The sequence below is a fragment of the Henckelia pumila genome, chromosome 1, assembly GCF_033568475.1.
Source record: "Henckelia pumila isolate YLH828 chromosome 1, ASM3356847v2, whole genome shotgun sequence".
Taxonomy (NCBI): Eukaryota; Viridiplantae; Streptophyta; class Magnoliopsida; order Lamiales; family Gesneriaceae; genus Henckelia; species Henckelia pumila.
Window position 1 is genome coordinate 82,114,392 of NC_133120.1, and position 64,728 is coordinate 82,179,119.

Consider the following 64,728-nt stretch of genomic DNA (forward strand, 5'->3'; position numbering starts at 1 on the left):
GTATATACACGCATATGCATATACACACATGTTATTTGTTGTTGATAATAATTATTTTATTTGTGTTTAAATGCATGGTCTGCTGCACCAAAAAATCATGAGAATTTTGATTGTCTCACTTTCACAACTTTTGTTTAATATTTTAAAAATATTATGAAGTGAAAAAGGTGTACTAGATATATATTTTAAAAAATATATATATATTTGGCGGGGTGTCTGTTCCATGATAAGGTATTGTCCTTCTTCGGGGGGAAGCGAAATACCAACATGTTTGTTGATCTAGCGGAACCTTCCACGTATTAGTTCGACTCTACATCAGGACCTAGATTTCAGGCTTTCATCCGTAGTTAGCATGTTTATATCAAAACCATGTGTTCGAAATTATATCCAAAACTTCGAAACAAGTCCTAACATCTAAACCAAGTCAACCCAACACTGACCAACAACAACAGGCGGCATAGCGGCCGGGCGGCTGCCGCCACGGCTGGAAAAGGTGTTTTTGGAAATCGCAATAAAACTTCACAAAATCAGTATCAATAGACAGTTCTCGTCGAGGCAATTCGAACGGTATATTTGGTTTTGCGTTTCGGCGGCCGGAGGCGGCCAACCGACGACAAAAACGTTAAGGCTGCCGGAGTTGGGTTCGTCGGAATCGCGAGTAAAATAGTCAAAATGGGTGTCCGTGGATAGCTGTAAGGCCCTGAAAATATGAATATTAATTATGGAATTGGAGATTTAAATTTTGTATTTGGAAAATATTCAATTTGGAATTTATGGAAATTAGAGATTTAATTTCCGAGCCGAAAATATTTAATTTGAGAATTTACGGGTTTTGAGAATTAAAATTCGGGATTCTTAAATTAAAAGAATAAATATTATAATTGAATATTTGTGGGATTTAAGATTTAAATTCCATGTTCCGAGAATTAAAGGATTTAATTTGAAGAAGAAACTCGAGCAGGGACTGAATTGCAAATATCGAAGTTTCAGGGGTTAAACTGCAAAAATGGAATTTGACTTGTCAACAAGAGATTTATTTTACACTTTGCATGTGTATATCTTCCCTTCAGCAGTAGCAAGACCGAGAGAGAGATTAATGAAGGTTCTAAGGACAATTTGCAATTAGCCAAGACTTTAAGGGCCAAAGTGCAAATTTGGGCCATTTTAAATGGATTACACGTGTGATGTGTATAAATTGCATGAAATAGAGATCTCCATCATAATTTCAGCCAAAAAGTCGAGAGAGGAGAGAACAAGTTCTGAAGCTAAGTTTCTTCCTTTCAAAAATTCATAGAATTCGATCCGGCCGGTAGAATTTCAAATTGATCGTATATTTGCAATCACGGCTTCGAGTGCTACACTTTGACGTAAGTTTGGCTAAAGTCTATGATGGTTTAATTTTAAGATGTTTTTAGAATTAAGATTTGATTGTATAAACGTGTTCTAGTATATACGACGATAGTATATTTAAGAAGGTTCGCGAAAAGATCGTCGTTTGGATATGTTTTTCATTTATTGAAGATTTTCTGAGAATTCTGAATTTTTGTGTTGATGGAAACGTGAATGAGTGCTGGAAATAAATATGAAAATGAGATTAATTGATAGATAAGATGGTGTCTATGCTTTTGGAATTACCGAATTCGAGTCGTTACGCCGTCGATTCTCGTTTGTTGAATTTCTGGAAAATGCAAGTGTTAATTTCGAAATTGTAGTGATGGGATGATAGTATTATGAGTTAGATATCAATTTTTGATTGATGTTTAAAGTATTAGAATCATCGGTTTCGAATTACTTCGCCATCGGTTGAATTTTTGGTTAATGGGACAAGATTTGAAGTTGATGAAACCTTGATGAGTTGAAATGAATTTGAGAAGCTAATGAGGAGTTGTATAAACCTTAATTTCAGAACTTGAATTTGAAGGTATCGAAGTCGAGTTGACGAGTCCGAAATTGATTTGAGCTTGAGCTACAAGTTGGACACAACTAGAGTTGAAATCACAAGAAGGATTGAGCAGAATTCCTTATGTTTGATCAAGTAGTGTGATATTTTCAGAGGTTTGAGTTCAGATTAAAGGTATGATTCGATATTAATTCGACAGGTAGAATAACTCGAAAACATGGTGGTTTTCGAGTTTATTAAATCACATACATGCATGATTAGGTGTTCTACTTAATCTTATATGATTCTATGAATTACTTGACTTAGTTAATTGATATATGAGTTGTTTGCTTCCAACATGATTTCTTGTTGAGATATATGATGGATAATTTATTTGAGATTGTTGGTTTAGATTATTTTAAAGTGTTGAGTTGTGGTAGATTGATTATAGAGTTGAGAGTAAACCCTTTGAGCCACAATTCTTTCGAAACCTTGAAAACAGAATCGAAAAGAAAATATTGGACGTGGTGAACTTATATGCGAGAGGCTAGGGATCTGACTTGATTTCTTTTGCCACGATTCTCAATATAGTGTTCACAGTCCAGGGGATATCAGATTTTACCACCCCGAGCGGGAGCGTAGGTGGGAGGCTGATTTTTTATGGCCTGTTTATATTCCCGGGATCCCAACGATATGAATTTTTAAATTATCGATTCTGTAAGACTTGAATCCTTTAACCTTCAACCGTATTCGAGTCTTTATGATATTGAATGAGTTTACTTGAAAGACATCCGGCAGGTAAGGTATAAGGAAATTGTTGATTGTAATAGTAAATTACTTGATTGAGTTATTTCTATTTGATTTATATAGATGTCTTTCATACTGAGATTTATTCTCACCGGAGTTATCCGGCTGTTGTTTTGCTTGTATGTGTGCATTGCATCAGGTTGAAGAATATACGAGTCGGACTTGTCATGGAAACAAGATATTGAGAGATTAGAGTGGAGACTCGGGTGTTAGAAGAAGTTTTTGTTTTGTCAAATATGTTAGATTTGGATTCCAATGTTGAGACGTTGAACATTGGTTGAAACTTTATTATCTTTTTATATTTTGATGTTTTTATTAAAGCTTGAGACTAGTCTTGAATCTAGATGTATATGTTGTTGCTATCTTGAAATTTAGTTGAGTTACTTTTCTAGATGCTACATGTAAACTTGAATTGGTTTATATGAAGAAATGAGACTTATCTTGTTGTATTATCATGTGCTCTTAGTTATGAATATGCTAGTGTTATTTATATCATTAGCTTAATATATCTTGGAGGAGTTAGCATGAACTTGTTTATATTCTCTTGGATATGATGGTGTAGCATTGGCATAAGTTGTTAGATGATCTTATAGCATGGTTAGCCTGGACAGCAACAGCAGATTCTGATTTTTTTTTGTATAGAGCATTCTCGCTCGATCGGTGAACTTCAACCGATCGAGCGAGGAAGTGTAGATTGGCGGGCAGAAACTTGCTGAACTTGTGCTCGCTCGATCGGCTAATTGTAACCGATCGAGCGAGGCCTTGTTGTTTTTTTTAAAAAAAAAAAAAAATTTATGCCTTGATTGCTTATTATTAGTTCATGTTATTGGATTAAATGATATTATTTGATCTTGGAATTAATTCGTTATGATTTGAGAGATTAGTGCCCGAGTCCTCACAATAGGTGGTATCAGAGCGTAAGTTCTTGGAATAAGATAGAAGTTGAGCGGGGTAGATCGAGTCGCATGCATTTTTTGTTTAGTATGGCTTGATTGATGCTTTACTGAAATTGATAAAATGTATATGAGCGTGATTTACTACTTGGAAAAAAATTATTTGAGTACATGCTTAAATATTTATGTGCTTACTTGATTATGTGAATTCACATGAATTTTGAATTCCTTGTAGGCATGTTTCTTTGAATAGCATGAAGAGTTGTAAGCATGTGTAATATGACAAAGCATGAGATTATATGTATTTTTAATGATTTGAATAGTATACTCTTCGTGTTGCTTATGAATTTTATTTTCAAGTAAGTCAGGTTATTTGGGTGATGTAAGCACCCCAGATTGAACCGAACAGTACTCCGCAAGTGAAGGAATTACCTCCGATTGAACAGATCAGTATTGTAGTAACCTATCAGAATCGATGGATGCTACACTCACACCGATGGAGGTGCTATTTGAACGATTTCAGACTTATAATCCGCCAATTCTGAAAGGTACCGAAGATACTAATGTTTGTGAAGGTTGGTTAGAAGAGCTTGATCAATTGTTTGAATCTTTAGAATACTCTGATGAACGAAGAATCAAGCTTGTTGTATACCAACTGCAAGATTTAGCAAGAAGCTGGTGGTTTGCGACGAAGCAATGCCTGAAAAACAGAGGTATAATAATTTCTTGGCAGGTATTTAAGACTGAATTTTGTCAACAATTTCTTCCGAGATCTTATAGAGAAGATAGAGCAGGAGAATTTGTTAATTTGCAGCAGGGAAATATGACGATCGATGAGTATATTGCTAAATTCTCCAACTTGCTCCGATTTGTTCCTCACGTAATTCGGGATGAAGAAGTCCAAACGAATTTGTTTATCAATGGACTGAATCTGGAAATTTATGCTTGGATAGATGTTGGGCGACCAAATATATTGGTTGATGCTATTGACAGGGCTAAAAGAGCTGAAGACGGTTTTATGAGACAGAAAGAAAGTTCAATCGTGCCTCAGCATTTCGAACAACCGCACTTTCAGTCACAATTGTCATCACAGAGCAGCTATGAGGCAGGAGGTAGTGTTGGTGGAAGTGAAAAGCGGTTACAGCATTTGAGGCAATAGTTCAAGAAGTCTGAAAGTAGCTCTTCTAGCTCTAGCAGACTGAAGCAACTTCGTATAGGTCAAAAAGCAGAATTTTCCGGGGGATATTGTACTCACTGTGGAGGAAAACATGCTAGCGATGAATGCCGAGGAACTTTAGGAAAATGTCATCGTTGCTATGAAGTGGGACATTTTTCGAGAGTGAGTCCTAATCCTTGGGGAACGAGGAGAAACTTGAATGAAGATCCAACTCTGAGACAACAAGCATCTACCGATACTTTGGTTCAATATGCACCAGATGATGACACTACAGGTATATTTGAGTTTTGAGTAATTCGCCTGTATATTGATGAACCTAGGTGCATTGCATACAGATATAGTTGCATAATCTATTATGTTACATTAACAGTATGGTGAACCTTTATCTGAAGTAGTTGCTATGAACTAATCGTGATGAACGGCTATGAAAGAAGATATCAGTACTTGTATCAGAAAAGCTGAATTAGAGTTTGATAGAAATCAGATTGAAAGGAAGTTGATTGTGTTACTTGAAATATTGTGAGAATTATCAAATTCAGGTTCCGCTTATTTTGGGTATTGAATAAGTTTTGAATCAATCATGATTATTTGAGAACAATTTAGAAATTTGATAAGATAAGTACGAAAATCAGTTACAGTTGAGTCTTCTTTTTTATTTTGCTGAATCTAGTATATCATGGAATCATGACTCTTGAATTTCTTGATATCGATTATGAGGTTTTGTATTCGACCTCGATTGATTTTGATTGACTCTTATTCCTTGTTAGAGTCTGATTTGATTCACTCGCTTAAAGTCGAGATGCAAGTGAGTTGTTTTCACTTTGCAAATTTTGTCGTTCAGAATATTTGATCTTTGGATGACCTCTACTTGAGTGAGTTTCTTTGATTATGAATTGCAAGAGTCGTTGATCTTTTGGTATATAAATTCAGTATATTTTGATGATTTTGACTCGTAACTGGTAGAAATTTAGAGTCAGAGTATCAGTAAGAATTTTGAATTGATTGTATGATGTTGCCATAACTGGATATTAAGGCTTGATCGACTGATTAAAGACTTTGTTTGTACTTGAGTTTCTAGACAAGATACTCAAATAATCAGGATGGTTGCAATCCAAACTACGTTAGATTTGTTTGGAGAGATTAAAGCAACATTGAGTTTAAATCAAGCAATTAGAATTTAGAAACAAGAATGGATGTTGAAATGAATATTCGTTTGAGTGTGTCAGGTAATTTAGATATGAGATATCACATCCTGGAAAAGGCACACTACAACAGATTAAATATCCATTCAGTTGTTTGAAAAATGTATGAAATACTCGAAATTTAGTATTGATGAAATAAAATGGAAACAGATACGACCGAATTGAAGTCTCAATATCTAAATTTCCTGTAAAATAAGAAGAAAAGAGGAGACTGAATGGGCTATGAAACGGTTTTATGATTTTTGAGTTGAAGTAAGATCGAATTTTCGAAATAATTTTAGTTGAAACTACTCGAGTTGTCAAGAGTTTGCGAATGGAATGAAGATAAGTTCCGATCGATTTAAGAATATATTGTATTAGATGGAATACAGATATGATTAGATAGTTGTTAAGAAGGTATTGATGTTATAAGATTACAAGAATCATTGAAATCTATTGTCGAGATAGAGACTTTAGAATTATTTGAGAGAGTGTGGCATCGATTTTCAAAGATTCTGAGTATTTGATTGGAGGTGATTGCACTATACCATCCTCTGATCGATGGATTGTCTGAGGCGACTATCCGGATTTTATTTTTGAAATGCTCAGAATTATAGTATCTGATTCGGTATTATCTGATTTATTTTTTCCATTTAATGATTATGATTCTTGTAACAGCTAACTAATGGATATAGAGATAGAGTTTTGATTATGAGATGATAAAAGAATCAGGAATTTCTTTATTTTGAGAGAGTATTTCTAAAATATCTGCGATTAGACCGAATATGGTTTGTGAAAATAAAGAAAATGTAAAGATTGATCCGAACAGAATAAGAACAATTCAGACTGGTTAGAGTTGGAAATTGAATGACATATATAAATTTTGAAGTTTGAACGGAATGATCAGCGAGAACTGTTCTGTTTGAAGCATCATTTGATTCAGAAAGAGAGAGTCCAGAAACGATCTAGATGTTTGTGAATAAATAAGATTTATTTCTGGTGTATACGCTGAAGAACATCAATTAAACTCTTGTCTATGAATTCCAATTAGAGGAAACAGAACCTGATAACGTTGTGAAATGATTGGAATGATCAATACAGATTTTGATCAGGAGTAAGAGCAGCTTAGAAGTGAGTTAACTCAGTGACTACTGAAGAATGAAATCGATATGATTGAATAGGTGATCAGAAAGGAAAAGACGAGAAGAGATATCAGAACAGATATCTGAAATTCATAGAATAGAAGTAAGAATTACTTCAGGCAGCTTTTCAGTTTATGAGATTCTGTGGTAAGATTGAATGTGATTTCGAGGACGAAATCATTCCTTAGAGGGGAGGAATTGTAAGGCCCTGAAAATATGAATATTAATTATGGAATTGGAGATTTAAATTTTGTATTTGGAAAATATTCAATTTGGAATTTATGAAAATTAGAGATTTAATTTCCGAGCCGAAAATATTTAATTTGAGAATTTACGGGTTTTGAGAATTAAAATTCGGGATTCTTAAATTAAAAGAATAAATATTCTAATTGAATATTTGTGGGATTTAAGATTTAAATTCCATGTTCCGAGAATTAAAGGATTTAATTTGAAGAAGAAACTCGAGCAGGGACTGAATTGCAAATATCAAAGTTTCAGGGGTTAAACTGCAAAAATGGGATTTGACTTGTCAACAAGAGATTTATTTTACACTTTGCACGTGTATATCTTCCCTTCAGCAGTATCAAGACCGAGAGAGAGATTAATGAAGGTTCTAAGGACAATTTGCAATTAGCCAAGACTTTAAGGGCCAAAGTGCAAATTTGGGCCATTTTAAATGGATTACCCGTGTGATGTGTATAAATTTCATGAAATAGAGATCTCCATCAGAATTTCAGCCAAAAAGTCGAGAGAGAAGAGAACAAGTTCTGAAGCTAAGTTTCTTCCTTTCAAAAATTCATAGAATTCGATCCGGCCGGTAGAATTTCAAATTGATCGTATATTTGCAATCACGGCTTCGAGTGCTACATTTTGACGTAAGTTTGGCTAAAGTCTATGATGGTTTAATTTTAAGATGTTGTTAGAATTAAGATTTGATTGTATAAACGTGTTCTAGTATATACGACGATAGTATATTTAAGAATGTTCGCGAAAAGATCGTCGTTTGGATATGTTTTTCATTTATTGAAGATTTTCTGAGAATTCTGAATTTTTGTGTTGATGGAAACGTGAATGAGTGCTGGAAATAAATATGAAAATGAGATTAATTGATAGATAAGATGGTGTCTATGCTTTTGGAATTACCGAATTCGAGTCGTTACGCCGTCGATTCTCGTTTGTTGAATTTCTGGAAAATGCAAGTGTTAATTTCGAAATTGTAGTGATTGGATGATAGTATTATGAGTTAGATCAATGTTTGATTGATGTTTAAAGTATTAGAATCATCGGTTTCGAATTACTTCGCCATCGGTTGAATTTTTGGTTAATGGGACAAGATTTGAAGTTGATGAAACCTTGATGAGTTGAAATGAATTTGAGAAGCTAATGAGGAGTTGTATAAACCTTAATTTCAGAACTTGAATTTGAAGGTATCGAAGTCGAGTTGACGAGTCCGAAATTGATTTGAGCTTGAGCTACAAGTTGGACACAACTAGAGTTGAAATCACAAGAAGGATTGAGCAGAATTCCTTATGTTTGATCAAGTAGTGTGATATTTTCAGAGGTTTGAGTTCAGATTAAAGGTATGATTCGACATTAATTTGACAGGTAGAATAACTCGAAAACGTGGTGGTTTTCGAGTTTATTAAATCACATACATGCATGATTAGGTGTTCTACTTAATCTTATATGATTCTATGAATTACTTGACTTAGTTAATTGATATATGAGTTGTTTGCTTCCAACATGATTTCTTGTTGAGATATATGATGGATAATTTATTTGAGATTGTTGGTTTAGATTATTTTAAAGTGTTGAGTTGTGGTAGATTGATTATAGAGTTGAGAGTAAACCCTTTGAGCCACAATTCTTTTGAAACCTTGAAAACAGAATCGAAAAGAAAATATTGGACGTGGTGAACTTATATGCGAGAGGCTAGGGATCTGACTTGATTTCTTTTGCCACGATTCTCAATATAGTGTTCACAGTCCAGGGGATATCAGATTTTACCACCCCGAGCGGGAGCGTAGGTGGGAGGCTGATTTTTTTATGGCCTGTTTATATTCACGGGATCCCAACAATATGAATTTTTAAATTATCGATTCTGTAAGACTTAAATCCTTTAACCTTCAACCGTATTCGAGTCTTTATGATATTGAATGAGTTTACTTGAAAGACATCCGGCAGGTAAGGTATAAGGAAATTGTTGATTGTAATAGTAAATTACTTGATTGAGTTATTTCTATTTGATTTATATAGATGTCTTTCATACTGAGATTTATTCTCACCGGAGTTATCCGGCTGTTGTTTTGCTTGTATGTGTGCATTGCATCAGGTTGAAGAATATACGAGTCGGACTTGTCATGAAAACAAGATATTGAGAGATTAGAGTGGAGACTCGGGTGTTAGAAAAAGTTTTTGTTTTGTCAAATATGTTAGATTTGGATTCCAATGTTGAGACGTTGAAACATTGGTTGAAACTTTATTATCTTTTCATATTTTGATGTTTTTATTAAAGCTTGAGACTAGTCTTGAATCTAGATGTATATGTTGTTGCTATCTTGAAATCTAGTTGAGTTACTTTTCTAGATGCTACATGTAAACTTGAATTGGTTTATATGAAGAAATGAGACTTATCTTGTTGTAGTATCATGTGCTCTTAGTTATGAATATGCTAGTGTTATTTATGTCATTAGCTTGATATATCTTGGAGGAGTTAGCATGAACTTGTTTATATTCTCTTGGATATGATGGTGTAGCATTGGCATAAGTTGTTAGATGATCTTATAGCATGGTTAGCCTGGACAGCAACAGCAGATTCTGATTTATTTTCTATATAGAGCATTCTCGCTCGATCGGTGAACTTCAACCGATCGAGCGAGGAAGTGTAGATTGGCGGGCAGAAACTTGCTGAACTTGTGCTCGCTCGATCGGCTAATTGTAACCGATCGAGCGAGGCCTTATTGTTTTTTTATAAAAAAAAAAATTATGCCTTGATTGCTTATTATTAATTCATGTTATTGGATTAAATGATATTATTTGATCTTGGAATTAATTCGTTATGATTTGAGAGATTAGTGCCCGAGTCCTCACAATAGCCCTCGTCGTGAGGAATCTAACAGTATATTTAGTTTCGAGTTTCGATAACTGATGGCGGAATTACGGCGGTTTGAAATTTCGAGTGAGAAGAGAGAAAATGTTAGGAGAAATTGAAACGATGATGATGAATAGGGTTTTGTCTATGCTACCTCATTCGGGTAGTGCCCGAATGGGGATCCAACGGTCCATATTTTTTTGGATTTGAATTGATCTCATTAATTTGAAATGAGATCAAATTAAATCCAAAAAAACATGGACAGTTGGATGAAGCACATGGGCACTGCCCATTTGCTAGCATAGACAAAGCTGATGAATAGTGATGTGACAAGATATTCACGTGAATATCTCAATGAATTGTGTACAAGTGTTTATATGTGTACTCTTTTATTCTTTCGAGATTAAATCTTGACTTGATTTAAATTATTTCAATTTTAGTGTGCTATAAAAATTACATATGTATTTCAATATCGTTTATCACCCGATATTTACTAATACATATTTTTAACACACAATTTAATTATTTTTAATCTTATTTAATCTCTTGATCGTGTACTTAGTAACCCTTGATTACGGTTAATATTTATTTAATTTAAAATTGTGTACGGGTTACTATAATCGCTTTTGCCCACATATGGGCGTTGGACCGCAACTGTTGTTTCGGTTGATGCGTTAGGGCCGCCGCCTATAATATTTTCGACGAAAATTTTTCCGAACGCCTGAGAGATTTTTGTCTTCTAAGCAATCTCTTGAGGAATGCGTTTTCTGCAATCCCTTGGAGTAGTATTTTCGATAGAAACCTTTGAGTTAGTGTACTTCACGTAACCTCTTAGGTTGGTGCTTTAGATGCAACTCCTTGGAGCTATGATTCTGTATAGTCTTTAGGACTTGGTGAATTTTTTATGGTTATCATGATGTGATAAATTTTGTGACAGTCATTATGACTTGATAAATTTTTTATAGTCGATATGACTTCTTCTGAAATTTTTTTATAGTCGCTATGACTTTTTGAATTATTTATAGTCGCTATGATTTTTTTTGAAAATTTTTTATAGTCGCTATGACTTGATGAATTATTTATAGTCACTATGACTTGTTTAAAATTTTTTATAGTCGCTATGACTTGATGAATTATTTATAGTCACTATGACTTTTTGAATTATTTATAGTCGCTATGACTTTTTCTGAAATTTTTTTATAGTCGTTATGACTTCTTGGATTATTTCTAGTCGCTATGACTTTTTTGAATTGTTTATAGTCGCTATGACTTCTTGGATTATTTATAGTCGCTATGACTTTTTCTGAAAAAAAAATTTATAATCGATATGACTTCTTGGATTATTTATAGTGTCTATGACTTTTTTGAATTATTTATAGTCGCTATGACTTTTTGTTGTGCTCTAGGAGAAATAACGTAGTGCTTAACATGGAGTACTTAGGAGTGGATCAAGTTCCTAAGATTTTGTCTCATGGGGAAGTCCTGAACCCACTCTATTTGCTAGGTGGTGAGGTATCCCGGGACTGTATTTTTGTTGTCTTGACCTCTTACAGCATCGTGGCTTAGGTATTCCTACAGGGCTGGCCAAGCCTCTGATGGATGAGTAGCCTTATTGATTGCATGGGTCGTGACGTATGAGTTAAGCATTCGTTGACGAAGTTGGATTCCTTCCTATATAATTAAATAGAAAAGTAAACACATCAATATAAGTTTATTATTAAACATAAAATAAATGAAAACAATTTATCCATAAGGCAAATAAAGTGGTAGCAAGCAATCTATTTTAGCTTGCAGTTATTTGCCCTATGAGTGTAGAGTTTCTGTAGATTGGCATGACTCTCCGTCTTGCGTTATATTTCATCATTTTTTTCTTCTCATTTTTCTTTTCGCGAGGAGTGCAACTCATCAGTTTCCTCGATGTGCATGTATTTTTCGGCTCTAGACAATAGCTCCTCCAAGGTGTTCGGGGATTTTTCTGCTATAGATTCTTTGAACCTTCCAGGGAGAAAGTTTTGCTGCATTATTCCAGCCAGCAAATTGTGGTTCACGTGTAGGACTTCTTGAACTGCGTGAGTAAATCATTGAACATATTTTCTTAAGATTTCTCCGTCTTTCTGAACGATTGTAAACCGATACGCTGTTGTTTTTGGGTATTTATTGTTAATTGAGAATTGTTGGATGAAGCACTCGGTAAGTTGCTCCAAGTTGGCAATAGATCCGGATGGCAGCTTATTGAACCATGTGAGAGCTCGCCATGATAACGTTGTTCGGAATATCTTGCAATAAGCAGCATCTGTGATGTCATACAAATATGCTTTTGCGTAGAATTTGTTAATATGATCTTGAGGATCACCAGTTCCATCGAACTCAGGTAGGTTGGGGATTTTAACTCCCTTAGGCAATGATTCAGATAGAATGACGTTAGTGAACGGGCTCCGACGTACAGGCAAGATTGCTGACAAATTCTCTCCAGTTACATATGTGTGAGATCCCTCCCCACGGGTTGTATTAGTGGTATTGTTTTCGTCAGAGACGTCGTGAGCTATGTGAGAACTTGTTTCACTCTCTTTATGAGTAGTATTTTTCTTGTTCCCCTCAAGATCTTTGTCATTAACTTTAGACTTAGTTTTCTTTGGGTCTTTTTTATCAGGGTCACAAGATGATGACCCTATTTTATGCGCTCTCTTGTCGATGCTCTGGCGTTGACGAGATTTCACGAACTGAGAGACTGCTTCAGTTGCTGCGCGTGAAGCTGTTCCTTCCATTAAGACTGCCAACGTTTCTTGGGTGAAACTAAATACAGGCGGTGGTTTGGATATTGGAGGTGAGTCTTCATTGCGATTATTTCCTTGAGTTGTTTGTGATGGAGTATGCATTCTCAATGATGCAGTGAACAAGTTTCCACAGACGGCGCCAAGCTGATGTAGTAAAAAATTGATATTACCCGATTGGAGAAAATCTGGGTAATCTGTGGAGATTCGGGTAGCCGGATTAATACTCGAACGGTTCTGGAGAACGAATTCGTGGGTTTTCACCTGCATCACAAAGCAAAGTGAGTGGCGCCGGGGGTTGCCCGATGAAGACACTCCGACGCTCAAGTCAGTATTTGCACAATAAAAGTTCTAGAGAACTAGAGCATGTGACTATAGAGTGAGTACCTTAATAATGAAATAACTTGAGCTATTTATAGATAGTCAGAGAGTTTCATGGGCTTGAGCGTCTTATGGGCTATCAGGTATTTATGGACCTTGATGAAGTGTCCAAATAAATATCGGAGTAATATGAGACCCATATGTATTGAGTCATTGGGCTTGGGCCCGGGAGAAAGTCAAATTGGGTAATAACCCATCAAAAATATAATTATTTTTAGATGAAGAAATTTTCTGAAAATATCCTAGTACGTTGGAGCTAGCATGTGGCAGATATTTGATTTTACTTGTGTTTTTAATATTTGTTTTTTTGGCTATTTTAGAGGTTATGGTTTTTTATTCTATTCCGATTCATCTTAATATTTATCCAATAAATCATCTTTATCTAATTCACCTGCTTAAATGGTGTTTTTTCAACTCTAAATAACTAATTATTCTCGTTCATCTTAATATTTCTTCAATAATTCCTCGTTATCGAATTCAACTCGAAATACATGACATATTTCTCGTTTTCATCCGATACAAATTGATGGACAAATATATCAAATAATTTTTTTAAAAAAAAATTAAAATTGAAAAAATATAAAATATTATACGTTAATCTAGGCGGTAGGCGGTCTAGACGACCAATTAATATAATAAATCCCATAAGCTTCAACTTCTCCCCCCATGATGTGGTCAAATATCAACCATTGGATCATCAAGACATATGTCAATTTTCATAAAAATATATAGGTCTCACGTGATCTAATGATATTGAAATAGGGGGAGAAACACTTCCGGTGTAGCATAAACTAACCCGTCCTAGACGCCGCTTTTTAGAACACTGATTGCGTATAACTAATGATTTTTTTTACAGATACTCGTGAATATTTTGATGTTATGTCATGTTCATGAGATTTGAATTGAATGGGTGAAGCTCATTGAATAGTCATTTTTGAAGATGAATGAACCCAAAAGAACACATTAATAATAATGAGAACTATTTTTTTTCCATTAACTTGTTAATTTTTTGGTTTAGTCCATTAACTTTTCAAATTTTGGTTTTGGTACACTAAATTTTAATTTTCAGTGATTTAAGTCCCATTGCTGATGTTGCAGCTTCACGTCATCATTTTTTGATGTCATATCAGCATTTTTCGGTGCCACATCAGAAATTGGACCAAAGTCAAAACAAAAAATGGACAAATTAATAGACTAAAAACTATTTTTCCTAATAAAAAAGTGAAAGAAAACAGAGTTATTTTGAATTCCGAAAGGAAAAAATCATTTGTTACAAATTGATGTAACTTTGTCTGTCACATTAATCAGAAAATAAGGTTTGATATCTAAACCTTAAAAATCCACAAATTAAATCAGAATGTCATCAGTATATCTGAATGAGTAGTCATGATACTGGTGAAATCCCAACTGCCACCGCTTCACACGGCGTCGCCACCACCGGAGTCCGTACGTAAGAACTCGTAGAAAATATTCCTCGACTCCGCTGAGGATGAGTTGAAAGAAGCACTGTTACCGTACTTGGGCCGCGAAGCATAAATTAACCCTATGGAGAGCTCCAAGTCCAGCACAGCCTGTGCGGCGGCGGCGGCGGCGGCCTCCTCCTGCTGCGACGACGGCTGGGACTCCTCCGTCGTGCTGCTGTTGCATTTATCATCATCATCATCATCAGCCGACAGCGTCAACGGCTGCCTGTGATTATGACTTATAATGGGATGATCATTCGAGTTTCTGAAGTCCAAGCAGACGTTTGAGGCGGCGGCGGCGGTGGAGGACTTCAGTGGCCGGTGGGTTTGTGGGTCGATGCCGCTGCTGATAAGCTTGCGTTTGATGTGTGTGTTCCAGTAATTCTTTATCTCGTTGTCCGTTCTTCCGGGCAGCCTTCCCGCTATAGAAGACCATCTATAAGAATGAATAATCAATCAATGTGTAAATTTCGACAAGGGTCGATGATGAAACAAAACAAACAAATTGACATACATATATATACATACTTATTTCCCAGCAGACTGTGAAGTTTGATGATGATTTCATCTTCTTGTTGCGTGAAGTTTCCTCTTTTGAGATCAGGCCTCAGATAGTTTATCCATCTCAATCTGCAACTCTTCCCGCACCTTAGCAATCCTATATACATATATATACACAGCAAACAAAAATTTCTATCAAATAATTATTAATCAATATCTTGTATAAAATCTTGATTGAACCACAACTTGTACCTGCTGCTTTGGGGAGGGATCGCCAGCAGCCTTCGCCATGAGCGTGGATGTAAGCGATAAGTCGTCGATCTTCTTCTTTAGTCCAAGAACCTTTGTTGGTGTGACTTTTTTCACAGCAAGGGGAACGACCCATTTCTAGCTTAATTGCAAGCTCCTTAATTTCTATCTTCAAATTATGTTTATATATATATAGCTTAAAAATTTATTTGATTCCCTTGGCTCCACTTCTACTTTCTAGCTAGCCACAGAATATTTATATGTGTGTGTATTAATAGAGAGGTGACATATATGTATATATATATATATATTTATATGCTGGTTGGGTTGAGTTGAGGAAAGTAGTTAAATTAATTTATTTGAAATTGAAGGAATGGTGCCGTTTACAATGAATGATTTCAAATAATATTATATGCAGAAATTTATAGAAAGCAAAAATAGTCAAATCAAAATGCATCACCAAATTGGTGAGAAAGAGAGCGAGTGTTAATGAATGAGGCGCGATTTGGTAGGTAGGTACACTTTAACGGATGGGTTGGCCTCTCCTACTTCCCCATAGGCACTAACAATATAAAATCAAGACATATACACACGTATATACATGCATATATATAATTAAACATCTACCATTTTGTTTATTTTATTTTATTTTCACCAGATGAAGCTTCAATTTATATCAATATATTTTAAGTAAACTGGTTTTTTAGTCTTGCTTCGTTATAATGTTGTGTGATATCGAAAAATATAAATGTGACATCGAAACTGTTAGCACACCTGACATCAAATCAATGATCAGACCAAATAACTGGAACTTAAAAATTAGTGTATCAAAGTATTTTATTATTTAATCGATTAACATAAAAAAATGAGACAAATTAACAAACGGAAAAGCGTGGAATTGTTGGTTGGAATATATGAAGGTCCCCTGTGCTATGATTTGTATAAATCAGATATCACAAAAACTCATGTGAGACGGTTTCACGGGTCAATTTTGTGAAACGTTTCTCTTATTTAGGTCACCTATAAAAAAACATTAATTTTTTCGTCAAAATATTACTTTTTATTGTAAATATCATGAGCAACATTTTAGCCTGTTGTAAGACTTACTCATAAATATTTGTGGAGAATAAATTTATGTGAGAGAATATACATGAAAATATTTGCAAAATGTTTGATTCTAGCGATTCGGAATCACCGTCAACTGATCTATTCATGAGACACTAAACAAAGAGATTTTATATTATAGTGGGAGAAACGGTACTCCAAATATATTTGCAAGAGATGTTTGTCCGAATTTTGAAAACAAAAAATTACCGTCGAACTTCACATAATTGATTTCAAGATAAATTTTCGCCTGAACTTCTCGTGAAAAATTGTCATCGAATTTTGTTGCTCAATATCAATATAGCATAGAATCACCCATTTGAACAACATCCTACTATTTGCTGAATAAATCATGGGATCAACAAGTCAGAAATATTGGTGTGTTTTTCAATCAGGACCTAATAATTAGGAAGATGGAACCTAGGGATTTCAGTAAACGTAGGACTTGGTAACAAGGGGGATTTCAGAAAACGCCAGTGTGTTTGAGGGTTTACTCTATGCTGGCAGACAGACATTGTCCGATCTGCCAGCATCAACAGCCCGGATCACCCGGAAGATCACATCATGTGATCTTCCGGGTGATCCGGGCCATTGCTACCCCACTCGGGCACTGTCCGGGTGGGGTAGCATAGACTAAACCGTGTTTGAGATGCGGAAAAATGGTACTGATCTTGATATCCCAAGTGTCAGTGATCAGTACGTCAACTTTGGGATATATATATATATATAAATTAATTTGCATATACACCTATTGAAACACTTGAGATTAAAACATTATAAATTAATTTGCATCTAGAAATCAAGAAAATTTTGTATTCCATAAATTAAGATTGATGTGATTGGAACTTGAGTCGTTCGCCAACCTTAATAAATGAGGGGTTTAATAATGACATGCACCCAATTGATTTTGACCCTACTACAATTTAGTTAATGCATCTAGGTTTGGCCAAACAAGTAACTGCTCAAATCAATGTTGCTTATAAATTCTTTTATCACTATTCACTTTTATCAATCGAACTTGTACATGGAAAATATTTTTTTCTCCATTGACTTGTATTTTTTTTTCTTTCCTTTTTTGTGTAGTAAATATTCGAAAATTGATTTATAACGAAGTAACCTTAATTTCTTGGTCGTATTTCGACTAACCGCTAACGTGATACCAAAAAAATACTAATATGATATTAAAATTTTTTTATGTGTCACTAAAACCAAAGTTTAACAACTTAACGAAGTAAAATCCAAAATGAAGATAAGTTAGTGGACTAAAAATTTATTTTTTCAATACATATCTTGTGTGTAAGGGGGTGCATACATGTACTATATAATATTATTTATTAAATTTAAATGGTATAATCGAGCTACACTGTGATTTATGTCGTGCAAATTTAATATTCTAATATATCTTAAAAAGTTTGAGTTAATTGTTAAATGTCCACTTTATCCTTGTGTGAACATTAAAATGGTGAGAGTTTAGGTGTGAGTTTAATAACATTAAAATGGTGAGAATTTAATTGTGAGTCTTCCTCTTAAATGTCTTTCTATTAATTTATTGTCATGTTAGATGAATTTTTATCCTACAAATATTTTTTTTCTCTCATTGTTCAATTAAATTTTTTTGTCATGCTTTCTTTGAATTATTGTGTAAATCTAAAATAAATTGTGTTTTTAAGTTCAATGTGTAAATAATTTTGTTTATTATCCAAATTATCTTAATGTTTAAATTATTGTCTTAAATTGATGTTTGTATCAACATTCGTGAGTTTTTATGTATCTACTAAATTTTTTCATTTTATTTTCACTAAATTAAAAAATTTATTTGTTCGATTTTAATCGTGGTTAATGGAGATATAATGCAAAATTAGAAATTTGGTTGTCATAATTTGAAACTGAATTGGATAAAAAATAGTGATAGGATAAAAATAATTAAAATAATGATGACAATGTTATCAATTTTTTATTTTAAAAAATGATAGCATATACAAAAATACATGCATTATTAAAATTAAATATTTACAATATAATAAATCGAATTTTTATTTAATAATATTTAGGTAACTATATTATTTTTTTATTAAAATGATTAGTTACATATAATAACTTACCGATAATAGTAATAAGGTTATAAATAATTTTATTAAATAATACAAAAAATAAATTAAATTTATCAAATCTAATATCTAATTTCATATAATAATACTATTATAAAAGTATGAGTTTGAATTGTGATTTTATATTATTATCCCTCAATTTGGTACATGAAAAGTTTGTATCCAAATTTATATATATAAATTATTATAAATTAAAAATACACACAAAATTAATTAATTTATGTATATATAATAATTATTAGTAATACTAATAACTCCATATATACAACATTATTATTATAATAATTATAACAATTAAGAAATTTCATTGCATGAAAACCCATACAACATTAATTAATTGATGATGATGTTAATAATAATAATAAATACATATAATAATTATTAGTGATACTAATAATAAAAATATCTTATAAAAGTATGATTTTGAATTGTGATTTTACATTATTATCCCTCAATTTGGTACACAAAAAGTTTGTATCCAAATTTATATATAAAAGTTATTATAAATTAAAAATCCACACAAAATTAATTAATTTATGTATATAATAATTATTAGTAATACTAATAACTCCATATATACAACATTAAATAATAATAATAATAATAATAATAATAATAAGTAGTTTTAGTAATAATAATAATAATAATAATAATAATAATAATAATAATAATAATTAGGAAATTTCATTGCATGAAAACCCATACAACATTAATTAATTGATGATGATGATGTTAATAATAATAATAATAAAAACATATAATAATTATTAGTGATACTAATAATAAAAATAAATACAGAATGTGATTGTGTGTAGATATATCTTATAAAAAAACAAAGTGTAAATTAGTTTTATTGCATATTGTTCGTCTAATAACATAAATATATCTATTACTATTATAAAAATGTAATAAATTTTGGTAATACTAATAATAATAATAAATATATAAATTAGGAAATGTCATTGCACGAAAACCTATACAATATTAATCAATTGATGATGATAATAATTATAATTATAAATAAATATAATAGTTAGTGATAATAATAATAATAATAATAATAATAATAATAATAATAAATAAGAAAATATGATTGCACGTTGAATTAAAGATTAATATCTAATGAAATGGTTTGTTCTTATAAAACAAAATAACTTCATATATACATTAATTAATGTATAATAATAATAATAATAATAATAATAAATACATATAATAAGTATTTGTATTAGTAGTACTAATAATAATAAATAAATAAATATATTAGGAAATGGCATTGCACGAAAACCTATACATTAATAATTGATGATGATGATGATTATAATAATAATAATAATAATAATAATAATAATAATATTATATCTCGCATAAAAAAAACTTTAATATGTGTCGAAGGAGGGGGTTGATAATTTATTTAATATTACGCTTGGTTCATTTACAAGAAAAATGTATGTCTAAACATGAAAAAACTTTAAAGAACTAAACAACAAATCACACAATGTTTTTTTAAAAAAAATTTGACAAATTAATACCTAAAAACAATGATGTATTTTTAGTTACGGTAGAAAAAAGTGAGAAAATCGAGTGATTTTTAATAAAAACAATAGGGAGGGTTGATGGAAGAAAACCCAAAAAGTTAACTTAATTAAATACATAATAAAAGTATATTACGATAACTCAAATAAATAAAACAATAATATCACAATAAAAAAATAGGTAAGTGTCAAAGAGACTAAATAACATCAAATTCGATAATGACAAAGAAACATGGAAATAAGAAATGATGATAGGATTTGTGAATTTAATCCAAAATAAAGTAAGAAAAATAAAAATAAAAGATAAAAAAAAATTGAATGATTAGAAAATTGAACAAAAAATGATTGAAAAAATCACGATTGTTTAAAATAGTTGAATAGGTTCATTAGCAAAATCGATATCCAACGCACCTATTTGTTACTAGTTAAAGAAAAACTATAAGTTATTCTAAATAAGCATTTGAAATTCTATCCACATTTTGTTGTTATCGGCCACGCGCGGATTTGCTCAGTGGAAAATTTGAGAAATTGTCGATTTTTCTGTGCAATTTTGTTACAGGGTCTCGTTGAGTGTATTGAAACTATAAAAGTTGTCCTTAATTGCATCACGTATGGATCAACTAAACTTACAAAATCACTTCCATAGCCCGTAAAAATAGAAAAACAAGTAGTAAACAAGATCTTAATTATTTGATCTGAAGTTAACCTGCCTTAATTGCATCCTTGTTCCTCACTGGGAACTGTTCGATTGGTGATCGTGGTTGCGGCGTTGTTTGGGATGATGCTGCGGCTGTTGCTGTTGATGCATTTGCTGTTGCTTCTGTAAATGATATAGAGTTTGCAGCCTCCCAATTTCACGTTCCAGCATCTCTTGCTCCCCTGCCAACGTTTCGACGAGAAAACGGCGCAAGATGAGATTGTGAACTAAACAAGGGAAAAGAAAAAGAGCCTCCAGATAATTTGAAGAGGAAAAAGTGTATATTACAATGTTTGATGATCTGCTCCTGTGATATACTCTCGAGGCGTTGCCTAAGTGCTCTATTTTCCATGATCAGGATTGCATTTTGCTGTTCAAGAAATCTAAGTTCAGCTGAGATTTCAGATCCTTCTGCCTGTTATATCAAACATGGAAACATGGCATCAAGTATTAGCACCATGAGAATGAAAAAAAAAAATTATGTTATTCAAAGGCCATTTACCTGTAGCATTTGGACAGTCCTTTCAAGATGAGATATGTATTGAAGTTTCCTCACCCGCGAACGATGAGCATTGTGCCTACATCACAATGTCTCAAGATTTTGAGTACATCAAGGGATTGCATCCAAGCTCAGATTCGTCGAAATACTTACTGTTTGGCTCGCTTTGAATCCAACTTCGACGCAGAAGGCTTAAGTTGAGAATCACTAGCTTTATCAGCAGAGCCTTCAAGAGTTCGCGAACTTCTTTGCTCTCTGTTCTTCCCTACACCTAAAGCACCTTCCACTTCTCCTGTCACCTGCAAGAAAATCGTCAACCCCGCCCCCACGAGTTTACTGATTTAACATTCCAATCTCTTTTACCAGCAACACAAAAAAGAACACACAAGATATTAAAACATAGATGATCATATGGGATTAGTCCAATACACCTGATCACTTTTCTCATCCAAGGAGTTGATCTTGTTGTCAATGGAGGTGCTGTCTACATCTTTTTGGGGTCCTAGGTTCCCAATAAATGGACTTTCATATTTCGATTTCCCTCTTACGCTAAATTTCTCCGCTGCATCACCCAAGTATGCATAAGAATCGCTTGCTGATCGGCGATGACCTTTGTAAGTAAAAACTTCAGAGTCATTGAGAAGATCGTCGAGCCAAGATGGTTGCTCCTCGAGGAAGCTCTCGGAAGAACAACGCTGATGGGTATTGGGGGCTTCGGGATTCCTCGATTTCCCTTTGGATTCAAACGGCGAAAAGTGAGTGTAGGTGGTGGAATTAGCAGGGAGGAAAGGGAAATGTGTGCCAAGATTAGAGCTTTCCATATAATAATCCCCTGCACAAAGCCAGCCAACCTGCATGCATGCCCCAACATATATTCCGATCAATAATCAGAAGTTCGATGCCATGCACACATATATACAAGATTCAAACGAAATTAGCTGTATATAAACATGATTCAACACACACACACATACACGTACCCCAATTAATGGTGCAATTTAATTTGTTGAATTTGTTTTTTCAGATTTTTCTTTCTCACAGGGAGAGGAAATTAAGGAGCATGCATGCATCCCCATTCAATGCAAACGAATGAAGATATTCACAGGGCTCCATTCATTCATCTCTCCGTGTGTGTGTGTTTCTTACGTGGTTGGTTTCCCATTAGCGTGTATGGCTACACCACTAATATATATCTTAGCAACCAAATATAGTTACATTATATTATATAGAGAGCGAGAAACCAGTGCCCGGCCCATATTTTGGATCTCTGTATTAACACTTGGCCACACCTCAGTTTGCACACATCGTTCGGCATATATAAGAACATCTTTACTTCGTCGTCCCCGGCCGACGTCTTGTTCGCGAAGCTTAGGACAATGCTAGGAAGGGAATTCAATCCCGATGGAACACAGAATCGACGAAAAAATCTTCGGAAAATGGTCCTAACTCCTAAGAACCGAAACCATGGCTCATGAGTAGTTAGTACTAGCATATTGTGTGTGTGGCGGTCTGTGGAGGACTTTCGATCGGTTCCATTGTTAGAGCTACTAATTGGTTGAATTCAATCATTTTCGGTTGTTTAGATTTGCTGATATCGAAAAATACTGATATCAGGTCGCTAATTATTGACTTGTAAGAGTACTTTGATTTTAAAAAAACAAAAACAAATTATAGCCGAAAATTACAAGTTAACATATCAAAATCAAAGCTTGACCACCTAGAAAATCAAAACCTGAAATTTGATAAGTTAATAAACCAAAAAATCATTTATTTATTTATTTATTTATTTATTTTCAGTCCTGACTTGTTCGACGTCATGTAAATAATTAGATCGAATAAAAGTTAGTGCATTAAGATCAAATTTTGAAAACTTTTGGACCAAAATCCAAAATTTAAGGATTTAATGGACCAAAAAAATTAATTTTCCTTTCTTTTTATAATTTTGTTAAACAAATTAAATATTATCATTATCTTAATATATATTATTATAACAGAGACCTTTTAATTAACTAAATTTTAATTAATTGGTAAAGCTCGAAATAAATTTACGATTATAACTTAACTTAATTCACAACTAAACTAAAATTATTAGATAAATTAGTCAATTTATATTATCTTATACTTATTTAACCATTAGATATTGTTTTCTTATACCAAAATGACATTAACTTTGTGATTTTTAGTTTTTTTTTTTTTTACGAAAATGCCACGTACCTGTAAAATTAATATAATAATTGATGTGCTTTAGTAACTATTTATTTACGAAAACATTATAATTTTTGTACTTTTTATTTTACAATTTATTTCTCTCTTTTTCTTGTTTTTTTTTTTCAAATACGAGTTTTATAAGTACGCAACGTGTGCACGAGATATTAGTGTTCGTTAAAGTATAGATTTGCTTACATTAATTATTGAGCTATTAATCACATTATTGTAACCAATAATAATCAATGAGAACCTTCCATATTATTCATTTTGTGCAAATATGATTCGATGAATTTTTCCACGATATTAATGTAGTCAAATATTACAGAATTTTGTGCATCTTTTTATATCGGGAAAATGACTTTTTTCCATTAAATTGTCAAATTTTGATTCTGGTACAATAACTTTTTTTTTATTTTTTTACTATTTTGATCAAATTGATGTCGTGACATCTAAAAGGTTAGCAATTAATTTCGATGTCATGTTAGTAATTTTTGATATCATATCAGTATTTTTCGGTATCATATTAACAATAAATCAAAATAGTTGTAAACTAAAAGTTTGTGTATAAAAGCAAATTTTGAAATTTTAATAGAAAAAATACTATTTTTTTATTTAATACAATATATTTAAATTAAACCCCGAACTAACTACTTTTGGTGTATTTTAAAAAAATCTAAAAAATATCCTTTAATTTCCTTATACATTTCTGTGACGATATATTATATTTAATATATCTCTACAAAATTTCCATTTTTTGAAATTTTTTCCCATGTATAACATTTTTTTACTTTTCTCTATCAATTTAAATATGAGTAAAAATTATTTTGATAGACGAACTATTGATAAATTTCAAATTAGTATACGAACTTCAATGGCTTACTTGATATATGATTAAACTCAAAATTCAATTTTACCATTTACTTAAATTGTTTGTATGTCCAATATTGTTATTATTCAACTCAATTAGATACACGTTTTGATTTTAAATTAAATTATTTTATTGATTACAATTATAAAAATAAATTTGTATTAATTATACGATAAAAACAAAATTATATATTATGCATCCAAAAAAGTATTCAACGTGAAATTTGTAAATTATAAATGAAAAAAACACACACACACATATAATTTATCTTTGGACAAAACATAGTCTATGGAGGTCGGAGCAACAACATAGCATCAATATATGTATGTACATGTATTAATAAATATAATATTTTTCTACGATGAGTACAAACTTTTTTTTATAATATAAAATTTAAATAAATATAACTTTATTTTTTATAATTGTAATCAATAAAATAATTTTGAAAAATGAAATGTGTATCTATTTGAACTTAAAAAAATATAAGACTTTAAAATAATTTAAGTAAAAGGTAAAATTGACTTTATAATTTATGTATGTATCATTTAAAGTATTTTCAATAGTTCATGTATTCATTTAACATTTTATCTATTGTTCGTGTATCAAAATAAATTTTACTAATTTAAAAATTCATAACACATTAATTTCACGATATACGCACTATTATGCGCACGCAACACGTGTACCTATCATCACTACCGTAAATAAATATATTCAAGCCCTCAAAGAGGAGAAGACTTTGAAGATATATAAAATGAGTTCAGTTCCGAAGTATCATCCCAACCAAGAGTTTCACGGAAATAGTTTCTACAAAATTATTTATCCCAATGACGACACCAGTGGAGTGGTAAGCTCTCGATCCATGTTTTAAACAATTATTTTTAATTATCGTTTTATTGACTGATATATCCATCTATTTTTCTATTTATTCACTTTTTAAAATTTAATTTACCTTTTTTTTTCTTTGTGTAACACGAAAATTTTCGAATTGACTCTTGAAGGGATTTTGGATCTACCCTTTTGTCCTTTGGAATTTCTTTCTTTCTTTTTATTTCTCTTCTTTTTTTTTAGAAAAAGAAATTCCGGTGAATTTGAAATTTTTTTCGTAAATTTATTTTGTAGATTCTTCCTCGAGATTTTATTGAACGTGTCAACATAAAATCATCGAGTGTGGTGACGTTGTTAGGTCCTTGTGGACACAAATGGCATGTAAAAATGTGCGAGGTACGCGGTGAAATAGCTTTTGGAGACGGCTGGGAAGCGTTTTATGCGCAAAATGCTTTGAAGAATGGCGATTTTGCACTATTCACGCACTCTGGCAATTTGGAATTCTATGTTCAAGTGTTTGATATTGCTACTATCAAGAAAATTTAGTTGTTAGTAGCGAATTAAAGACTTTTGGACTTTTAGTTGTTGAATTTATAAACGACAGACAATTTATTAAGTTCCAGCTGTTATTTCTTTTTTATTAATGATTTTACTTCTTTTTACTTTTTCTGTAAAAAATACTCGTAATATTTTGATTGAATTACTCACTGACTAAATGACCAAATTATAATCAAAAAAATAAAGTTTTGAATAAGTCATAAGTTATGTTGAAAAATATTAGTTGAATATTGAAAAGTAGAGTTGAATGTTGAATATTAAGTGTGTGATGATGTGAGTGATTATGTAATTATTTTTTGACTAATCTCAAATGAGGATCTACAAATAGGTCTATTCATTTGTGATAAAAACACAATTGAATTAAGAGAAATTTTTTATAAATTGTGAAGTTTGATATATTTTGAGTTTTTGAGGTTTTATCTTTTTACCATAAATTTTTATTTTTTACAACACGTTATCAGCACGATCGCTCAAAGGTTCTCGATAATTTCCAAAGATCCAAAACACAATAAAAATGCAAAAATATCAACAAGTAAGAATATTTATTTTACTTCTTATATATATGTTTTATTGTGTATATTAACTAACTTTATTTGTATAATTTCATGTTATTATATAAAAGAATGTCTATGACGCCACATTATAATAACGTGATATAATTATACTATATATTACTGTTTATATATTTTTATTGTGTATATATACTAACTATATATATCTTAGCAACCAAATATAGTTACATTATATTATATAGAGAGCGAGAAACCAGTGCCCGATATTTTGGATCTCTGTATTAACACTTGGCCACAACTCAGTTTGCACACATCGTTCGGCATATATAAGAACATCTTTACTTCGTCGTCCCCGGCCGACGTCTCGTTCGCAAAGCTTAGGACAATGCTAGGAAGGGAATTCAATCCCGATTGAACACAGAATCGACCACAAAATCTTTGGAAAATGGTCCTAACTCCTAAGGACCGAAACCATGGCTCATGAGTCATGAGTTAGACTTAGCATATATATTGTGTGTGTGGCGGTCTGTGGAGGACTTTCGATCGGTTCCACTGTTAGAGCTACTAATTAATTGTTTGAATTCAATAATTTTCGGTTGTTTCGATGCAATTGGTGATGGAAATGTTTACGGGGACATCGAGAAATACTTACACAACGGCCAAAATTATTGACTTGTAAGAGCACTTAATTTGTTTAAAAAAAAAACAAAATTATATCCGAAAATTACAAGTTAATATATCAAAATCAAAGCTTGATCACCTAATAAATCAAAGGGTGATGTTACACATACAATGAGGGTTACACGTTGGGTAACACGTTGCACTTGAAATTACATAAATATCCTTATAATTTATTTTGAAAAGAAAATTTTCAAATAAAATAGAGGGATAATTTTATAATTTCATGTGCATTGTGTAACTCAATGTGTACATGTAGCATTTTCCTAAATCGAAACCTGAAATTAGACAATTTAATTAACCAAAAAATAATTTATTCTTTATTTGTTTTCGTTTTCAGTCCTGACTCATCCGATGTCATGTCAATAATTGTATCGAATAAAAGTTAGTGCATCAAGATCAAACTTTAAAAACTTTTTGGACCAAAATCCATAATTTGAGGATTTAATGGACCAAAAAAAGAAATTTAAATTTCCTTTCTTTTTATAATTTTTTTAAACAAATTAAATATTATCATTATCTTAATATATTATTATAACAGAGACCTTTAATAATTAACTAAATTTCAATTAATTGGTAAAGCTCGAAATAAAATTACGATTATATCCTAACTTAATTCACAACTAAACTAAAATTATTAGACAAATAATTCAATTTATATTACCTTATATTTATTTAACCATTACATATTGTTTTCTTATACCAAAATGACATTAACTTTGTGATATTTAGTATTTTTTATTTACGAAAATGCCACCTACCTGTAAAATTAATGTAATAATTAATGCGTTTTAGTAACTATTTATTTACGAAAATAATATAATTTTTGTACTTTTAATTTTACAATTCATTTTTTCTCTTTTTCTTGTTTTGTTTTTTTTAAACACGAGTTTTACAATATGTGCACGAGAATACTATTGTTCGTTAAAGTACAGATTTGCTTGCATTATCGAGCTATTAATCACATTGTTGTAAACAATAATAATCAATGAGAACCTTCCATATTATTCATTTTGTGCGAACAGGTTCAATGAATTTTTCCACGATATTAATGTAGTCAAATATTCTAGATTTTTGTGTATCTTTTTATCTCGGGAAAATGACTTTTTTCCATTAAATTGTCAAATTTGATTCGGGTACAATTACTTTTTTTTTTATTTTTTACTATTTTGATAAAATTGATGTCGTGACATCTAACAAGTTAGCAATTATTTTCGATGTAATAAGTTAGCAATTACATTCGATGTCATGTTAGTAATTTCTGATATAATGTCAGCATTTTTTGATGTCATATAAATAATCAATCAAAATATATAGCTGGAAACTAAAAGTTGTGTATCAAAAGGAAATTTTGAAATTTTAGTAGAAAAAAAATATTTTTTTTATTTAATACAATATATTTAAATTAAACCCCTGAACTAACTACTTTTGGTGTATTTTAAAAAATCTAAAAAATATCCCTTAATTTCCTTATACATTTCTGTGACGATATATTATATTTAATATATCTCAATAAATTTTCATTTTTTGAAATTTTTTTCCCATGTATATCATTTTTGGCAAAAACTCCTATGAAACGGTCTCAAAGGTCATTTTTTTGAGACGGATCTCTTATATGGGTTATCCATTAAAAAGTATTACATTTTATGTCAAAAGTATTACTTATCATTATAAATATGGGTAGGATTGACCCGTCTAACAGATGAGACCATCTCACAGGAGTGTTACTCATCATTTTTCTATTTTCTCTATCAATTTAAATATGAGTAAAAATTATTTTGAAAGACGAACTATTGATAAATTTCAAATTGGTATACAAACTTCAATGACTTAATTTGTATATATATGATTATAAACTAAAAATTTAATTTTACCATTTACTTAAATTGCTTGTAAGTCCAATATTGTTATACAAATCAATTAGATACATGTTTTGATTTTTAAATTATTTTATTGCTTACAATTATAAAAATAAATTTGTATTAATTATACGATAAAAACAAAATTATATATTATGCATTCAAAAAAATATTCAACGTGAAATTTGTATATCATAAATGAAAAAAAAATAAAAAAAAATAAACACACAAACACACACACATATAATTTATCTTTGGAAAAAACATAGCCGAGGTCGGAGCAACAACATAGTATCACGTGGAACTTGTTTATTGTCTCGATTTGCATAATTATAATTGCCGAATATTTTTGTACTTGATTTAGACATTTCTAATAAATTTCATAATCTTTAAAATTGTATTTTTAATTAAATATGAAACATATCTATTTTATAATAGTTTTATAAATATAATAAATGATATTTTAGTTCTCTATATTTTTATTAATTGATGTATTGTGATTGTATTAAAATAAATAAAATATTATAACATAGATAAAGAGGAAAACATAATTTTATTATATTTTTCAAATATTTTTAATATATATTATTTTTTAATATGAAATTTATACATATATATATATGTGTGTGTATGTACATGTATTAATAAATATAATATTTTTGTACGATGAGTTCGAACTTTTTTTGTAATATAAAATTTAAATAAATATAAATTTATTTTTGTAATTTTAATCAATAAAATAATTTTGAAAAATAAAATGTGTATCTATTTGAACTTAACAAAAATATAGGACTTTAAAATAATTTAAGTAAAAGGCGTAAAATTGACTTTATAACTTGTGCGTGTATCACTTAAAGTATTTTTAATAGTTAATGTACTCATTTGACATTTTATCTATAGTTCGTGTATCAAAATGAATTTTGCTCATTTAAAAATTCATAACACATTAATTTCACAATATACGCACTATTATACGCACGCAACACGTGTACCTATCATCTATATCGTAAATAAATATATTCAAGCCCTCAAAGAGGAGAAGACTTTGAAGATACATAAAATGAGTTCGGTTCCGAAGTATCATCCCAACCAGGAGTTTCACGGAAATAGTTTCTACAAAATTATTTATCCCAATGACGACACAAGTGGAGTGGTAAGCTCTCGATCCATGTTTTAAACAATTTTTTTTAATTATCGTTTTATTGACTGATATATCCATCTATTTTTCTATTTATTCACTTTTTAAAATTTAATTTACATTTTTTCTTTGTGTAACACGAAAATTTTCGAATTGACTCTTGAAGGGATTCTGGATCTACCTTTTTGTCCTTTGGGAATTTCTTTCTTTCTTTTTATTTCTCTTCCTTTTTTTTTTAGAAAAAGAAATTCCGGTGAATTTGAAATTCTTTTCGTAAATTTATTTTGTAGATTCTTCCTCGAGATTTTATTGAATGTGTCAACATAAAATCATCGAGTGTGGTGACGCTGTTAGGTCCTTGTGGGCACAAATGGCATGTAAAAATGTGCGAGGTACGCGGTGAAATAGCTTTTGGAGATGGCTGGAAAGCGTTTTATACGCAAAATGCTTTGAAGAATGGCGATTTTGCACTCTTCACGCACTCTGGCAATTTGGAATTCTATGTTCAAGTGTTTGATATTGCTACTATCAAGAAAATTTAGTTGTTAGTAGCGAATTAAAGACTTGTGGACTTTGAGTTGTTGAATTTATAAACGACAGACAATCTATTAAGTTCCATATGTTATTTCTTTTTTATTAATGATTTTACTTCTTTTTACTTTTTCTGTCAAAAATACTCGTAATATTTTTATTGAATTACTCACTGCTGACTAAATGACCAAATTATAATAAAAAAATAAAATTTTGAATAAGTCATAAGTTATGTTGAAAAATATTAGTTGAATATTGAAAATTAGAGTTGAATGTTGAACATTAAGTGTGTGATGATGTAAGTGATTATGTAATTATTTTTTGACTAATCTCAAACGAGGATCTACAAATAGGTCTATTCATTTGTGATAAAAACACAATTGAATTGAGAGAAGAAATTTTATAAAGTGCGGAGTTTGATATATTTTGAGTTTTTTAGGTTTTACTTTTGTACCATAAATTTTTACTTTTTACAACACGTTATCAGCACGATCGCTCGAAGGTTCTCTGTAATTTATAAAGCTCAAAAGCACAATAAAAATGCAAAAATATTCAACAAGTAAGAATATTTATTTTACTGCTTATATATATTTTTATTGTGTATATATACTAACTATATTTGTATAATTTTATGTTATTATATAAAATAATATCTATGACACCACATTATAATAACGTGATATGATTATACTATATATTACTGCTTATATATTTTTATTGTGTATATATACTAACTATATTTGTATAATTTCATGTTATTATATAAAAAGATGTCTATGAAACCACATTATAATAACGTGAGTATATTACTGCTTATATATTTTTATTGTGTATATATACTAACTATATTTCTATGCTTTCATGTTATTATATAAAAGGATGTCTATGAAACCACATTATAATAACGTGATATGATTATACAATATATTACTGCTTATATATTTTTATTGTGTATATATAGTAATAGTCATAAACGGTAATAAAACGGTTAGTTTTTGCCTTATAAATATGATCACTCAAACACATTTCAGTCACACCAAACTTACTCTTTCTCTCAAAATTATTTCTCCTCGATTTTTCAAAGAAGAGGAAGATGACAATTTTGAGACTAATTTTTATAACTATTATGATCATCATATTTACGAGTCTTGTATTTATCGGTGATTATCCACCACGCATTTTTTCTCTAGTTTTAAACATGATTGTACTCATCGTTCTTTCATTATTTTGTATTGTCATATTAATGGAAATTAACTAATAAAATGTATTGTCATTTTTCTAGTACCACCATGTCAAATTTGGCAAAACTTGAATTCGTTGCGCTCGAATGCTCGATATCACGGGAAAAAATTATATGGCATGGACTATCGATGTAGAAATACATCTTGAGTCATTGGGTTTAAATGATACTATCAAAGAAAATAATATATCATCCTCACAAGAAAAAAGAAAAGACTATGATTTTCTTACGTAGACATCTTGATGAAGGATTGAAATGTGAGTATCTCACAGAAAAAGACCCAATAGTTTTATGAAAATGATTGAAAGAAAAATTTGAGCATATAAAAGAAGTTATACTTCCGACCACCCGTGATGAATGTAATACGTTAAGATTTCAAGACTTTAAAAAAGTAAGTGATTATAACTCTGCGATTATCGAATAGTCTCACAATTAAAATTTTGGGGACATGAGATTACTGAAATGAAAATGCTTGAGAAAACATTTTTCACTTTTCACGCATCAGATATAACTCTACAACAACAGTATAGAGTACGTAGATTTTCGAGATATTCTAAACTCATCGCATGTTTTCTTGTGGCGAAAAAGAACAACGAATTATTAATGAAAAATCATCAGACCTGATGAAAGGGCCCGTGTCCTGATTTAATATTTAATGATCAAACAACCAGGATTAATTAATGTAAACAGCGAAAACGAGTTAAAAATTTTCGTTTGGGCCTACAGAAATTTCGGCATGACCTATTCGTAAATAGAACATCCCAAAAACCTGTACAACACAATCAGCAATATATACTCGAAAATAGAGTCACAACTCCAATTTACAAACCTATAGCCGCACTGGCCAGGACTAAACACATGCAGAGCCGGCAAGGCTCGATCACACAAATAACAATTCAAAACAAGGTCCAAAACTATTTATACAGATACACAGGACATCACCCCGGCAAATATAAAACTCGCTAAACTGATATATATACATATATCTGGGAACTCGACTCCACGCTCGCCTCACTGGGTGCCTGTAGTAGCCCGTGCCCTAATTGAGTAATTAAAGGATTAATGCTAATTAATTGAATTGGGTATTGGACGGATCGGAAGCTCCGAAGGCACGATTGGAAGCTCCGAACAGGATCGGAAGCTCCGATGAGCGATCGGAACACCGATGTTATTACGTCAGGCATGACGTGTGGTTGGATCGGAAGCTCCGATCAGGACCGGAAGCTCCGATCACCCCTATTCGGAGTCATCAAGTGATATTTTGACACGTGGCAGATCAGGATCTTCGAAAGCTCCGATGACAGGATCGGACGTTCCGATCGAGGTTCGGACGTTCCGATCAAGGATCGGAAGTTCCGATCGTTGTCTATAAATAGAAGGCCGAGACTTCACTTTCATTTGCCAATTCCGAGTTCTCCTTTCCTTTCTAGTCCTTTTGGAGCTGTTCTAGTCTTCTTAGGCTTGGTCCGGAGGTCGGCGAGGCGTTCGGTAGTCGTAGCGGAGTTGTGCCCAAGTTCTGGAGGCATCGACATCAAAGGGCTAACGACGGACGAAGGTATAGCTTTTGCTTCCTATAAATATTTAGGAGTATGCAATAGCTTAGTTAAGGCTTTTAGAGCACTTTAATGATAGTAGTATCATTTGGCAGTGTAGAGCAGACTATAGGCGTGGACCTAAAGTTGGTAGAGCTTGCACTGTTTTGAGGTACGAAAGTACTGTTCGAGATATCCTGACTGAGTATGCATGTATTATGTGACTGCATGATTTATATGCCATGATATTATGCTGCATTCATTTGCATCTTGCTGTATCTCCTTCGAGATGTCTGTTAGTAGGGTTGTACCCTATCCTGTTAGTGGATGGACTTCCATCGATTTGGGTCCGGCGTATCCACGATTATCTCGGTATGGGAGCCACCTCCTGAAGCGACGGCACAGCGTGCTACATACCAGGGCCCGGTCTGTCTCTGTTATCTGATCCTTGACCTCGAGTCTATAGGAAGTTCACTTTGCATGCATGTATACTCATACTCTCGCACTGAGCGTTGTATGCTCACGTCTCGTACTCTGTATTTTCTGGACACCCTATTCCATGGGGCAGGTTTGCGATTGGACGAGGAGGGTGGATCCAGGAGGGGCTAGTCAGTGGTTGGCCAGCTGGAGCATCGTCTAGGTTTTATTACTGTTGTTTGGGTTTATACAGCTATTCGATTTGGTTGTATATTATTGGATAATTACAGATTCCTTTACTTGGGATTGTATAATGTTAATGGTTTCCGCAGTTTTATTCTGATATCTGTTTTATTAAGTTAATTGCATGCATAAGTTCTGTTTAGTAGGTGATCCGGGTAAGGGTCACTACATTTATGGTATCAGAGCATGCAAAAGATTTCTTGGGATTTAGTCTCATCTTGGTATTTTTGTAGATGTCAAATCGTGACGACCAGAGTTCTCATGGCAGTGTTGGTGGGCGTTGGGGTGATGCCGACCGGGAGCCTCGTCGAGAACGGCATCACGTCACCATGACGACGAGCGTTTCACTATGCGTCGATTCTTAGCTATGGGTCCCAAGCCCTTAGTTGGAGGTGAGTCTCCGGAGGATGCGGAGAACTGGTTAGACCGCATGGAGACGACTTTTCAGACTTTCCAATGCACCGAGAAGCAGAAGGTGGAGACCCTTGGCTATCTTCTGGATGGGCGTGCGCGCAGGTGGTGGAGGTTTACTTCTGCACCTTTTGTTGCGGCGAGAGGAGTGGCCACCTGGGCCGAGTTTCGCACAGCTTTCCAAAAGCGGTATTTTCCTCCTGCACTCCGACAGTCGAAGGCAGGCGAGCTACTGAGTCTGCGACAGGGAACCATGTCTATCGATGAGTATCAGCAGAGGTTCTTTGATCTGTTATCCTATTGCCCCGAGATTGCTGATAGCTCAGAGATGAAGTACAATCTGTTTCTTCAGGGCCTTAACCCTGAGATCCATGACCGTGTGGCGGTTGGTGACGACATGTCCTACGAGGGTTTGGTGAGCCGTTGTCATCAAGCAGAGGACAGCATTTGGCGGAACCGGTCTTTCCCTCAGTCGAGGCCTGCTAGTTCTTTGGGTCCCCGTGCCCAAAATTTCAAGAAGTCTGGATCTTCTTCTTCCTCTGGTTCTGGAGGTGTTGTCCGTTATGGTAAGAAGGACAAGTGTGATCATTGTGGGAAGAACCATCCATCCGACAAGTGCCGAAGAGCTTCTGGAGCTTGTTTCCGTTGTGAAGAGACTGGTCATAGCCGGAGAGATTGTCCAATGTCTGGGGGAGGTGGTTCTGGTTCTGGTTCAGGATCGGGTTCTCAGGCTACCGTACAGCAGAGGTCGCAGGGACAGTCTGCTGGGAGTTCTCATTTGAGGCCACGAGCTTCTGGCCAGGTGTTTGCCCTGAGACATGATCAGGCAGTGGAGGAGAATGAGAAAGTCATCGCAGGTACATTTCTGCTTTATGGTATACCTGCTCTTGTACTTATTGATACTGGTGCATCTCATTCCTTCATTTCTGCACGTTTTGTTAAGAGGCATAAGTTACCATGCATTGCACTAGACGTAGTGATGTCTGTTTCTACTCCGACGGGCCAATCTGCTTTGGCTAAACGTCTAGTGATGGGTTGCCCTTTAGAGTTCGAAGGGAAAGTTCTGTTGGCGAATCTCATGGTCCTGGCGATGGACGACTTTGATTGCATTCTGGGAATAGATGTGCTGACTACCTATCGAGCTTCAGTGGACTGCTATCAGAGATTAGTACGCTTTCATCCGGAAGGGAGTGAGAGTTGGTTTTTCTATGGTGAGGGAGCGCGACCCCCGATGCCTTTGGTATCAGCTTTGAGAGCCTGTCGAGCTCTAGAGTCTGGCGGGGAAGGCTACCTTATCTATGCAGTTGATTTTTTCGCTGAGAGTATTGGGATAGAGAGCATTCCTGTTGTGGATGAATTTCCAGATGTGTTTCCTGATGAGATTCCGGGTTTTCCTCCTGCTAGGGAAGTCGAGTTTGGCATAGAGTTGATGTCGAGTACTTCGCCTATTTCTAGAGCACCGTATCGTCTGGCTCCGTCAGAGATGCGTGAGTTGAAGAATCAGCTACAGGATCTTTTGGACAAGGGGTACATTCGTCCTAGTGTATCTCCTTGGGGAGCTCCTGTTCTCTTCGTAAAGAAGAAGGATGGGTCGATGCGGCTGTGCATTGACTATCGGCAGCTGAATCGAGTCACTGTGAAGAACAAGTATCTGTTGCCTCGTGTTGATGACTTGTTTGACCAGCTGCAGGGCACATCAATTTACTCCAAGATTGACTTGAGATCTGGGTATCATCAGTTGAGAGTCCGTGATCAGGACATAGCCAAGACTGCATTCCGTACTCGCTATGGGCATTACGAGTTCCTAGTGATGCCATTTGGTTTGACTAATGCGCCGGCTATATTCATGGATCTGATGAACCGTGTCTTCAGGGAGTATTTGGACAAGTTTGTCGTGGTCTTTATTGACGACATCCTGGTTTATTCGCGTAATACGGAAGAGCATGTTTCTCACTTGCGGTTGGTGCTGCAGACTCTTCGAGATGATCAATTGTACGCCAAGCTGAGCAAGTGTGAGTTCTGGATGGATAGAGTGGTTTTTCTTGGCCATATCATATCCAGGGAGGGTATTTCTGTTGATCCAAGCAAGATTGAAGCGGTACTTAATTGGTCGCGTCCGACGACAGTTGCTGAGATCCGTAGTTTTCTGGGTCTAGCAGGGTATTATCGTCGCTTCATTCTGAATTTCTCTAAGTTAGCTCGACCGTTGACGCAGCTTACCCGCAAGGGTGTGTATTTTGAGTGGTCCTCCGAGTGTGAGGAGAATTTCCGTGAGCTTCGACGGCGGTTGACTTCTGCGCCGGTGTTAGCATTACCGTCAGGATCTGGAAGGTATGTAGTTTACACGGATGCTTCTCTTCAGGGGTTAGGTTGTGTCCTTACGCTTCTAGACAGCTGAAGCTTCACGAGGATAACTACCCAGTCCATGATTTGGAGTTAGCAGCCATTGTGTTCGCTTTGAAGATCTGACGTCATTATCTGTATGGCGAGAAATTTGAGATCTTCACCGACCATAAGAGTCTCAAGTATTTGTTCGCTCAGGCGGAGTTGAACATGAGGCAGAGACGTTGGATGGACTTGCTTAAGGACTATGATTGTGAGATTAAGTACCATCCGGGAGCTGCTAATCTCACCGCTGATGCTTTGAGTCGCAAGGTGCGACTATCCGCACTTCAGACTTGTTCGATGTCTAGTGCGATCAGTGACTGTTGTTCTTCAGGTTTTACCTTCAAGCATAAGAAAGGTATGCAGAGTATCCAGATGTTTGCGATATTATCTGAGCCAGCTTTGTATTCGCGGATCCGAGATGCTCAGATGTCTGATTCTAAGACCCAGCGTTTAGCTCGTCTAGCTAACGAGGGTAGCTCGTCTGGATTTCATTATCAGTCAGATGGCTTTCTGTGTTTGTCTGATAGGCTTGTGATTCCACAGGATGAAGAGTTGCGAGAGGAGATTTTATCTCAAGCACATCGCACTAAGTTGAGTATTCATCCTGGGAGCAACAAGATGTACAAGGATCTACGTACTCGTTTCTGGTGGAAGGGAATGAAACGCAGTGTTTATCAGTTTGTTTCGAGATGTTTGGTGTGTCAACAGGTCAAGGCAGAGCACCGACGACCTGGAGGATTGCTTCACAGTCTGCCTATTCCTGAATGGAAATGGGAGTTTATCACTATGGACTTTGTGACCCATTTGCCGGTATCCCCGAGGAACTGTGATGTTATCTGGGTGGTGGTGGACCGACTCACCAAGTCAGCGCATTTCATTGCCTATAGCCGAGAGTACTCTGTGGATCGCATGGCACGGATGTACATTCAGGAGATCGTCCGACTTCATGGAGTGCCTGTGAGCATTGTCAGCGATCGGGACCCCAGGTTTACTTCTAGATTCTGGGGGAGTGTTCAGCGTGCGATGGGTACTACTCTCAGTTTGAGTACAGCCTATCATCCAGAGACTGATGGTCAGTCAGAGCGCACTATCCGTACGTTAGAGGATATGCTTAGAGCGTGCGTCATGGATTTTGGTTCAGCCTGGCAGGATCATTTGCCGTTGATCGAGTTCGCTTACAACAACAGCTATCACACTAGTATTGGGATGGCACCTTTTGAGGCGTTGTATGGGCGACGTTGTCGTACTCCACTCTTCTGGGAAGAAGTGGGGGAGAGACAGGCTGAAGGACCGGAGTTTATCCAGCAGGCGATAGACATTGTTGATCAAATCAAGAAACGGATTAAGACTGCACAGGATCGTCAGGCCAGCTATGCTAATATCAAGCGTAGGCCTTTGCAGTTCGAGGTCGAGGAGAAAGTGTTTCTGAGAGTGTCACCTTTCCGCAAGATTCTCAGATTTGGCCTTAAGGGCAAGTTGTCTCCCAGATTTATCGGTCCGTTTGAGATCTTGGAGAGTATTGGCGATTTGGCTTATCGACTAGCATTGCCACCGCATCTATCCAGCATTCACGACGTGTTCCACGTATCTCTGTTGCGACGATATGTGGCGGATGAATCTCATATTCTGCAGCGATCTGAGGTTCAGGTAGACAAGGATTTGACTTATGTTGAGAAACCTCTTCGCATCCTTGATTATAAGGATAAGGTTTTACGGAACAAAGTCATTCCTTTGGTTTTAGTTCAGTGGCAGCGCCGAGGCACTGAGGAAGCTACTTGGGAGCTTGAGGACAGGATGCGTAAAGACCATCCTGAGTTGTTTTGATTTCATTCTTTAAGTTGTATTCAGTTGCAAACTCTGTAAACGTTTGATTTGAATAAAGAATGTTTCTGATTTCTGTATTTGCATTCGGTACTTAAGATCTGATTTCGAGGACGAAATATCTTAAGTGGGGGAGAATGTAGTAGCCCGTGCCCTAATTGAGTAATTAAAGGATTAATGCTAATTAATTGAATTGGGTATTGGACGGATCGGAAGCTCCGAAGGCACGATCGGAAGCTCCGAACAGGATCGGAAGCTCCGATGAGCGATCGGAGACACCGATGTTATTACGTCAGGCATGACGTGTGGTTGGATCGGAAGCTCCGATCAGGACCGGAAGCTCCGATCACCCCTATCCGGAGTCATCAAGTGATATTTTGACACGTGGTAGATCAGGATTTTCGGAAGCTCCGATGACAGGATCGGACGTTCCGATCGAGGTTCGGACGTTCCAATCAAGGATCGGAAGTTCCGATCGTTGTCTATAAATAGAAGGCCGAGACTTCACTTTCATTTGCCAATTCCGAGTTCTCCTTTCCTTTCTAGTCCTTTTGGAGCTGTTCTAGTCTTCTTAGGCTTGGTCCGGAGGTCGGCGAGGCGTTCGGTAGTCGTAGCGGAGTTGTGCCCAAGTTCTGGAGGCATCGACATCAAAGGGCTAACGACGGACGAAGGTATAGCTTTTGCTTCCTATAAATATTTAGGAGTATGCAATAGCTTAGTTAAGGCTTTTAGAGCACTTTAATGATAGTAGTATCATTTGGCAGTGTAGAGCAGACTATAGGCATGGACCTAAAGTTGGTAGAGCTTGCACTGTTTTGAGGTACGAAAGTACTGTTCGAGATATCCTGACTGAGTATGCATGTATTATGTGACTGCATGATTTATATGCCATGATATTATGCTGCATTCATTTGCATCTTGCTGTATCTCCTTCGAGATGTCTGTTAGTAGGGTTGTACCCTATCCTGTTAGTGGATGGACTTCCATCGATTTGGGTCCGGCGTATCCACGATTATCTCGGTATGGGAGCCACCTCCTGAAGCGACGGCACAGCGTGCTACATACCAGGGCCCGGTCTGTCTCTGTTATCTGATCCTTGACCTCGAGTCTATAGGAAGTTCACTTTGCATGCATGTATACTCATACTCTCGCACTGAGCGTTGTATGCTCACGTCTCGTACTCTGTATTTTTTGGACACCCTATTTCATGGGGCAGGTTTGCGATTGGACGAGGAGGATGGATCCAGGAGGGGCTAGTCAGTGGTTGGCCAGCTGGAGCATCGTCTAGGTTTTATTACTGTTGTTTGGGTTTATACAGCTATTCGATTTGGTTGTATATTATTGGATAATTACAGATTCCTTTACTTGGGATTGTATAATGTTAATGGTTTTCGCAGTTTTATTCTGATATCTGTTTTATTAAGTTAATTGCATGCATAAGTTCTGTTTAGTAGGTGATCCGGGTAAGGGTCACTACAGTGCCACTAGATGACGCTCCACCAGATGCGTCAAATTCCCCTGGATAACCTGCTATGGAATCACAAACAACCACAGCATAAAAAGAAAACAGGGGTCGGACCCCAGTACGACGAACTATAAAAATTACGACAAATATAACTGACATGAATAAAATCAAGTACAATGCAATGAAATTCAATGTAATGCGTGACAGGTATCAATGAAATAAGGGATACCAAAAGGAGTCCAAATAATCGTATCACAATAAACTCAGTGGCCACCCGTGCCAGGAACGCAGCAGACCTCGAATCATCACTGCTAATCCATACACGTAGCATCGGAGGGTGACAGGAGCGACCCGTCCAGCCTCATGCTGTCATCAGGAGTGTCGTACGTAGCATCGGAGGGCGACAGGAGCTACCTGTCCGTGCCTCATGCTATCTCAGGAGTGCACTAAAACAATGTCACTCGCTCCATGATGACTCAATACATCTCAAGAGATCAATATCAATAGCAATCAAAGGAGTCAAGGCTCAACGTGCTATGTAAACTTGTAAATGAGTGAAGGAAATCATATAATCCACGTAAGCATATAAAACACGTTATCACTCATTACAAAATACTTAATATCATTACATGCCATTATAGGCGTCGTAATATAAACAGCTCATACGTACCTCAACCAATTCTTAATTTACCATAGAAATTATCCCAAATATTTCTCGGATATTCCAATCCCAAATTTTCAGAATCTGTAATTCCAGAAAAATTGCTCATAAATCCTAAAATTCATATTTAATATTAAAACATCTTATTAATGACCAAATATTGAATATACGACTCTAAAAGTCAAATTACCTAAATATAAATAATCTGAAATTGTCCATAATTAGTTACTAAATCCTAAATTACTATAAGACAATTTTAACACAGTGACACATTTAAATAGTAATTGCAATAATCCTAAAAGTCAAAAATCCCCAACTACAATAATCTGAAATTTCGAAATAATGCTAGAATAATTTCTGAAAAATAGCCAATACCTCCAATCGAGTCCGATATAATACCTACAACCAATAATAAATCAAATATTAATTATCGAAAGTCGATTGAATCAAAATTCCCAAAATTCGAAACACTAATCTCAAAATATACCTCAAATATTCGAATTAGAGGTCTAATCAACCGAAACAGCAACCCTCTATACTCCGGCGGTGATTGGCGATGGCGAACGGCGGTGAACGACGGCGGCTGGTGCGACGGGTTTCCGGAAATCTCAATAAAAATATGAAATATAGGTACCGAAAGATAGCTCTCGTCGAGAGGATTCCAGAACTATATTTACTTTTGAAATCCGGCCAAAAACGAATGAGATACGACCCTTACAAGCGACGGAAAGATTTTGAAATGAAAAGGAAAATGATACAGACGGTGATGACGATGAACGCGTGAGGAGAGAGAAACAGTCTGAATATATATATATCCATATCTATTTAATTAGATATGTATTGCTTTAATGTGTGTCTTATTTTATTCATTCGGGATTCAAACTTGACCCGGTTCGAGTTATTTCAACTCCTGTGTGCTATATTAATAACATATTCATTTTAATATTGTCTATAAACCGATATTTATAAATACATATTTTTAACACACAAATTAATTAATATATAATATCGGGTCCTTACATTTCTCCCCCTCTAAAAAGAAGATTTCGTCCTCGAAATCAAACACACATCAAACTTATATACATAGTGGTCAAGCATCTATCACTCATAGTACATAGGAAAATCAGAGTACATGGCATAAGTCACCACATTGTCAAACAAATGAGGCCATTCTTGCCGCATTCGAGACTCCAATTCTCATGTAGCTTCTTCTCTCCCATGTCTACTCCATTCCACCATAACCAAAGGAATCGTTTTATTTCTAAGTTGCTTTTCCTTACGATCAAGAATCTGCACTGGATACTCAACATAGCTAAGGGAACTATCCAACTCCACATCATCAGCCCTCAAGATATGAGAAGGATCTGGTTCATACTTCCGTAGCATAGATACGTGAAATACATCATGTATCGCAGACAAACTCTGCGGCAAGTTCAAACGATACGCTAAAATATCAATCTTCTCAACAATCTCGTATGGACCGATATAACGAGGAGCTAATTTCCCTTTACGCCCAAATCTCATAGTACCACGAAATGGTGATACTTTCAAGAAAACAAAATCGCCAACCTGAAATTCTAAAGGTCTACGTCTGTTATTAGCATAGCTGGCTTGACGATCCTGGGCCGCTTTCATTCTTTTCCTGATCAGGTCAACTTTTTCTTTCATCTCTTGAATAAACTCTGGTCCTGACAACTATCGTTCTCCTACTTCTTCCCAACAGATCGGAGATCTACATTTTCTGCCATACAAGGCTTCAAATGGTGCCATCCCGATAGATACTTGATAACTATTATTGTAAGAGAATTCCACCAAAGCTAAAGATTCTTGCCAACCACCACTAAAATCCATCACAATAGCTCGTAATAAATCTTCAAGTGTCTGAATAGTCCTTTCAGATTGACCATCTGTCTGTGGATGATAGGCAGTACTCATGGCCAATTTAGAACCCAAAGCTGATTGCAAACTAGACCAAAACTTAGAAGTAAATCTGGGATCACGTTCTGATACTATAGTAACTGGCACACCATGTAATCGTACTATCTGATCAATGTACATTTTCGTCATTTTCGTATATGTCCAAGTACGATCATATGGAATAAAATGGGCAGATTTAGACAATCTATCCACAATAACCCAAATGGCATCACAACCACGATTAGATCGAGGTAGGTGTGTCACGAAATCCATAGTAATGTGTTCCCAATTCCACTGTGGTACTTCAAGACTAAGTAACATACCACCTGGTCTCATTCTTTCAGCCTTAACTTGTTGACACGTCAAACACTTAGCCACAAAATCAGAAATATCATTCTTCATACCTTCCCACCAGTAATGGGCTTTCAAGATATGATACATCTTTCTAATTCCAGGATGTACACTATGTCGACTACAATGAGCTTCTCGTAATATATTGTCTTTCAAATCTATCAAATTCGGAACCACAAGTCTACCATTATAATGCAAACATCCATCAGAAGCAACAAGAAATTTCCCTGACTGACCAGCTGGAGTTAATTCTTTCAAATGATGAATATATGGATCAGTCTTTTATGCTGCTTTGATTTTTGAAATTATTCGTGATTCAACTTGTATAGATGAAACTATGAAATGATTACCTTTAGCTCGATAAGTCCATCCTGAAGTTCTCAAATGCTCATGAACTTTAGAAATAGTTAAAGATGCCAACATCTTAGTATGAACTTTTCTGCTCAAAGCATCTGCAACTTGATTCACGTTTCCTGACTGGTATTGAATATCACAGTCAAAATCCTTAAGTAATTCCAACCATCGACGTTGTCTCATATTCAAATCAGACTGTGTGAATAAATATTTCAGACTCTTATGATCGGAATAAATCACAAACTGCTCACCGTACAGATAATGACGCCATATTTTCAATGCATGCACCATGGCAGCCAATTCTAAATCATGAACTGGATAACGAGTCTCATGTGGTTTCAATTGACGAGATGCATACGCAATCACGCGTCCATTTTGCATCAAAACACAACCCAGTCCATTCAAAGAAGCATCTGTACAGACAACAAATCCACCTGAGCCTGAAGGTAATGCTAGTACTGGAGCCGTAGTCAATTTCTATTTCAAAGTCTGAAAACTAGCTTCACATTCCTCAGTCCACACAAAACGTCGATCTTTTTGCGTCAATATAGTCATAGACCTAGCTATTTCAGAAAATCCCTTGATGAAACGCCTATAATATTCAGCCAAACCCAAAAAACTACGAATCTCAGAGACATTGGTTGGTCGAGACCAATTAATAACAGCTTCAATTTTACTAGGATCGACAGATACCCCTTGTGCTGATATCACATGTCCTAGAAATAATACTCTGTCCAGCCAAAATTCACACTTCGAAAACTTAGCATATAATTGTGATGTTCTGAGTGTCTGAAGAACTAATGTTAAATGTTCTTTATGCTCCTTCCTTGACTTAGAATAAATCAAAATGTCATCAATGAAAACGATAACAAATCGATCTATAAACTCCCGAAACACACGATTCATTAAATCCATAAAAACCGCTGGAGCATTAGTCAACCCGAAAGGCACAACTAAGAATTCATAATGTCCGTAACGCGTTCGAAATGTTGTCTTGGAAACATCTTCCTGTCGAACTCGAAGTTGATGATATCCGGAACGAAGATCAATTTTAGAATATACAGATGTACCCTGCAACTGATCAAACAAGTCATCAATTCGTGGCAAAGGATACTTATTCTTCACAGTAGCCTGATTCAATTGCCGATAATCGATGCACATTCTCATCGTTCTGTCTTTCTTCTTCACAAACAAGACTGGAGCACCCCAAGGTGATACACTTGGTCTAATATAACCTTTTTCCAGCAAATCTTGCAATTGCGTCTTGATTTCTTTCAATTCTGCTGGAGCTAATCGATATGGAGCTCGGAAAATAGGACTTGTCCCTGGCATTAATTCAATGCTAAGATCTATTTCCCTTTGAGGCGGAAAACCCGGAATCTCATCAGAAAATACATCAGGAAAATCCTTAACGACAGGAATATCTGAAACTTTCAATTTCTCTTCCTTCGTCGCATCTAGAGCATAAATCATAAATCCTTCATTTCTTATCGACAATAATCTAAACATTTCCATTGCCGATACTAATGGAATGCGAGATTGTGAATCACTACCATAAAAATTCCACTTATTGCCATAATACGGTCTAAATCTCACAATGTCATGGAAACAATCAACCGTAGATCTATAATTCATCAATGTATCCATACCCAAGATACAGTCAAAATCAGACATAGCTAGTTTGATTAGATTGGTTATCATTATCTTATCCTCAAATCTAATCACACAATTCAAAACTATCTCATTAGACATCAAGAAAACACCAGCAGGAGTAGCAACAGACACAGTATCCAATAACGGGGTAAAAGCAATCTCATGCTCATCAGCAAATGTAACAGATAAAAATGAATGAGATGCTCCTGTGTCTATCAAGATACGTGCAGGATACTCAAAAATATAACAAATACCTGCAATAACTCCCCCAGGTGCATCTTGTGCCTGATCCTGAGTCATAGCATGGACTTGAGCCTGCTGTGGACCTGGAAAACGCTGCTGACTCTGAGGAGATGGATACCTAGGCTGCTGAGTGGACTGTACTGGAATATAAGGCTGTGTAGGAGCAAACTGTGGTACAGGAGCATATGGCTGAATGATGGTCGTCCAGAAAACTGGCCAAACTGTGGTGGCTGAAATTGCTGTCTTCCAGCATTTGGACATACTCGAGACGAATGTCCAGCCTGCCCACAAGTATAACAAGTTCCTGGAAATCCTGTACAATGTGCACTCAAATGATTACCACCACATCTGTCACAGTACACCCTACCAGACGATCCAACTGAACTTTCTGCACGACTACCACTGGAACTCGATGAACTAGACTGTTGTTTCTTTTTAAATGGCTTCCCTCTAGCTTTAAACCAAGGCCTTTTCGCTTGCTGAGAAAATTGCGTAGGCTGATATGAAGGTAAACTCATTGGTGTCTGTGAACTGCTTCCAGCTCCTTGAGGACTAGCTGCTGGGATTGATTGTGGTTCACCCCTGAGTAGACTTGCTTCAATTTTCTTGGCCTTTTCTACTGCTTTCATATAAGTAGATGGAGTTCCAGTAGTTACCAACGTATGGATCGTTCGTGTAAGCCCCTTCAGAAAATGTGAAAGCTTTGATCGATCATTCTTTGCAACATGTGGGACATAAGGCAAAAGAGCAGAAAATTGAGAAGCATATTCAGCAACAGATTTATTGTCTTGCACCAACAGATTAAATTCATCTTCTTTAGCAGAATAGTATGATGGTGGTGCATATTCTTGTGCAAACTGCTTACAAAATACTTCCCATGTGATCTTTTCACCAGAATCAGAAAGTGTTTCTGCTGTCGTTTCCCACCACAGTTGCGCTCGGTCTTTAAGTTGAAAAGGAACTAACTTCAGTCGAATATCATCAGGATATTCTAGTCCATTAAACATATTGTTGAGACTTTTCAACCAACTAGCAGCTTTCTCACTTCCTTCATTGCCAAAGAACTTTTGCGGACGCAACTCCTGAAATTGAGAAATTATTAATCGTATTCCTCCCATTTTCTCAGTCAATTGGGCTACTGGATCAGCCTCAGCCTGAACAGCTTTTCCCTTGTCAGGATTCACCCGTGGTTGTTGTTCCACCTCTAATTCCACATCTTTCGGAGGCTGAACAGCTGGTCGACCACGTCTTCCCCTGACAATATCATCAAGATTTCTAACATTTTCCGCTGCAAACTCTTCTACAACTTCCTTCCCTTTTCTACCTCTTCCTCCTGGTGCCATTCTACAAGACACAAGGATTTAAACATAGGCAGAAATATCTTAACAAACAGAAAACTATGATAGGAACTCAGAGTTCTAATAGAATTCATAAACTAATTCTAAAGCCAAGAACTACTGGTTCTAACAAATACGTTCAAAAATAAACACCACAAGTAAGTCACGTAAGAACAAGTAGTCACACACATACGCAACCATTTTGTTAGTGTCTAAACTCGAGTGTCCTAGACTCTAATTCGAGCATATCCCAGTATACGCTCTGATACCAAATGAAAGGGCCCGTGTCCTGATTTAATATTTAATGATCAAACAACCAGGATTAATTAATGTAAACAGCGAAAACGAGTTAAAAATTTTCGTTTGGGCCTACAGAAATTTCGGCATGACCTATTCGTAAATAGAACATCCCAAAAACCTGTACAACACAACCAGCAATATATACTCGAAAATAGAGTCACAACTCCAATTTACAAACCTATAGCCGCACTGGCCAGGACTAAACACATGCAGAGCCGGCAAGGCTCGATCACACAAATAACAATTCAAAACAAGGTCCAAAACTATTTATACAGATACACAGGGCATCACCCCGACAAATATAAAACTCGCTAAACTGATATATATACATATATCTGGGAACTCGACTCCACGCTCGCCTCACTGGGTGCCACTAGATGACGCTCCACCAGATGCGTCAAATCCCCCTGGATAACCTGCTATGGAATCACAAACAACCACAGCATAAAAAGAAAACAGGGGTCGGACCCCAGTACGACGAACTATAAAAATTACGACAAATATAACTGACATGAATAAAATCAAGTACAATGCAATGAAATGCAATGTAATGCGTGACAGGTATCAATAAAATAAGGGATACCAAAAGGAGTCCAAATAATCGTATCACAATAAACTCAGTGGCCACCCGTGCCAGGAACGCAGCAGACCTCGAATCATCACTGCTAATCCATACACGTAGCATCGGAGGGTGACAGGAGCGACCCCTCCAGCCTCATGCTGTCATCAGGAGTGTCGTACGTAGCATCGGAGGGCGACAGGAGCTACCTGTCCGTGCCTCATGCTATCTCAGGAGTGCACTAAAACAATGTCACTCGCTCCATGATGACTCAATACATCTCAAGAGATCAATATCAATAGCAATCAAAGGAGTCAAGGCTCAACGTGCTATGTAAACTTGTAAATGAGTGAAGGAAATCATATAATCCACGTAAGCATATAAAACACGTTATCACTCATTACAAAATACTTAATATCATTACATGCCATTATAGGCGTCGTAATATAAACAGCTCATACGTACCTCAACCAATTCTTAATTTACCATAGAAATTATCCCAAATATTTCTCGGATATTCCAATCCCAAATTTTCAGAATCTGTAATTCCAGAAAAATTGCTCATAAATCCTAAAATTCATATTTAATATTAAAACATCCTATTAATGACCAAATATTGAATATACGACTCTAAAAGTCGAATTACCTAAATATAAATAATCTGAAATTGTCCATAATTAGTTACTAAATCCTAAATTACTATAAGACAATTCTAACACAGTGACACATTTAAATAGTAATTGCAATAATCCTAAAAGTCAAAAATCCCCAACTACAATAATCTGAAATTTCGAAATAATGCTAGAATAATTTCTGAAAAATAGCCAATACCTCCAATCGAGTCCGATATAATACCTACAACCAATAATAAATCAAATATTAATTATCGGAAGTCGATTGAATCAAAATTCCCAAAATTCGAAACACTAATCTCGAAATCTACCTCAAATATTCGAATTAGAGGTCTAATCAACCGAAACAGCAACCCTCTATACTCCGGCGGTGATCGGCGATGGCGAACGGCGGTGAACGACGGCGGCTGGTGCGACGGGTTTCCGGAAATCTCAATAAAAATATGAAATATAGGTACCGAAAGATAGCTCTCGTCGAGAGGATTCCATAACTATATTTACTTTTGAAATCCGGCCAAAAACGAATGAGATACGACCCTTACAAGCGACGGAAAGATTTTGAAATGAAAAGGAAAATGATACAGACGGGGATGACGATGAACGCGTGAGGAGAGAGAAACAGTCTGAATATATATATCCATATCTATTTAATTAGATATGTATTGCTTTAATGTGTGTCTTATTTTATTCATTCGGGGTTCAAACTTGACCCGGTTCGAGTTATTTCAACTCCTGTGTGCTCTATTAATAACATATTCATTTTAATATTGTCTATAAACCGATATTTATAAATACATATTTTTAACACACAAATTAATTAATATATAATATCGGGTCCTTACACCTGACCCACTGGATCAACGACATTTCCAGAAGCAAATACCGTAAGTAAAAATGAAAACCAAAATCAAAGTCAAAGACAAGATTTTGGTCGTGGACAAGGTCGAGGACGTGGACGTGGACGTAGACGTAGAAATGACCGTGGTCGCGGTCGCGGACGTGGATATGAAAATCACCCACCAAAAAAGGCATCATGAGAACACGAGTGCTAATGAAAATCACTCAAAACGGTTCACAAGTTCTTGTTTTAGATGCGGCACTCCATGACATTGGTCTCGTATTTTTCGAGCACTTGAGCACCTTTGTAAGCTCTATAAAGAATCAAAGGGAAAAGAAAAATAGACCAATTTCACTGAACAAGGTGGCCGATTGAGTTATTCAACTCATTTTGAAATCTCGGATTTTCTGAATGATTTCTCAGAAATTGATTAATATATTGGTGGAACATGAATGTAACATATTATATTTTTCATGTATTCTTGTGTTATTGTTTTATTGTATAATTATGAAATACGTTATATTTTGAATATGTATTGTCATTAATTTTTCTTTACTGCATATTTTTTGAAGTTCGATATGGAAAATGCTTTGAGTAAAGCTAAACAAGGAAATAATCTCATGTAAGTTTGCATACCTGATAGTGGTACGAAGCACACTATTCTCCAAGATAAAAGATATTTCTTGGAACTAAAACCAACAAAAACAATGATGAATATAATATCAGGTCCTGTAGAGTTTATTGAAGGTTGTGGTAAAGTACATTTTTTTGTTACCTAATGGTACAAAATTTTTTATAAATGATGTTTTATATTCACCAAAATCGAAAAGAAATTTGTTGAGTTTTAATGACATATATTCCCATGGATATGATACTGAGACAAAACTGTAGGAAATAAGAAATATATGTGTCTTACCACATATAAATCGGAAAAGTAATATGTAATTGAAAAGCTACCAATGCTCTCTGTTGCGTGTTTTTCGCTCACAAGCGCACGATGTCAAGTTATAATATAGGAATTAAGTCCAAGTCGATCCCACTGAGAATGAATAAATGATATTATATCATATATTTGCAACTAATAAAATATTAATTCTATGTAGAGCTACGAGAATGATTTGAGTTATATCAAACTAAAATTTTCAATAAATATAATTAAATAACTACGAGTTCGCAAGACGAAAATTCAATGAGATACAAATTTTAGAGGTTCGACATCACTTAACTATCTACCAGTTTAATTCATAAAGAAATTTATATCATATATTCTTCTAGTTTATTAGCCAAAAATCCCTATTATTTTCAACTACCTCTCTCAAATGTCAAGCAGAAATTCGTATTCAATAGCAAACTCAGTATCTCTATCTAAGTTCAACTATTAAATCCGGTAAATAGCACAATAATTCTTACAAAGGCTTCAATGGAGTTATAGGCCTCTCGAACTCTATAAACACCAATGATGTATTTTCCTACGGTCCTATTCAAAATCGCCTCTCTCGAATGCTAGATTTCAAATAAATATAACAATTCAACTAATTATCAGTTAATTGAACGCAATCAATTCAGAAAAACACAAATAAACTGAATGAAGAATTCTAATATATCAATCAAAGTATCAAAAACATGGTTTCAAATCAAGCTACGTCGTCCCTCTAGACAAAGGAATTAGTTCATAATAAAAATAAAAATCAAACAAAGCATGTTCTTGAACATCATTCAAAAATTAGGAGAAAGAATGAAATAAAAATGAAGTTAGATGATGTTTCTCCGTCTCCGATAGTCGCTTTGTCCGTCTTCGTGCCAAGAATGATTCTTCTCCCTTTTTCTTGGTCTCTAGCCGTCTCTAGTCTTCAAAAACTCTGAATACTCTCTAAACCCTCGTATCCTCCAGAATAAGTCATAAAATCCATTTTAAAACTCGATTAAAGACTTTCCATATTTTTGGAGACTGCGCAGCGCTGGAGCGCTAATTATTCGGCGCTGGGGCGCTCAAGTTTCGTATTTTAATTTTCAATGATGGACGTCTAGCGCTGGAGCTCTCAAAAGAAGGCGCTGGGGAGCTTAAGACATGAAATTACGGGCGCAGGAGCGCTAGGAATATGGCGCTGAGGCGCTACTTGTTCTTCCATTTCATCATCTGCGCAGCATTTTTGTAAAAATCATAACTACAGTTTTAGCCGTCGGATCGAGCTGAAATTTTTACAGCAAATTTAAAACATCATAATCTTCAATTGGAATGGTGGAGATCGGATTTGGTGGTCTGTAACATTCCCAGTAATTTTTTGAAGTTTGCTGTCCCGTATTTGGCTTTCCGCTTCTTCTTGCTACTTTTCTTCAAATCCTTGCAACTCACAAAAATAACAACAAATACGTATAATATCCACTCGATACATCACAAAATCCAAGTCAAATCATATATAAATTAAGTGCATAAAATGCACTTATTACTCTCTACTGGATTGCATTATACGCATATAAGTCCAATTGAATCAAATATCGTGGTTGGTGATTCATCAATATTAACCAATTGACATGATTGATTAGGGCATCTTGGTTTAATAATGATGCAAAAAATTATAGAAAATACACATGGTCATCCGCTGAAAGACCATAAGATCTTTCAGAATAATAAGTTTCAATGTAAAACATGTTCTCTTGAAAAACTTATTATAAGACCATCACTAGCTAAAATCCAAACTGAATCACCCATGTTTTTTAAACGTATTCAGGGTGATATTTGTGGGCCAATTCATCCATCATGTTGACCATTTTAATAATTTATGGTATTGATGAATGTCTCTAGGAGACTTGGAATGTTGCATTTGAAAGATTAATTACTCAAATAATAAAATTCGAAATCAATTTTTCGATTATACAATCAAGAAAATAAGATTTGATAATGCTGGAGAATTTACTTCATATACTTTCAATGATTATTATATGTCAATGAGAATCACTATTGAACATCTTGTTGCTCATGTACATACACAAAATGGATTAGCTGAATCATTGATTAAACGTCCACAACTGATTGATAGACCAATGTTTAAGAAAACAAAACTCTATATTTCTATATGGAGACATGCAATTTTACATGTTGTTGCATTAATTCGCATCAGACCAAGTGCATATCATAAATACTTCTCATTGCAGCTTGCATTTGGTAAAGAACCAGACATTTCTCATTTTAAAATTTTTGGATGTATGGTATATATGCCTATTACACCACCTCAACGATTAAAAATTGGTCCTCAAATGAAGATCGGTATTTATATCGGCTATGATAGTCCACCAATCATTCGATATCTTGAGCCTCAGATAGGCGATGTGTTTACAGCACGTTTTGCTGATTGTCATTTTATTGAAAAAATCTTTCCAATGTTAGAGGGAGAAAAGAAACACATCGAAAAAAAATTACATGGTATATACCATCATTGTTACATTTGGATCCAAGAACCAAATAATGTGAAAAAGATGTACAAAAAATTGTACACTTGTAAAGAATAGCAAATCAAATATCAGATACATTTGCAGACACAAAAGGGATAACTAAATCATATATACCTACTGTAAATGCCCCTGCTCGAATTGAAATTCAAAAGAAACAAATTGAAGACACTCATGATGTCATAAAACGTTTGAAATGTGTAAGACCAGTCGGTTACAAGGATAAAAATCATCGCAAAAGAAAATGTATAAAGAAACACAATGATCACAAAATAGAAAATAGTGTTACAACAGAAACACATGATGATGAAAATGTTCTTTCAGTACTACAAACTGACGAGAATCGTGAAATTTCTATCAATTATATTAATACTGGAAAAATATAAAACCGAAAAGATATAGAAAAAATTGATGAGATATTTTTCTTATAATGTGGCATGTGACATCATAAATGAGAATGAAGATCATGAACCAAAATATTTTGGTGAATGTAAAAATCGGCAGGACTGGATAAAATAGAAAGAAGTCATCCAGGTTAAGTTGGATTCGCTAAATAAACGTAACGTTTTTGGACCTATAGTCCTTACACCTGAAGGTGTAAAACCTGTTGGATACAAATGGATTTTTGTTCGAAAGCAAAATGAGAAAAATGAAATAGTAAGATATAAAGTTCGCCTTGTTGCACAAGGTTTTTTTCAAAGACTTGGAATTGATTATGAAGAAACATATTCTCCCATTATGGATGCAATTACGTTTCGATATTTGATTAGTTTGGCGGTGTCTGAAAATTTGGAAATGCGTCTTATGGATGTTGTTATACCTTACTTATACGGATCCCTTGATATTGATATATACATGAAAATTCCTAAAGGAATTAAGATGTCTGAAACACAAAGTTCAAAACCCAGATAATTTTATTCTGTGAAATTGCAAAGATAATTATATGGGTTAAAGCAATCCGGTCGAATGTAGTATAATCGACTAAGTGAACACTTGATGAAAAAGGGATATTTAAATGATCCAATATGCCCTTGTATTTTCATCAAGAAAACAACAACCGGATGCGTAATTATTGTTGTAATGTTGATGATTTAAACATCATTGGAACGAATAAGGAAATTCAAGAAGTTATGTTGTACTTGAAGGAAGAATTCGAATGAAGGACCTTGGAAAAATTAAGTATTGTTTGGGTTTGCAAATTGAACAAAAATAATGTGAAATATTTGTTCACCAGTCAAATTATACAGAAAAAGTCCTTAAACGTTTTAATATGGTAATAAAATCCTTTAAGTACTCCAATGGTTGTTAGATCATTAAACATATAAAAGAATTCATTTCGTCCATGTGAAGATGGTGAAGTTATTCTTGGTCCAGAAGTATCATATCTAAGTGTCATTGGTGCCCTTATATATGTATTTTGCAAATTGTACTAGATCTGATATATCTTTTGCTGTAAATTTATTGGCAAGATTCAGCTCATATCCAACTAAGAGGCATTGGAACGAAATTAAACATATAAAGATCTACGAGGAACGACAGATTTGGGACTTTTGTATTCAAAAGATACAAATCAAAGTATAATTGGTTATGTTGATTCTGGATACTTATCCGATCCACATAAGGCACGTTCCCAAACCTGATATGTATTTATTCATGGAGGCACTGCAATTTCTTGACGTTCACAAAAACAAACACTCATAGCAACTTCATCAAATCACGCCAAGATTATTGCATTGCATGAAGCAACCCATGAATGTGTGTGGCTAAAATCAATGACCCAACATATCCAAACCTCGTGTGGATTATCAGTAGACAAGAAGCCTGTGACACTATACGAAGATGATGATGCATGTGTTACTCAAATGCAGGAAAGATACATCGAAAGTGACAGAACCAAACATATCCCCCCTAAGTTCTTTGCCTTCACCCAAGAGCTTGAGAAGAATAAAGACATTGATATATGTTACATTCAATCAAGTGAAAACTAATCAGATCTTTTCACAAAGGCACTTCCTACGACGATATTCAGAAAACATATATATAACATTGAGATACGCAATCTATGAAATATGTGAAGAATCTTTTGTGTTAACATGAGGATGAGTTTACGTGGCTACAATCTTTTTTCTTTACTATGGTTTTTATCCCAATGGGTTTTTCCTAGTAAGATTTTTAACGAGGCAGTATAAAATACGTAATAAGGACAATCACTATATCACGATCATCATCACAAGGGGGGGTGCTGAAAAATAATGGTTGAATATTGAAAATTAGAGTTGAATATTGAAAATTAGGTGTGTGATGATGTAAGTGATTATGTAATTATTTTTGGACTAATCTCAAACGAAGATCTATAAATAGGTCTCTTCATTTGTGATTAAAAACACAACTGAATTGAGAGGATAAATTTCATAAAGTGTGAATTTTGAAATATTTTGAGTTTTTGAAGTTTTATCTTTTTACCATAAATTTTTACTTTTTACAACAAGTTACACATATTTAATGAATAATAATCTATAATTAATTTTGCATTTAGAATATCTGATTTAATAATTAAATGACAGCCATTTTGCAATTTAATGATTATTAAAATGTGAAAGTTAATTCATTAGCATTTGATGTGATAATAGATAACCGAAAGAAGACAACATTCGAAGGGACGTGGAAATCTGGAATTTCGTGTACTAGATATAGAGAGATATATATATAGTTACACTTAAATGCACAATCTCATACAACAAAATAATGAATATTAATCATAAATATCACTCCACGTGAAAAGAAAGGAAGCTATTTGCTAAGGTTGCACAATACCCCCTCGTTGCTGCCTCTGCTCAAGGGAGTTATTGATGAAGCTCCTGATTGTACAATTCTCAAAGAAGAGAATCCGATCTGGCTGGTAATCTCTTGAAGAAATTGACGGGCAGTGATGGCATCTTGCGTCGGAACCGGGGATGGCGTAGAGTGTAAAGCCCGAACAGCACCGCCACTACTTGGAATGGAGTGACATAAAGAAACACAGCGCTGATCAATGAAAACACTATGACTATGGCTGTGGCTCTGGGATCCCTCCAGCTCAGTATGCTGAGGAATCTCTCCCCTTGTGTTGCTAGATCTCCTATCACGGTCTGAACTCTTCCCGCCACGCTTCGCAGCCTGTCGTACCTCATCCTCACCAGTTCAGTAGGCTGAGAACTTGGGAACGTGTCGAATTCCTCGTACAGTTCGTCCGGATGAGCGTTCTCTGCTTGGGAAAGCCGAGCGTCCATGTGGGGAGGAAGCCTAGGCCTATGCCGGTAGTTCCACAAGCCGATGACGAAAAGGTAGAGGAAGATTGTGGACAAGATCAACTCCGGGTAGCATACAAGTATCAAGAACAGGATGTGCACGAGTATCGTTGTGAGCGGGTTTTTCCAGTAGCAGATGCCATCGAACCATCTGTAAACGTATGAGACGCCAGATAGAAGAGACATTATGCGGTAGAAGTTGGCTTTGCTTCTCCTTAGGCTCCACATATGGTAATCCACATCAAGCATGTATTCGACTATCTCTCTTCGGAGAGGTGGCTCTGCCCGTGATAGTTTTGCCGCCACTATTTGCATAGCCTGGTGGCGCAGCCAGTCGATGTGCCTGACGGATATGGGCTGAACGTAATGCATCTTTGGGAGCAAGGGCTTGCTGTATTGTGTGACCATGTTCACCCAGGCTGTGCACGAGAAACGTATTGCTAAGTGTAGCTCCCCGTGTTTCATCAAACCAGAGGGGGAAAAAACCAGGAGTGGATAGGAATGTGTGTAAATTCGATCTGTTTCTAAGGTGGAAAGCCTGATTCTCACCTTTCCGATTCTCTGGTCCTTTGCATCGTCTTTCCCATTGGTGTGGCAATTGTCAAAAACGCCGATTGTGATTACGGTACAAGGATCGTGAACTTCCCAAGTATACTGCTCGTTCCAACGAGGATGCAGAGAATCAAGAAGAGTTCTGGTTCGGACCCATTTGTTCCCATACTTTGCTACGCAATAAGCGTCTGTCAGTTTACCTTCTCTGCTCTTCATTGGCTGCAGATTTCGAGCACTTAAAATACCAACTTCAAGAATTCCAATGCTCTGCTTTCTCAGATTCTTGGATGACGGCTGAAGGTCGCTGCTAAAATGCGTGGACTCATCCAGAACATGGTAACCAGAATCTAAGCTGAGTCGAAGGAAAATTCTGCTGGCGAATTTCACCTCTTTTTTCTTCTCCCCAATTTCCTCTGCCACAGAAGGCATGAAGAGAGGATACCATCGAGCATCCAGCAGCTTCGCATGTTCATATCTCTGCGGAACCTCCCTAATGGGAATAAGAATCTTTCCCATAACTTCGTCCTTGCCGGGTCCAATTCTTTCTTCCACGCTGATCACAATATACTCATCAAAAGGCTCAGATGCTACAAACATAAGTTCTTCGTTCCACTCCGGATTAATGTGCTTAATCGGGGAAGGCCTAGTGAGCCTCAACTGATGCCCAAGCTGCACCTTCACATATGTTTCCAGGGGTCGGCTTCTATCCGAGGGAATAAGATCCTGGGCAGCGATGATATGAACTCGGAGATAATACAATTTCGGGGAGAAATACACTTTTGATCGTGTACTAGCAAGACTTTGCTGGTTTAAGCTATGAGCATCAGAATGCCAAGCATCAGGGAAGGCTTCATCTGCTTGTGTTCCCATCCAAACTGCGAGCATGATCTCCCCATGATGGATCTTATCCCCTTTCTTGTCCGCCAATCTGTACCACTGAGGAGCCAGAGGACTATCAGGCGGCACTCTTTGAGGGATTTCGACGATATCAAACAAGACTTTACCCACGAAATCATCCTTCACAAGATCCTTATCCTTCACAGTGATTTCGATCAAATTGCTTTGCAGCCTCTCCCTCGAAAATGCAAATACATGTTTCCACACCGGATTCTGATTCTTCAAAAAGTGTCCAGTCACCCCTTTGTAGTTCCCAATTTTCACCTCCACGTATGGATCAAGACTCCCGGTCAAGTCCATCACCGGAAGATCCCTAGCCTTTACGACGCTCACGTACAAGAAATGCATCTGCTCTACCAAATCGTAAGTGCTCGCAGTTTTATCCCTTCCCCAGTACCCCATTCTCGCAGCTACAGGAGGCCTAGTCTCCACCACAGAATACTCAGGCTTCTGCCCTGGAAATTGCATCTGCATCACACTGGCTGATGGAGCCGGTCCAGCTTTAGTAAAGTCACTCCGGGTTTCAACAAATGCCGGCCTCTCAGCCGGTGGTGGAGGAGGGCCGCCGCCATGGGAACCAGTCCCTACTGAGTAAAAAGTCCTTAATTCCTTTTTCTTCTTGTTTTTCGCTTGATTTTCCATGTACTGATACTCATCCTCAAACTTATAATTAGTATTGACCTCCTGCAATGGTGTAGCGGTACTTTCTGTAGCCTTAGCATAACTACTGTCATCATTATGACGATGATGATTTTGAGGATGAGGACGAGGATTTTCCACACCGTTCACGTGCTGCAAAACTTCTTCCACGGGATCAAATGAGTTAGAATCTTGTATCACCGCGTGCATCCGCAAAGCAATATCACCCCTCACACGAGAAAAGAGACCTCTTTTATCAAGCGGGTACCTCTGAACAACAGATTCCTCCTCAGAAAAAGCAACAGACATGCCGGAAATCCGAACCCTCCCAAGAAAATCCTTGTGGTGGCCGTTTTTGCTATCATTGTACACGGACACCACGATCGTCTCATCCGACAAATCTCGATGATTCTTCACATTGAACGCCAGCTTCTCGTTCCAAAAAGGGTTGAGATCTTTGAACTTGGTGGCGGTCCTCTGTCGCTGGCCTTGGAATTCCACTTCCACAAAGGGACTGGAACTCCCTTGCCCGTCTTTAGGCATGAGATCGACTGAATCAAGAACTTCGACCACAAGTTTCGCCATGGAAGAGGCGAGATGATAGAGAAGAGAGAGAAGAGAAGAGGGAGCGTGGATAAAAATAGTAGGCGGTGTGGTGTATTTTGGAAGAAGAAGACATACACACACATACGTTTGGGGGGTCTCTGAGTTTTTGTTGGTGGGAAAATGGAGACAACTGTCTTTGTGGAATAGGCTGCACTAGTAAGCAAAGGAGGAAGGGACCCCTACACCAAACAATATATTCATATTATAATAAATTAATAATAATGTAATAATATTCAACATTCATATTTGAAAGTCGTACTTGTGTTCAATTTCGACTCCGTAAATTCTGTAGACATAGACAGAATTCAGAGGCGATCTTCTTCTTTTTTCTCTTGTTTTCTGGGTTTTGAACAGAAATTCGTCTGTTGTTTAGTTAATAAAAACGGGATAATTCCCAATTTGGTCCTTCATTTTAGACCTCGTTCCTAATTTGGTCCTCCATTTTTATATCGACCCAATTTAGTCCCTCGATTTTTGTCGTTTTTCCGCAATTGGTCCATCCGTTTAATTAAACGTCAAAACGAACGGAATGACCTGCTAAGCCGAGGGACTAAATTGGGTCGATGTAAGAACGGAGGACCAAATCAGGAATGAGGTCTAAAATAAGGGACCAAATTAGGAATTATCCCCCATTATAGCATTATTTTTGACTAAATGATTTTTTTATCAGTTATATTTATAAAAATATTTTTTACCTAAATAAAAATATTTTATAAAAATTCAACACATGTCATATTAATATTATTTTTTAAAATTTAAACAAATAATAAAAATTCTCGTTTATATTTAATTAAAATGCGAAAGTTTAATTTAAAATTTAAAGTATACTTAGTAAAAATAAATAAATATTTGTTAACAAAAATCAAAATTTTACAAAATAAATATTAATGATGACAATATGTTTTAAATATACATTTTTTTCAAACATAAAATATTTTCGAAATGAACTCATCTAGGTTTGTTAATATAATTGAAAAACCTTCATAAAAAATAATAAAAAGATATTTTTATTTATGTTAACCAATATTTTTATAAATATAACCGATCAAAAAAATTTCATTTAATGACTTTATTTTTTTATTTTCGTCTCCTTAATAATTTTTTTTATGGACATCAAAAACAAAATTTAAAATTAAAATTTATCAATTTTGAGAAACAAAATTCCACATTTATAATAAATAAATTATAAGTTTATAAAAATATTTTTGTGGATTTTTTTATCTCAAAATTGATAAATTTTAATTTTAAATTTCGATTTTGATGTCCATTTTAAAAATTATTTAGGAGACGAAAATAAGAAAAGTAGAGTCATTAAATGAAATTTTTTTGATCCGTTATATAAATATTTATAAAAATATTGCTTAACATAAATAAAAATATATTATTATTATTTTTTATTTTATTTATTATAAATTTTATTTTTTAATTACAAATTTGTTATATCAGTTGTTGACTTATTTTAATTTGTTTGGATTTATGAAGGTTTTTCAATTATATTAACAAACCTAGATGAGTTCATTCGAAAAATATTTTATGTTTGAAAAAAAAAATTATATTTAAAACATATTGTCATCATTAATATTTATTTAATTTTGATTTTTGTTAACAAATATTTATTTATTTTTACTAAGTATACTTTAAAATTTTAAAATTAAACTTTCACATTTTAATTATATATAAACGAGACTTTTTATTATGTGTTTAAATTTTAAAAAATAATATTAATATGGTATGTGTTGAATTTTTATAAAATATTTTTATTCAGGTAAACAATATTTTTATAAATATAACTGATAAAAAAAATCATTTAGTCAAAAGTAATGCTAGAATAGGGGGATAATTCCCAATTTGGTCTCTCATTTTAGACTTCATTCCTAATTTGGTCCTCCGTTCTTACATCGACCCAATTTAGTCCTTTGGCTTAGCGGGTCATTCCGTTCGTTTTGACGTTTAATTAAACGGATGGACCAATTGCGGAAAAACGACGAAAATCGAGGGACTAAATTGGGTCGATGTAAGAATGAATGACCAAATCAGGAATGTGGTCTAAAATGAGGGACCAAATTGAGAATTATCCCTAATAAAAACAGTCTCACGAAAGCGCTTAAAAAATGCAACATTAAAAAAAAAAATTTAAGTCAGCAAAAAAAATTGTACGGGATTTTGCATCGTGTTGTGGGGGCAATATTTAAAGGGCTCATTGATTGAAACCATTAAAAAGTTTGAAAGGCTGCTTCTCTTCCTTTAGTTGGATGGGATTTCGTTTTCAGGTGGTGGAACCGTGGTGGAATTGACATCGTTTTCATTGCATTCAATCTTGAGTTTATCTTTAATAGTAAAAAAAAATGGGTAAGGCTACATGTATACGGAGGACTACATATTGGATTACATATTGTACTTGAAATTACATGATTATCCCTGCACTTTATTTGAAAAAAAATCTTTCAAAAATGATGTAGGATAATCATGTAATTTCAAGTGCAATGTGTAACCCAATGTGTAACCCTCAGTGTACATGTAGCATTATCAAAAAAAAAATACCCTTTTTCTTTGGGGTATCATAGGAAATTTGTTGGCATATATATATATATATATATATATATATATATATATATAAATTTTTCATAGATCAATTTTGTAAGATGTATCTCATATTCGATCTTAATTATAAAAAATATTAATTTTTATGTCAAAAATATAATTTTTTATTATAAATATAAGACGTGTCGATACATTTCATCAATATATCTCAAGACCTACTCTGTTTTTTTTAATCTATATTGTCACGGTGAATTTTTAAATTATACCAAAAAATATATATATCTCTAGATTTATTAAAGTGCTTCATTTTTTTTCAATAAACAATATTATAACAACCTATTTTAGTAAAATTTTAAATTGCATAACTCACAAATCTAATTTAAATATCATAATATTTTGAATTATTAAAAGTATCCGGTTATTCGAGTCCACCAATCATATTGGTAATTGATAAGTGCATTTTGTGTGCATTATTTCGTGATAGTTTTTTATCTATTTTGTGTGTATTCATATTATTTTTATGTATTTTTATGTGTTTTAGTGCATGTATGTGTATTTCACTCCTCGGATTAATTTTGTAGGAAAATAAATTGTTGAAGAGTGAATTACGGAGCAGCTTTCTTCAAAAAATCAAATTTAATTTTAGAGAAATACAAATATGATCTCCACCGTTAAGAATACAGTTCAAGATGTTTTGAAGATGCTGCCCAAATTTCAGCTCGATCCGACGGCTAGATCTTGAGATATGAATTTTTCAAAATCTTCGCTCACAGCAGAATTTTAGTGTTGCGCGCGCGCGAGTTGCATGTTCAGGCTCTGTTTTTTAATGTTGCACGCGCGAGGCCTGTTCCACACGCGCGCGTGTTTCGGCGTCAGTTTTGTTCCGAAAAGTGCTATTTTGTGAAGGAAATTAATTGGTACAAGTTTCGGACCATATAAATAGAAGATATAACATATTTTTTAGGGTTTCGAAGTTCCAGAAGACAGACAACACAGAGAAGGCGGCTACAAGGCTTGGGAGAGAATATTTCTTCTTTTCTTTTCTTTTCTTTTCTTTTCTTCTTCTTATTTTAATTTTGAATTATTGTTTTTAATTATTGAATAGTTTATTTTCAACCAAGACGACGTGATTGGGCCGAACTAATTTATGTAGAAAACTTGGATGTTTGTTTGGGATTTTTCAGAGTTGATTTTATTTTATTGATTGTCAGATTTATATTTGTCTTGTGAATAGTCTGATCAACTGTTTGCTTGCATGTTAATCGATTTCAAGTCGACAGAGGAGGTTTCGATTTTGATCATCAACATATTGTAAAATCGACTAGAAATAGAATAGCTCGTGAAGCATACATTTCGTTATAAAATTACATTTTTTTTACTCAAAAAAAATTATCCGGTTATATTTATATATTTTTTTAAAAAAATAATAGATTACTATATCATTTTTTAATAGAAAAATATATACAAATATCATTAGTTTGTAAATAACAAAATTATCACATATTTAAAAATAATTATTATAATTGGTGTGCGAATAGATTTTAGTAATAATGATTTTTGAAGTATATATAATGGTGACATCATTTGAAAATAATTAAGCTATAAGTTATCTTTTTGACGCCCCAATAGTAAACACGCGGCGTAACCATGGGCGGCCGACACTTTATCCACTCTACCATCCAAGAATTGGAAATTTTTGCCTCATTTTCTTACTCTAATCTAAGAACCCGTCCCGTAAACTCTTTATCTAACTTTTGTACCGAAAAAAATCGGGAAACTTTTTTTTTCTTCCGATCTCGTACCCAAAATATTTCGGAACCCGACTATTCGGGATCCCAAATATTCGGGATCTCGTCGGATAGGGAAAGAAAATCCCGAATTATAAAAAAAATGTGATTATTTTATTAAATATACTATTTAGAAACTTATATTTATAAATAAAAATAAATATTTAACTTAAAACATATAATATTAAATATTTTAGACCATGTTTCAAGGTTTTGTTAAAAGAAAAAATGTATCGGATAATTATTAATAAAATGTTCGAATACAATTACTAAATAAAATTTGTTAAATATATTGTCAAATTAATCTCTTGAGTCTTATTCTACATATTTGTTCTAATTAGATAATTATCAATATGAATTAATTAAATTATTAATTTATTTTTTAAAAAAATACACCAAAATAAAATGTCATTTCGTGATTTTACAATTTTATCGCTCCAACAATAAAAATTATGCGAATTAAGTCCACAATTAAATGTTATATGAGTTGAAACCTAATACTCTCTCCGTCTCAATTATATAGTTCACGTTTCCTTTTTTGTTTGTCTCAAATATATAGTCATATATCATATTTAGTAATATTTTTTTACACTTCTTTACTAATATATCCCTATTAACTACACCTTGAAAATTGTGCAATCATTTTTTAATACATTAAATAGAGATAAAATAAGAAGTTTGTATAAAATTTACTTTCCCAATAATTTTTCTTAATCTGTGTGAAAAAAAATAGGACTATGTATTTGAGACGGAGGAAGTATATTAATAAAGTTATTAATAAAATATATTATTATATTATTTCGGAACGGGTCGGAAATCCCGTCGAGATAAGGTTTTATTCTCGATCTCTCTCTCGATATTAATCGGGATGAAAAAAATCCCGAAAGTTCGGGTCGGGAAAATTTCGGGTTGAGATTTTTTCGGGACTGGAATGAGATGGGATTCGGGATGGATCGGGATTTCGGAAATTTTTGTTACCCCTGCTTCCAATCGAATTTATTTTTATATTTTTCTCGATTTTTTCAAAAATTAAAATTAGATCTTGAACTCGAAATCTCGAATCACTCAAGTCTAATGAAATTTTGACCAACTAGTAGAGAAGGCAAAACATTTGGTTGTTAATTATTATATGCAAAAAGTTAGGTGGACTCTAATCTAACATGCATAAGCTATAACAATTTGATTTGTTAATTCTTTTTCGTTAAACATTTGTATATTTTTATTTATCAAGAATCGATTAAAAACAGTGAACCATAGAACCTAAACACAACCGATAAAATATTTTGGGTATAACGTATTATTATATATTGAAAATCTATTGTTTCCCAAAATCCTGCATATTTAAACGTGAATGAAATTTAATTTAATTTTTTTTAATAAAATTAATGCATGTTAAATAGTTTTATTGTGATATTTAGTTATCAGGAAACTATTGACTGCTCAATTAATGGATTGACCGGCAGTTGTGTGTTTTGTTTACTGTACCACTCTCTAGTTAATACTGGTAGATGAATATATATATATATATATATATATATATATATATATATATATATATATAATATACAATTCAAATAATTGATGACTTGATGTAAATCCTTATAAAGTAACATGGGAGCTAAAATATTGCATTAATTAACCAAAATTTTAGATTCAAGGAAAAGTACTTCACAACACCTACAATATTTTGTTCTAAAAATCAAAGAAATGGTAGAAATTAGATAGAAAGAAAGATGCACAATGGGACACATTTATATTATTATTATTATAGAATATAGTTCATGTGTATCTCCGTTGTCCATCAAACTATTTGCTTGCAATAATGAATTGATACTTATTGAATGAATTCATAGTATGTAAACTGAATATTAAAAATTGGGTACAAATTCATAATTATATGAGACATACTTCTGACAGTACATCATGAAGAAGATCGAGCTGTGAAATTATTA

The 64,728-nt window shown here is 34.4% G+C and overlaps 3 protein-coding genes across 4 annotated transcripts; all 3 read right to left on the reverse strand.

Moving 5' to 3' along the window:
* Nucleotides 1-14,588: 14,588 nt before the first annotated feature.
* On the reverse strand, nucleotides 14,589-15,775 carry LOC140880743 (myb-related protein 330-like). The gene is made up of 3 exons (XM_073285449.1): nucleotides 15,539-15,775; nucleotides 15,314-15,443; nucleotides 14,589-15,221 (listed from the first exon to the last, which is right to left on the reverse strand). Exons 1-3 carry the CDS (start codon nucleotides 15,669-15,671, stop codon nucleotides 14,741-14,743), a joined length of 744 nt encoding a protein of 247 aa, XP_073141550.1. The 5' UTR covers nucleotides 15,672-15,775; the 3' UTR covers nucleotides 14,589-14,740.
* A 5,082-nt stretch (nucleotides 15,776-20,857) lies between these two features.
* Nucleotides 20,858-22,616, reverse strand: LOC140876049 (uncharacterized protein At4g06598-like). 2 transcript variants are annotated; one of them, XM_073279904.1, is made up of 6 exons: nucleotides 22,459-22,616; nucleotides 21,910-22,329; nucleotides 21,632-21,777; nucleotides 21,482-21,557; nucleotides 21,268-21,394; nucleotides 20,858-21,161 (listed from the first exon to the last, which is right to left on the reverse strand). In XM_073279904.1, the coding sequence occupies exons 2-6, from the start codon at nucleotides 22,297-22,299 to the stop codon at nucleotides 21,013-21,015; spliced, it is 888 nt and encodes a 295-aa protein (XP_073136005.1). In that variant the 5' UTR covers nucleotides 22,300-22,329; nucleotides 22,459-22,616; the 3' UTR covers nucleotides 20,858-21,012. The 2 variants fall into 2 exon arrangements, with proteins under 2 accessions (XP_073136005.1, XP_073136004.1); XM_073279903.1 differs by lacking the exon at nucleotides 22,459-22,616 and having other exon boundaries at nucleotides 21,910-22,370.
* Nucleotides 22,617-55,129: 32,513 nt separating this feature from the next.
* Nucleotides 55,130-58,748, reverse strand: LOC140879600 (FT-interacting protein 7). The gene has a single exon (XM_073283387.1). It carries the CDS (start codon nucleotides 58,425-58,427, stop codon nucleotides 55,341-55,343), a length of 3,087 nt encoding a protein of 1,028 aa, XP_073139488.1. The 5' UTR covers nucleotides 58,428-58,748; the 3' UTR covers nucleotides 55,130-55,340.
* Between the last annotated feature and the right edge of the window lie 5,980 nt (nucleotides 58,749-64,728).

Bases quoted from the DNA above. Each gene is read 5' to 3' on its own strand.
- LOC140880743 (XM_073285449.1), bottom strand. From the start codon at position 15,671: ATGGGTCGTTCCCCTTGCTGTGAAAAAAGTCACACCAACAAAGGTTCT. The intron at 15,444-15,538 runs GTACAAGTTGTG...ATATGTATATAG, and splicing joins ATCCCTCCCCAAAGCAGCAG to GATTGCTAAGGTGCGGGAAG. The intron at 15,222-15,313 runs GTATGTATATAT...TCATTCTTATAG, and splicing joins CACAGTCTGCTGGGAAATAA to ATGGTCTTCTATAGCGGGAA.
- LOC140876049 (XM_073279903.1), bottom strand. From the start codon at position 22,335: ATGCAGGTTGGCTGGCTTTGTGCAGGGGATTATTATATGGAAAGCTCT. The intron at 21,778-21,909 runs GTGTATTGGACT...ATTTTCTTGCAG, and splicing joins TGGATGAGAAAAGTGATCAG to GTGACAGGAGAAGTGGAAGG. The intron at 21,395-21,481 runs GTAAATGGCCTT...TTGATATAACAG, and splicing joins GGACTGTCCAAATGCTACAG to GCAGAAGGATCTGAAATCTC.
- LOC140879600 (XM_073283387.1), bottom strand. From the start codon at position 58,427: ATGGCGAAACTTGTGGTCGAAGTTCTTGATTCAGTCGATCTCATGCCT.